Genomic DNA, 63340 nt, shown 5'->3' with positions numbered 1-63340 from the left:
TCGTTTGTTTGAGTTGTGTTGAGAGTGTGAGAAAAGCCCAATTTACTTCTCTTCTTAACTTTGTCCCCTTCATTAATAATCCTTGGCTTCTCTCTGGTGATTGGAATGCATATCTTTCTCCTGATGACATGTGTGGTGGTAGGTCATCAATCACTCCCAACTACTTTCTTTTAATGAGTTTATGAACTTGGCTGGTCTAGCCGAGGTAGCTCAAGTTGGATATCAGTTCACTTGGTCTAATCAACAATTCGGGGATAGACGTATTGAAGCCAAGCTTGATAGATTCTTATTTAATGCTGATTGGTTTACTCTTTACCCCTCAGCCTTTGTTTCTAATGAAGTTGTGGCGTTCTTGGACCACAGAGCTATTATTCTTCACCTGGAAAAGCCTATTTCTTCTAGGTCCAAAGACCTTTTTGGTTTGAAGCCATTTGGCTTCTTGAACCTGATTTTCTTAAAGTTGTCTCTCAAGCTTAGTCTTCTTATCAGTTTAGGGGTTCTTCTTCCTTTACTCTGATAAAAAAATTCCAGTGTCTCCAAAATTCTCTTAAACAGTTGAATAAATATCAAATTGGAAACATTTTTCAAAGGTTAGAAAAAGCCAAGGAATTCATTGCCTCCTTGTATCATATTCAGCCAACTCTCAGAGATGATCAATGGTTTCTTAGTGAAAAGCATCATTTAGCATAATTAAAGAAATTGGCTCACCAAGAGGAGATCTTGTGGCATCAAAAGGATAGGGCAAAATGAAGCCTTGAAGGAGACAGGAATACCAGATTTTTTCATCTCTCAACCTTAAGAAGAAGAGTAAGAAATAGGATCCGTTACCTTAATGATGGTGGTCTTACCTACACGGATGAGGAAGACATGGGAAGACTTCTTCTGGGTTACCATCAAGATCTTTACCAATCTAGAAACCCGGTTTTAGATGAGAGTTATTTTGATCCAGTTAGGGGAAGAATCACTGAGGAGGATAATAGTCTATTAATTGCCCCTGTTTTGGATGACGAAATCTTTCAGACAGTCAAATCAATGCCTATGCACAAAGCTCCGGGACCTGATGGATTTTCTGGTATGTTTTACATTGATTCTTGTCCAATTATTGGTGGTGAGGTTTCCAAGTGTATCAGGGATTTCTTCTCAACAAGTACCTTCTCTCTTCTCATGAATCATACCTTCATAGCTCTTATCCCCAAGGTTGATTACCCTTCAACAGTCTCCAAATTCAGGCCTATCTGCCTTTGTAATTTTATTTACAAAATTATATCTCATATCATTGTCAATCGACCCAAACCCATGCTCAATAGGATAACTTTCTTCAGTCAGAATGGCTTCGTAAAAGGAAGACAAATACAAGACAATGTCCTCATCTGTCATGAGCTCCTTCACAAAATTAAAAAGTCCAGACAGGGTAAGAAGGGATTTATGGCAATTAAAGTGGATATGAACAAAGCCTATGACAGACTTGAATGGAACTTTTTAAGAAGTACCCTTTCCAATTTAGGTTTTGCTCAAAACTGGATCCAGAAAGTTATGTTCTGTGTGGAAAATACCCAGCTTGGCATCCTGCTTAATGGAGCTCCTCTTCTTTTCTTCAAACCCGCTTGTGGCCTAAGACAGGGTGACCAATTATCCTCTTACTTATTTGTGATGTATGTTGAAGTTTTGGCTTCTAAATTATCCATTGCTTTAGATGAGGAGAAGATCAAAAGAATTAAATTAAATCAAGGAGGGGAGAGTCTTACTCATATGGCTTTTGCCGATGACTTGATCCTCTTTGGCGAAGCTTCTATGAGCGAAGCTAAAGCTTTTCAGGAAGTCATCAACAGTTACTATCAATTCTCTGGCCAGCTGATTAATCTTTCAAAGACTAGGGCCCAGTTTAGTCCAAATGTGGATTCGGCTTGCAAAAGACAACTACGGGGATTCTTTCAGATCATTCCTACTTCTTCTTTGGATCACTACCTGGGTATCTCGTACACTGGAGGAAAAATCACTAAAGCACAATGCAATGACCTTTTGACAAGAGTGAACTCTAAGTTGCAACATTGGAAATCCAAATTTCTTAGTCCTGCAGGTAAGTTGGTTCTAATTCAATCTACCTGATCTGCTATGCCTTTATACACAATGTCTTGCTTTAGTCTCCCGGCTTCAATTCATAAAGCTTTGGATTCATTGAGTAGGAAGTTCTTTTGGTCCAATAGTGAGAAATCTTTAATCCCTACTATTTCCAGGAATACCATTTGTCTCCCTAAGCGTTGGGAGGGCCAAATGTTAAATGCTCGTCTTTTATGAACCTGGCTCTTCTCACAAAAAAAGGATGGGAGCTGCTCTTCCAACCTTCTTCTCTTTGGGTCAGAGTCATAAAAAATAAATATTTCCCTTCTTCTTCCTTTCTTGATGCTCCTTGTTTGCCCTTTGCTTCTTGGGGTTGGAAGTCTATCTATTCTGCAAGAGATCTCCTGCATCAAGGTCTTTTTTATCAGGTTGGAAATGGTATTACCATCAATCCTTGGTCTGACTATTGGATTCCCAACCCCCCCCCCCTCAAAGCCCCTTATCCATTACATCCATTTGCTCCTACTTCAAATGCTCATCTCATTGATCAGTTGTCCTATTGTTGGAGGACGGATTTGATCTTCTTTTGGTGGCCTCCCGAAGTAGCATTTGCAATCATTTCTATCCCTCTACCTATATTTCCAACTGAAGATAAAATTGTTTGGACTGCTAATGCATCTAGAATTTTCACAGTGGCTTCAGCTTATAATATTGCAATTCGAGGGGACAAACAAAATGTTAATCCTGGTTCTTGGTTAAAAATTTGGCATCTTCCTACAACTCCTAAAGTCCAGATTTTCATTTGGAAGATTTTGCATCACAAACTCCCTTTACTGGACATTCTCATTTCGCGGGGTTGTAATCTTGATCCATTATGTCAGCTTTGTCACCAACAACTTCAATCTGCAAATCACTTATTCGTAGGCTGTGAGGTAGTTAAGGATTTGTGGGTTCAATCAGGCCTCATAGGTATTCTTAATAGTGGAGATATTGCACTCATTCTAGAGGACCTTCTGAAGATTAATGCTAATCGGAATCGAGAGGAGCAATTCAAAGTCTCGATTTTCTGTTTTATTTTGTGGTTTGTCTGGAAGAGCTACTGGGATCATATTTACAATAACTCCAACTTCAACACTCGTGCGGTTTTTCTAAGAGCCATTTCGAGTGCCAGAGATCAAATCAAGAACATCGGGTCACCCATCGATCACACTTATAGGTTGGTGAAGTGGTCTCCCCCTTCACTTCCATTTGTGAAATTTAATGCAGATGGTTCCAGTCAAGGTAATCCTGGTAACGCGGGCATCGACAGAGTTTGTAGAATTGCAAGTTCTACTTTTCAGTGCTGTTTCTCGATGGGCATTGGGTGGAATTATGTTTTAGTTTCTGAAACTTTACCCGTTCGTCAAGCTCTGACAATGGCATATCTCCAAAGAATTCTAAATGTGATCATAGAGTGTGACAACTTGCTGGTGGTTGATATTCTCAATCTTAAGGTTGCCTCTATCCCTTGGAGGATCTCATCCCTCATCTCGGATTGCAAACATCTTACCTCCTTGCTCCATCAGATTATCTTCGTTCACAACCTGCGTGAAGCCAACAAAGTTGTGGATTCTCTTGCTTCTTTGGGTACCTCTTCTCAGTCTAATTGTATTTGGTTTTTCTCTCCCCCTTCTTGTATTTCTTTAGCTCTCTTTGATGATTGTTATGAAACTTTGTTTCAAAGATAATAAAATTTGTTACCAAAAAAAAAGTCATAGTTGGAAAACCAGGTTTTTTGTACTTGACTCATCTTTTAGAAAAACTGGGTGACTTGGCCTTGTCAAACCTGGTCAAGGCGAGTCACGTTTTTTTTTTAATGTAAATATGTATAAATTGGTAAAAAAATCAGAAAAATACAAAAAATAAATAAAAATAAAAGCAAGGAATCACATATCAATGCATTTTGAGTTTATACCATTGAACAAGAGAAGGGAGTCGAGGAGTTGAAGGTTTCTTATTGTTTTAGGTTATGGATTTACTATTTTGCTCAACTTAGTTTCAAATTGACCAGACCTTATTTTTAAGAAAATGCTAAACTCGCCAAGTTTGTCACGACTCAGGTAAAAATAGGAAAATTATCACCTCAATGTGTCTGCCCGTCAATTTCCCCAATTCCATCTAATAAAGGGAGGTGGACCTCACCTGGGCAGTGTGTTCGGGCAGGGGGTAGGATGGTCATTTTTGCCCCCTATTAGATGGAATTGAGGAAATTGACGGACAGGTAAATTGAGGGGATAAAGATCCGTAAAATACCGTGCCTTATTTGATTCGGACGATTTATGACCCAGTCTAGTCATTTTTTACCCTGCCCTAGTCTGCATAACTCTTGGCCAAATTTTCCAAAATTTTGACTCAACTAGGGCAACTCGCCCCAGTCAAAACCTGGTTTTCCAACTATGCATATGGCATTGTGGATAATGTATAAACTCTTTTTTTTTTTTGTATAAACTAATTTCTGATATCTCCAAAAACTACCATTGGAAGTTTAGCTGAGAAATATTTTTGAAGATTATATGGGTATTCCAATAAAATTCTTTTATAGGGTTTCACAAAAAATTTGTAGCGAGGGTTCTTTCTTTGTAATGCAATCTGAGAGAGGTGTGAGGATGAACGGTTGTAACCCTATTCTCCATTGATAGTGAAACATATCTTATCTGACCGTGGACGTAGGTACTCTTGCCGAACCACGTAAATCCTTGTGCACTTTATAATTGTTTGTTTGCGTTTTCCATTCTTTTCTGCATCGTTTTAGGTTATTGTTTTCTACTCGGTCAGTCATCCAGCTAATACACATGTAAATGGGTGTAACCACGCTTCTATAACTGGTTTTGTTGCAACTGAAGCTGTGGGATTCTCCTTAGCTTCTTATATGGCTGCTTCTAAAATGGCAGTTTATTTTGCAGATCTGAGTCAACTGCTAGGAAAAAGAACATATGCTAGTGGAAATATTTGGTTAAGAATGAATGAACACATGACAAAGAAAACACATCCATCGAAACAAGGTTAGGAATACAAAAAAGAACTTGAAGGGCTTGATAATCTGTGCTCTTCTAACACGATTGAAAATGGCAGTTTTCTTGTTTTTTTGTTTATTTTATTTTATTTTTAGGGGGGTGTCGGAGTGGTAATTATACTATTTTCAATGTGGGGGGACAAAGCTTCAAAGTTTGGAAGAAATTCAAATTTACTATTATAACGTTACAAATTTGGTTTTATCTTTACAAATATAGATTGTTAGAATATATTTGGACTCTCCACAAATCCCGCTCATATATCAAAATTTCATCCAAAATTTATGCGAATAATACATGTGAAAGGGGTATTATGATTAAATTTAAAATTGAAATTTTACATGTGACCAATTTATAATTTTCCTAGTATTCAAGAGTCAGAATTGTCACATCACCCTCACGCATATGACAACTAAATGACGTTGAAAGCTATGCTACATTATCCAATATTATATTAAAGGTAGATATCCCAATAGGATCCTAGTATCCTACCTCTTCCTTAGTTTAGCAATATTGAACATTTTTGTAGTGTTATCTTTTACTAGAATTATTGTTATAATATAATTTTATATAGAAATAATTAGAAAATAGAATATAATAAATTATACAGTTATAATATATAGGCAAAGGTTGACCTAGAAATTGACCCATAACTAATCAATATGAGGGTTTTTCATCCAATGATAAGTTTGACGAAAGGAACCATGTAAGTAAAAAACCATTGATTGTAAAAACATTTTAACTAACAAAAAAGAAAAAAAGGAAAAGAGTTTCACAACTATTTCTACCATATGGAGGGATGAATTAATCATGGGTAAAATACATGTACCATCCTAAATGCATCCAATATTTCTCATACCCCCCTAAGGTTCTGACAAGTCCACGTACACCCTTTGCAAATTCCATGTACCACCCCTACTTTACCCCTCTAAAGCCATTTAAGTCCACACCAGGCATTAAATGCTTAAAAATGACAAAACTACTTTTTCTTCTATCTTTTTTAAAATTTGAAAAGACTTAATTGTCCTAGCCTATTTGCTAAAATTTGAAAAGACCAAAATGCCCTCATCTTTCCCAAATCATCATCTTCTTTAACAATGTAAATACCCAATATTACCACCACCGCCGCCACCGCAACCGCCACCCACCATTAACACCATCACCACTGTGAAGCCCCACCTCCAGCACCACCTCTACCAATTCCACCACCGAGTCCCCCTCATCTATTCCTCCACCAACACTGCCGCCCTTGCCATTGAAATTCAGGCAGCCATGGCAGAGATTGTTTTCATTGGATGCACCTTGGCATCAATTAACAGAGTTGCCAAACAGGGGTTTTCTGGCAAGGCCATCGGGCCCAATTTCAAGAAGGAGAGAAGGATTCATGGCCTTTGAATGAGACAAGAAAGCAAATCAGACGTCTGATTTGGTCGATCTCTACCCCATTGCGTCAAATCGCCGACGACCATCGATTTTAGCCCCACAATATCCCCTGCCTCCCCCTATTTATAGTGGATGCCACGGGCTCATCTCTTCTGTCCGACTTTCCATGGTTTCGCTCATTCATCTTTCTCTCTCTCTCTCATATCAGTCATCAGAATCATTACTCAATTCACTGCTGAAACTAACCAAATCTCATCTTATGATCTTATCCCGTCGAGGATTTTGTGGGAAACCCCCCAAACAGGTAGACAGTAATAGAGAGAGAAGAGAGAGAGAGAGAGAGAGAGAAAGCCGTCTGGGGAGCTCGGGATCTGGAGAAATCAGGGAAGGAATGGCAGGAATCCATGACCTCCCCGATGTGATTCTGTCGAACGTGTTTGCTCTGGTTGAAGACATCAGAACCCGCAACTCCATGTCTTAAGTCTCCCACAGATGGATGATGCTGGAGCGTCAGACCCCCACCTCGCTCACCCTCCGAGGCAACATTTGCGACCCCTTCTTGATCCCAGACTACTTCAAGGTCGTCACCAACCTCGACCTTTCCCTGATCTCTCCCTGGGGCCATTCACCCTCCGATTTCTCCCCTAGTTTAGACCTTTTTGCCCAAAAGCTTTCACCGTCTACGCCCGCACCCATAATACACTTCTCCTCCTCGCCCCTTGTTGGCCTAATCTCCGCCATGTCAAGCTCGTGCAATGGCACCAACGCTGCCCCTCCCCTCCCGACACTGACTTTTTGCCTTTGTTCGATGTTTGCTCTTCTCTTTCCTCCCTTGATCTCTCCCACTTCTACTGCTGGGCCGAAGATATCCCTGCCGCCCTCCAAGCTTACCCATCTGTCGCCAGTTCCTTCACCAGCCTCAACCCTCTCAGCCTATCCTTGACTGAGGGATTCATGTCTCAGGAGCCCTGCCATGGCTGCCTGAATTTCAATGGTAAGGATGGCGGTGTTAGTGGAGGAATAGGCAAGGGAGGGCGACTCAGTGGTGGAATTGATAGGGGTGTAGGAGTTGGAGGTGGTGCTGGAGCTGGGGCTTCATGGTGGTGATGGTGTTAATGGTGGGTGGCAGCAGTGGTGGTGGTGGTGGGTATCTACATCGTAAAAGAAGATGATGATTTGGTGAAGATGAGGGCATTTTGATCTTCTCAAATTTAAGCAAATAGGTCAGGACAATTAGGTATTTTCAAATTTAAAAAAAAATAGAAGAAATGGTAGTTTGATCATTTTAAGCATTTAATGCCTGATGTGGATTTAAAATGGCTTTAGAGGGATAAAGTAGGGGTGGTACGTGGAATTTGTAAGGGATATACCGTGTACGTGGACTTGTCAGAACCTTAGGGGGATATGAGAAATATTGGGTGCATTTTAGGGGGTATGTGTATTTTACCCATTAATCATTCCAATCATAGAGCATATTCTATAGATAGGCTTTAATGTCATTATTTTTTTGGGTAGGCAGCTTCAATGTCAATTCAATAGTCTATGTCAACCATATGACCTCTTAAGAATAGAATCCTTGCAGCTATTTTTTGAACAATGCAAATTATTCTCAAAGCATCAATATTGACACATGACAAGATCAAGAACAAATTGTAAACAACCAATGACTAGATGATGCATGGGGAAATTGTCCAATCAATTTAGGTGTTGACTCCCGTTTGAGGAATCAGTATCGTATCATTCAAATCAGTCGATTCGTATCAATATCAATGGAGATTGATACCAATTTTTGATTGCTCCCTTATTAGTGGATTGGTACGGACAAGGGTAAAAATATATATTAAAAAAAATCAAATTTTTTAAAGAAAACATAACCAATCCGAATTGATATCAGATATCAATAGAGACCGATATCAATACCGATACCAATTACTAAAACCCTTGTGCAGACCAAATTGCCCCTTGATAGATAATATTCGACATGCTGTAATGGTTTATAACCTTGTTATTTTTTTTTTTTTAATGAAAATAAGAAGCTTGTTAATATCAGAATTCAGAATATATACATCTGTCTTTAACACACAAAAAAGAATCAAAATTCAGAAATATGGCCCCCACATAAAATAAAAAATAATAATCATGAAATAAATGGGGTTGGCCGATGCTAAATATAACAAGTCTGAATTTAAGTTTCATCTTTAACTCGTTTGTCCCATATACGTACGGTATACCCTCAAGAAGCTTCTTATATTGTGTGCAATTATTTTCTTGTCATATTTTTTCTTTAGCTTATGTATATCCCTTTAAATCTTAATTGTAAATTCTGTTTCATTTTGAGCCTTGCGGTAAGAATATCTGAAACATTTCTGTTTAGTTGTCAAAACAAATAGTTGTTTTCATTAAATTTTAATCATTTTTTATTTGTTCACTCGTTTTGGATTGATTCAATTGAAATGGATTCAACAACTGCTTGCTCAGTTCGTTAGTGGGTTACCTTTGGAAAATTATCCTCTCAGGTTCTCTGTCAGGTACAGTTTCCTAGTACCTCTAATAAGAGGGGGGTGGACCCCACCTGGGCAGTGTGTTCGGGTAGAGGGTAATGTGATCATTTCTGTCTCACTATGAGAGGAACCAGACGAACTGTACCAGGTAGAGAACCTGAGAGGATAAAGATTAGTACAGTGCATGCCCCAGATAGCCCAAGGGATCGATTCTCCTATTTCGCATTTGTGAAATAAGACATCTTCCCCCACCCCTTCCCTCCTCTCCCCTCCCTTAGTGATTAAAAAAAAATTTCTTATTGATGTAGTTAAAGTCTCATTGGGCACTTTGATAGGACACACCAAAGAAAGCAAAAAAAAAAAAAAAAAAAAACTGAAGTAGTTCAAAACCACGGATTTAGAATCTATTATTGCAATTTTTTTTATTTATAAATATTGGGAGCGCAAGAGATTGCCTGGTGGGGTGGCTATGCACAACCTTGGGGCCAATGAAAGTGCACTTAGAGGCATCTGGTAGAGGTATGATATCTTGTATTTTGTTACTTGCATAAGTAGGCTGACTCCGAAGGGCCACAAGGCCCAAAGGAATCAGCCCACCTTATGCGTTAATCTATGTTATTACCAGGCCCCATCCCCCTAACCCCACATGGACCCATTAGTTTGTCGAAGCCCTACCAGTGACATAGATTAATGCGCAAGGTGGCTGAGAAAATCTTTTTAGGGCTATATAATATTTTCATAAATTTCCTTTATAGGGTTTCATTATAAATTTGTAGCAATAGTTATTTCTCTGTATACAATTTGAGAGAGGTGTGAGGACAAACGCGTGTAACCCTATTCTCTATTGATGGGGAAACAGATCTCAAATCACCGTGGATGTAGTTAACTTGTCGAACCATGTAAATCTTTGTGTGACTTTGTGATTGTTGTTATAATTTTCATTCTTTTCTACATTGTTTTATATTCTCGTTTTGTCTATAACATCAACATAAATGAGATTTTTAATTTCAGGGGGGGGCTGAACGATAATTTTGCCCGCTCTTGTGGGGACAGGGCTGCACGACCAAACAGTATTCTTTTTCTCAAATTAGGAAAAGCAAGTTCTCTTAACCGGTTAGGAATTTAGGATACGTTGGCACCTTTGTGTGTGTGTCTCTTTCCTTTTAAGTAAAAGACTTTGTTGCCCTCTAATGAATAAAACCAGTTTATACTTTTTACCACTCTCGTGTGAACTTCAAAGCAGTCTTGGGGGAGTTCTAACTCGAGTGATTCTCGCCCGGTTTCTCTGGGTTTTAGCTAGATTTGTTGAGCTTCAGGTTCAGACATGAATGCATGATTGGTGCTTCTTTAGTCTTTAACTTTCTTCTTCGTCTTCACCGTCCAAGAGACACTTTCCATGTCCAACCACCAGAATAATTGAATCGCTTTGGATCTGATAATAACAAACCAGTGAAAAAAGCAGTTATGTTCTTCCTGTTAGTAGAATTTCCTTGTTATCGTTTGATCATGTAAAGATAACCCAGAGATTCTGAGAAAATGAGTGTTTCTCTCACTGTAACGACCTTCAATCTTCACGATGATCAACCAGAAGGTAGTCCAAATTCATGGGAAAAAAGGAGAGATCTGTGTATAAGCGTCATTACCAGCTATTCCCCCATGATTCTCTGCATTCAACAAGGTACGTATCTAATATTGATCTTCTTTATTGATATATTGATGTTTTAGGAGATGGGTATTTCTATTTTGCACTTTGCTTGGCAAATATTGATCTGAGTTTTGCTAGAGTTGGTTTTTGAGTGATGGTCTTTTTTCGTTTTGCTTGCAATGGTTGATCAGGGCTTCGTGTAGCATGTGACCAAGATTGGTTTCTTTCTCTTTTAGGTGTGAAGTCTCAGTTGGAGTTTCTTCAGCAGGGTTTACCCGGTAAGTGCTTTGTTGATCTGGTGCTAGGTTATAAGAATTTTATTGAAATGTAGTGTTCTGAGTATACACATTCTGTAGAAGTGCGATATAGTTTGCTTTGCTGAGTTTTGTGTCGATTCGTCTCTGATTGAATCTAAACAAGATTTTTATCACAATAAGGAGAAACTAGAAAGTTGAACTTGTGGATAATCTTGCGATTCAATACGGGACAACTGTGTGTTAAATCTCAAATGACCTGTCTATTGAGTATCCGATTTTGTTGTGTATATGTGTGTGTGGTTGATCTTGCATGCTTTAAGTTTGAGTTACTAAATAATTGAACAGAATGAAACATTTCTTTCTCGTTGGCGTAAGTTTTGGACTTTCTGGAAGAATGTCTGGGTAACCTTACTTCCATTAAAACTTGAACTCTCTAGGGTGAAGTGAAGACCATTACCCAATGCTGTCCCAAGGGGTGAGTCTGGAGTTGGTCCTAACCCTTGGCATTTTTGTCCAAAGTGGTTTAACCTATCCAAAAAAAGGAAAAAAAAAAGAAGGTACTGACTGATCCTGTAGTTGAGGTTTTTTGGATACATAACCTCATCTCTAATGAGATGATACTTCTATCAGCTAACATATGACATCTATTTGAGATAACATGATGTACTGTAGGTTAGAATTTTTCTATTAGTCACTAGGTAGTAGATTATATGAAGCTTTTTGCCGTGGTTTCCTAACATTCACATTATGTGTAATTTATGGATCAAACAATATTGATTAGGTATCTGCCTGGGAGCATCTGTAATCATTTTCCTTACAATATTTGAGCTTTATTGGTGTAAGTGATCTTTATGCCGTTACTTATAATCTTAAGGCTGTATTTGTTATGCATTCTAGGTTGATTTCACATTCTTGGATGATAAAAATAGTTGTTTTTATCATCCAAGAATGTAACTATTTTTATCATCCAAGAGTGTGAAATCGACCTAGAATGCATACCAAACACAGCCTTAATGTTGCATTTCCAGATCATGGTTACTAAGAAGTTGATACGAAACATAACATATTTTTTTAATTTCTTTTTCTTTAGAAAATTTATCTATTTCCTGTAGTGGTTTTTATATTTGGCAATAAGTTATATTAGTAAATTCACTTCGTGTGAATAGTTACATAACTGAAATGAATGCTATTGAAGCAAGTGGCTTGTGTAGAAATGAAATTAGTTTGTTCTGCCACAAGTCAATGTCATCTATGGTAGGTTTACATGTTATGAGAAAACCAATATTTTTTTAAATAAAGGTTTAGGTTTAGCCCATTGGTTAATTGTGAGATGTATGTTTCTTGTCACTTTTTTGCATTACATCTCTTTGTATGACAGGAGTTATTGATAGTCTTGTTAAGAAATAATGAAAGACTTGCCAAGCCATTAGATGGAATTGTCTTTCCTCATAGGTTGTCTGATGTAGAACATTGGGCTCTTTACACAAGTAGTGTAGCAGAAACAATGGGTTACTAAATTTCAGAGGCCACTAACTGATCATGCCATCACTAACAATGGAAGATGAGCAAACCTACTTTATGGACCTATTTCATTAACTTGAAGAAACCTGTAGGTCACTAGTATTCAACAATTGAGTGATTTAATCCGCTTTAACATGAATTCTGAGAGAATCATATAACTGAAAACACTGAAATCAACCAATGGAATAATCTAATTGATGACAATATTAGTAAGGATGTGTGAGCCAAAGAAAGAAACCAGGACCACTAAAATCATTTAGCATGGAAGCATCCTACAGTAACCATATGGATAAGTTAGAATGTGGAAGTCTGTATTGAAGTTTTCTGCTCTTCCCCCAAATTTGAGGTGATTTTTTATGGATTGTTGGATCATATAGCAGATCCCATAGATTCAACTGTTATTCATTCCTAATTAGGCTTACCAAATCCCCATAGTTTCACATAGTTATTTATGGAAGCCTTTGGGGTAGCAGGAGTTGTTTGAGAGAGTTTCCTCTGAACTTTCCTTTTAGTAAGTCATAGTGTAGGGTGTTGGGGGGCTGGTGACCATGCTAATCTCATTTTGATTCCCTTCACTGTAAAAGCCACTTTGTGATATTTAAATAAAGTTTGCGGAAGCTGCAGTATCTTTTGAACTTGAATGCTTTTTGGCAGCTTGACAACTGCCCAAATTCCGTATCTGGAGCAAATTAGACTCAAACATCTGAGTCTAAAAGCTTCTCCTAAGCTCCTCTCTAATGTTGATTAATTAAGCAATTTCATCCCCCTTTTTTTAATCCTATGTTCAAATAAATACTATAACAATACCAAAAACTAAGGAAACAGCACCTGCACAAGGTGGAGAAGAAGAGTAGAGAACAAAGGAGGGTCTCGGTGTAGTAATCGTATCACTAACCAAGAATCCGAGACCAATATTTTTGTTCATAAAGTAACTAAGGAATATTACAGAAAAGGACAGGTCTGTGTATAATTACACATAAATCCAGTAATAGGAACCAAGAACATAACATATAACTTAACCTGCTGTACCCTTAACCTATGATACAATTTATTTACACTCCCCCTTAATGTAGTCCTAGATAGGATGGGATCCTACTAGGAACCAGGTAAATCAGAGTTTTTAACTATGCTGGCCGATTGGGACAGAATAGGTAAACAAAGGCAGAATTAGGGGTTAGGGTTAGGGTTTTATTTGGTAATGATGTGCAGGTTTTTAGGAGTCTATAATGTAAGTTTGGTTTGATTTGGATGAAGTTGGAAATCTAGGGTTTCGGGTTAGAGGCCTTGTAAAAATTGGGTGTTTTTAGAATCTAGGGTTAGAGATGGAATCTGGGGAAAGTGAGCTGGTCGAGTGTTAATGGCAGTGTGGGGAGTGAGATGAAAATAAAAAGATCAGATTTTGATGGATGGTTAGGTCTAGGTTGAAGTTAGGGGTGTAGAGCTTAATTAGGGTTTAAGGGATTATAAGGCTGCAATGGAGAATTGAAATTAGGGTTATTGTCGAGTAAAGTATGAAGGCTGTGGATGAAGTTTAATGATGATTGATGGAGGGAATATGCTAAACAGTGTTTAAGTGAAGTTGGGGTTAGGGGGAACCGATGGGATGGGTTAGGGATAGGTTGGAGGATTAGAGGAAGAAGGGAATTGTAGGAATTTAAATAAACTTACTGGACTTGAAGATCTGCAGTAGCAGCAACTTGAAGTAGCTTGAAGTAGAACCTCCCAATCATGAACAGATACAAGGAGCCACTGGAGTCCACCAGCCCTTCAACCTTGATATGACTCACTAGGGGGGTCTTGATATGACTCACAAGACATTCTCAGAAGAGAGAAACAGCAGCAGCAATAGCCAGCAGCAAGAGACAATTTTTTTAAACTTTTAATTGGTGGGGGAGTCTCTCCCAGTCTCCCATGATTTATTAATATAAAGACGTCTAGGGCCTAAGCCTAGGGCCTAAATCCTAATACAATTCTAATTCTCTCTCCTTCAGAATTCGTGGAGAGGTTTATAAGAAGTTAAACAACTTAAAAGAGAAAGACCTAATTGACCCTAACACTTAAAGACACTTTAAAACACTTAAACTAAGAAGATTCCTCATCAACCAATAGGATATAAGATCCTACTAGCCAATAGGAGCTCTTCACTTAAACTGAACCAACTTAAATTGAACCAATTGGATGCAACCAATTTGAACCGGTTCAATTAAAGACAAAAATAAAACTAATTATAGAACTGAAATAAACTAAGTATAAACTAGTCTAAGGCTCCTACTGAAACCCTATGATCAGGGGGGCTTCTTCAGCTCATGGAGGCTTGGATCTACATCAACTCTCCCTGACTTAGAAACATTCATCTCCGATGAATGGGTGAAATCCATGCAACACTCCTACAGCTTGGGGCTAAGCTTCTTGACATCATGAGTAGGAGTCCAAGTGCCATGCTGTTTGGAGGAGATCCGTCCACGAATTTTGTGATGATGAGGGGGAAACAACATGTGGGCAGCAGCTCTAACACTTTCCGGACAGAATTCTAGGGAACCAGGAGTATTAGGAACAAAGTCTTCAAGTTGTGGAGCCTTTTCTTCAAAGAACCAAGGGGGCATCACAAAGTCTATGTGTTCAACCTCCCTAGGGTCTTCAATGTTGATAACCTTCTCATCGAGCTCCACCTCTTCAAGTACAGCAACTTGAATGCCTTCCTATGAATTGTTCACAACCACTTCTCCATCTTCTACCACCTTATCCATGAAGACTTGAGTAATAAGATGAACACCTTGAGCATCACCACCCAACTCTTCAAAATAATCAGCTAAGTAATCATCAGGGGCTTCATCTTCCTTCTTAGCCACATGGACAGATTTGTGCTTTTGTTGCACTCCCTGGCATAGTGTCCAATCTCATTGCAATGGAAACACTTGTGAGGATCACTATTGTCCATGGGGGCTGTAAGAACCATGGATTCCGAAAAATCTGAATTTCCCCGATAGGGGGTTGGTTCTCGATGCGAAACGGATCTCGCCGGTGCACTAAAGCCAGGACCCTAATCCCTCCTAAGAGGGTAAATGGGTCAATAGGAAGCCGCCACCTAGAAAGGGTCTAGGACCCACAAATTTCTCCCACGAATAGGGAGAAACTATGACTCATTGGATAAGGCTGTGGTCTACCCAGATCATTGGGCAAGTGTCAGGTTACGGACTGGGAAGGTGTTAGGCACCCAGTCTGCCCGGCCCAGAGCCGGTCATCCTTCTTTGGACCATTGCTTGCATAAGCTGGCTTGCAAACCCTAAAGCTAGGCATTCTAAATCTAGGTCATCCTAAGCTAGGCACTTGAAGCTAGGTAGCTATGTACAAGGGTTCAAAACCTAAGCCAGATTTCTAAATTGTTCTAAACTACATGTAAACAAACAAATAGGCGAACTAATTAAACATTACACTAACATACAAAGACATACTAAGCACAAAACATGGAGTATAATACAATGAGCATGGAGCATGAAAGACAGAAAACATACATCAAGATGATTAAGCAAAGGAACATGATCACTCATGGGCTAGATGAAGGGCTAGCCCAACCCTGTCCTCAAGAGCGTACACCTACGTCCCACGGGATCCCATCGTGTAACGTTTTCAACTCGGGCCACTAGATGGGCATTCTCACTCCTTCGCACACGTTCTAATTCTACCCAAAATAGGTTTTAGAAATTCATTTGGAATCCCATAACCCCGATTCGAAATGAAATGAATTAGGAGGAGAATAATTATTACTTAATCCTAAGTCAATACTAAAGTGCACTCATGGGCCCAAAGGAATGGGCCCAAACTCCCCACTCAAGCAAAATTAGGTTAATGGGCCAATACCCAAACCAAAGCCAAGGTTAAATGGCTCCAAATCCAGATGGGCCTAGAATGGGAACACCGCCCATACCCAAAATCCTAATTAAACCAAATCCAAAACCTCATAATTCAAGCCCAAACCCAATTCCCAATTAAATGCCAATTACCATTGGAGGGCCACGGTCATATCAACCTAGAAATGGGCCCAACCTTCCAAAAGCCCAACCATTTAATCATGTTTATAAATTCAATTGAGCCCATTTCTAATTTGTCAATTTATTAAATGGGAAACCCGAACTAAAACCAAGCCCAATTGGTTACACGGCCAACCACATCCCTTCCCTTTTGGTCGATGTCCCGCCTATACTGGGCCAGAAATTAAGGGCTAAACCCCTCTTGGGCCCAAGATTGCCATTTAAACTCTTTTCGGTTAATGGGTTATCTTCAAACCAAGGGCAAGATTGACCGGCTCTCTCACACAATGGGACAAAAATATTAGAGATTTAGTCTGCTCAGACCAGAACCAAAAGCCAAATGGGTCCAAATTATTGGGCCCAACTCAAATTCACAATTTTGGAGGTCTGAGAGATCAGCACCAAAACCACATGGGGATGAAATCCGATCAAAATCCTCTCAGCAAAATAAAAACTAATTGTTCATTAACCCACTCTAATATCAACAACGATCTAACTCAGCCCACAAAACTAACCTGATTCGAGAATTAAATCACAAAATTCACAATCACAGACTAGTAAATAACTTGGATAATTAGCATAAACCCAAACCAAATCTCAAAATGATACACAGAAACAGTAAGCAAGAAAAGAAATATAGTAGAATTTCACCCTTTCAAACCAAGATATAATATACCACACAACAAACGATCAATGTAAGAAAACTTGGGATCATGGGGATAGGGCCATATGAGCAAAACATGAACCATCTACAGAATTGAAACCTGATCCGAAAGTATTCAGAAGAGAAAGGAGACAGAGAGCATCAAAATCATAGAAACCAGAGCACAATAGCACATAACACCACAGGCATCTAAAATATTCACAAATGGACGAAATACATGAGTTGAAGCATGGAATAACATATTTCAAAGACTTAAATCAAATGAAATGCAGGTCTGAAATGTAAAAGATAAGAACAGATTGGAAATGAGAGGGAGAGAAATATACCTGGGATCTTGTTTGGAGCTCCCTATGCAATCAGCAGTTCGCAACGGTCACGAACCAGAGGGGTGGGGATTATTACAGACCGGGAAAATAGATGGGAAGGGGGTATTACTGACTACTCAAAGAAGACAAAGAGGAAAAATACAGCAAAAACTAAATGAGGTGAAGAAACAACAAAATGAAATAAGAAGAAAAGAAGATGAGGAGTTCACGATCAACTGCAACGGTTCCTTCTTCCTGGCTCAGAGAAGCCTCCGGCTCTCCTTGTCTCAAATTCTTTTTCACTCCTTCTCTAACACTATCTGTCTCTCTCGATCTTTTCTTCACTTTCTTTCTTCCGTTTTGCACTCTCCCTCTGCTGCTCTATCTCTCTCATTCTTCTCTTTTTGCTCTCTGTGCCTCTGCTACGCTCTTTTTTTTCACTCTCTGCTACTCCATTTTCTCTCCGCTGTCACTCTCTTTCTTTCTTCTTTTCTCCCTCGTTTTCTCTCGATTTTTCCTTTCTTTCTTTTCTCCCCTTTTCTTTTCAGTCCGAAAATCACTCTCCTTTTCTCACTGTTCCTTCTCTCTTTTTCCATTCTTTTCTTTTTGGCAATCCTCTCTCTGTTTTTCTCTCTCCCCCTTTTGAGAAATGACGGCTCCCCTCCCCTTTCAAACATTCCCTTCTTTTCTTTTTAAAGCCCCTATCTAGGGTTTAGGCTTTTACTGTTTTACCCCTTTCCCAACCTAGGTCTAGATTTTCTTTCTTCTTTTACTTTCCCATTCTACCCCTCTCTTTTAGGTTTTAGATATCTTCTTTTAAAAGCTTTCCCCATTTTACCCACCCCTTTCTTCTTAATTCCCTTTAGATGCCATGTGGCATCTCTCTATGGACTTGGCACCAATGGGCTTTTCCATGGGCCAAGTCCACACATTCTCTCTCCTTTTTTGTTTTCTATTTTTACCTTTTTACCCTCCCCCTCTTAAAGTTTATTTCTTCTTCTTCTCTCCTTTTTTGTGATTTCCTATTTTGCCCCTGTCAGGCCACAACCTCAATGGACAGGGGTTTAGGCAGTCTATTTTTTATTTTATTATTTCTTGGTATCTGAGACAGAGGTCGTCGGTACAGCGGTACTCCGTGTGTCATCATCGCCAGGGAGGGGTGACAAAAATCAGGTGTCTACAGGGGCTTTACTTTTATGATCAGCACGTGGAGGAGCTGTAGGGCGGACTACCAATAGAGTAGCCTGATCGAGTAGGGCCAGCAGCAGAATTTCCAGCTCAAGTGTGGCCATTGGTAGTAGACTTGAATGCTGGAAAAGTTTTGTTGGTGCCTTTAGCAGAGGAATCAAATCTTCTATTTCCAGCCAATAATTCTTCAGCCTTCAGGACTTTCTCAAAACAGTCCTTGATGACTCTAACATCAGCCACTCCAATAGCCCTAACAATATCTGCTCTCAATCCAAGTCGAAACCGAGATAACATCTGAGTAGCTCCTTCTCTAGTGCTAGTACAAGAAGCAAGAGCATCAAATTGCTGCATGTACTTAGCTACAGTCATAGTTCCTTGACGTAGTGAGTTGAATTGATCCTGGAGCTGAGCTCTGAAGTGACTGGGTAGATATTTTTCCTATCTCGGTGATCCCTATGATTTCTAGAATGATCTGTGTAGTCCCTGCAATTCCTGGAATGATCTCTGTGATGTCTATTTCTTCCTAAGGTTCCATGTACTTCAGAATTAACTTGGAATCTATCCTCTTCTAAGGGAATGTTGCTGTCCCTAAGAGGTGTAATCCTTTGCTCTTCTAATCGTGTTACCATTTCATTCAACTTCTGCAGCATCTCCATTATAGCAGCCATAGGGTCAGTTGGGCATGGCAGATTTGTATTCAACACTAGATTGCCATGTTCATGCATGGCTCTGATACCACTTAATGTTGTCCTAGATAGGATAGGATCCTACTAGGAACCAGGTAAATCAGAGTTTTTAACTATGCTGGCCGATTGGGATAGAATAGGTAAACTAAGGCAGAATTAGGGTTAGGGTTAGGGTTTTGAGCTCGGGTTTTATTTGGTAATGATGTGCAGGTTTTTAGGAGTCTATTAATATAAGTTTGGTTTGATTTGGATGAAGTTGGAAATCTAGGTTTCAGGTTAGAGGCCTTGTAAAAATTGGGTGTTTTTAGAATCTAGGGTTAGAGATGGAATTTGGGGAAAGTGAGCTAGTGAGTGTTAATGGCAATGTGGGGAGTGAGATGAAAATAAAAAGATCAGATTTTGATGGATGGTTAGGTCTAGGTTGAAGTTAGGGCTGTAGAGCTTAATTAGGGTTTAAGGGATTATAAGGCTGCAATGGAGAATTGAAATTAGGGTTGTTGTCGAATAAAGTATGAAGGCTGTGGATGAAGTTTAATGATGATTGATGGAGGGAATAGGCTAAACAGTGGTTAAGTGAAGTTAGGGTTAGGGGGAACCGATGGGATGGGTTAGGGTTAGGTTGGAGGATTAGTGGAAGAAGGGAATTGCAGGAATTTAAATAAACTTACTGGACTTGAAGATCTGCAGTAGCAGCAACTTGAAGAAGCTTGAAGTAGAACCTCCCGATCATGAACAGATGCAAGGAGTTACTGGAATCTACCAGCCCTTCAACCTTGATGTGACTCACAAGGGGGGTCTTGATATGACTCACAAGACATTCTCAGAAGAGAGAAACAACAGCAGCAATAGCCAGCAGCGAGACGTTTTTTTTAAACTTTTAATTGGTGGGGGAGCCTCTCCCACGATTTATTAATATAAAGAGGCCTTAGGCCTAAATCCTAATACAATTCTAATTCTCTCTCCTTCAGAATTCATGGAGAGGTTTATAAGAAGTTAAACAACTTAAAAGAGAAAGACCTAATTGACCCTAACACTTAAAGACACTTTAAAAACTTAAACTAAGAAGATTCCTCATCAACCAATAGGATATAAGATCCTACTAGCCAATAGGAGCTCTTCACTTAAACTGAATCAACTTAATTGAACCATTTGGATGCAACCAATTTGAACCGGTTCAATTAAAGACATAAAAATAAAACTAAGCGTAGAACTGAAATAAACTAAGTATATACTAGTCTAAGGCTCCTACTAAAACCCTATGATCAGGGGGGCTTCTTCAGCTCATGGAGACTTGGATCTACATCACCCCTCAAGCTGGAGCATAGACATCACCCATGTCTAGCTTGGAACACCCTTCAAGAAAGACATTTTGAAATAGGGCTTTAGTAAACATATTACAAAACTGATCCGTAGATCTAACAAAGGGAGTGGAAATCAACTTCTACATTACAACATCTTTCGCGAAATGACTCTCGACTTCAATATGTTTGGTTCTCTCACGAAAGATTGGATTACCTACAATGTAGATAGCGGCTTGATTATCAGAATACATATCCACAGGCTTGTTGACTGGAAACCAAGTTCTTGGACAAGAGATTTCAACGACATCAACTTAGCTGCAATGTGTGCCATGGCCCTATACTCAACCCCAACACTAGAACGGACCATTGTAGGTTGTTTCTTACTCCTCCACATAACAAGATTACCTCCTACAAATGTATAATATCTTGTAGTTGATCTCAGATCACCATTAACACATGCCCAATCAACATCAGAATAACCAACAATATCATTATGACCATGACATTTATATATCAGTTCTTTCCCTGGAGCACCCTTAAAATACAATAAAATATATAAGTTAACCAACCAATCGTCGGTAATGATGTTTGTCCATAAATTTTGTGTCATCAGAAGTCCCAAGTTTTTTATGGGGATCCATAGGTGTGTTAATAGGATTGCAACCCAACATTCCAATCTCAGTCAAATGATCATTGGCATATTTCCTCTGATAAACTAGTATCTTTTTTGCTATGAACAACCTCAATTCCTAGAAAATACTTGAGAACCCCAAGTCTTTCATCTGAAAGTGTTGTTGTAAATAGGTTTTGACACCTTTTATACTAGAAGAGCCATTTCCAGAAATAATGATAGCATCAACGTAGATGACCAATATAATCATCTTGGAACCTTGACAATGAACAAATATAGAGTGATCAGAGTAGCATTGTGAGAATCCATAACCATATACAACTTCAGTAAACTTATCAAAGTAGGCTTGTGGTGACTACTTTATACCATAGATGCCTTACAAAGCCTACAAAATTTTTATACATTCTCCCCTTGAGCAACATATCCTGGAGGTTTTCCATATACACTTCCTCTGATAAGTGGATCATATAGAATATCATCTTTTATATCAAGTTGAAAAGAGAGACCAATCATGATTAACATCTAAAGAGATAAGTACACAAATAGAGTTAAGTCATGCAACTGGAGAGAAAGTATCAAAGTGATCTACACACATAAGTCTGGCTCTAACCTTTAGCAACCAAGCAATCTTTCAGACATTCAACAGAGCCATTAGGGTTATAATTAATGGTATACACCTAACGACACTTCACAAGGTCCTTACTTGGATGTAAAAAATCAATCAGAAGTCCTCGTCTAATGACTAAGCAATGCATCTATTTCCTCATACATAGTCGATTTTCATCCAAGATGAGATAGCGCTTCTTGATAAGTTTTAGGACAGTATGATAGACAAAGACAAAGCAAAATTACAAAGAACAGGAGGAAAATGTGAAACAGAAACAAACTGGGCTATAGAATAAGAAATACAAGACTTTTTAGTCCATAATCGAGTACCTTTCCGAAGGGCAGCAGATCATCAAAGGATGGTAGATCATCAGTTGGAGGAGGAAAATGTGAAACAGAAACAAACTGAGCTATAGGATAAGAAATACAAGATTTTTGAGTATAAGATCGAGTACCTTTACGAAGGGCAATAGGCAGATCATCAGTTGGAGGACCTCCAAACAAAGAATCTGACTGTGCAAAGGATAGTAGCATAATTATAAAGAACAGGAGGAAATACAAGACTTTTGAGTCCACGATCGAGTACCTTTCCGAAGGGCAACAGGCAGATCATCAAAGGGTGGTAGATCATCAGTTGGAGGAGGAAAATGTGAAATAAAAACAAACTGAGCTATAGGATAAGAAATACTAGACTTTTGAGTACACAATCAAGTACCTTTACGAAGGGCAACAGGTAGATCATCAGTTGTAGGAGGACCTCCAGACAAAGAATCTGACTGTGCAAAGGGTGGTAGCATAATTATAAAGGGTTCGCTAGGTGTCTAGGCACCTTCTTGTCTTGTTGGTATCGCCTTGCATCCAGGCCCCCTCCAACGTCTTGGAGACGCCTTGACAATATGAGCGGTAGAGGAGTAGTTGTAACTTGTAACTATCAAAGACTGGTATGGGTGGAGGATTAGTGAACTCAATGTCCAATTCACACCCCTCAATAGAAAAATACAGAGTATTTCCAAAAAAAGTTATAAATCTACACTATTAAAATGTTGATGAGTAACATGATCATAACACTTGTAACCTTTTTGGGTATTAGAGTATCCAAGAAAAGCACATTTAACAACGCGAGGAGATAGTTTATCAAGATCAGGATGAGGATTATGAACAAAACAGGTACATCCAAACACCCGAGGTGGTAATCCAAAAGGGGCCATAAAGGGCCATTACCCAGTTCTGGTCCTGCCTATGCAAGATCTGGGAGGGTTGAGTTTGGAGTCGATCCTATTCTTCGGCATTTTTGAGCAAAGTGGCTTCCCTCAAGACTCGAACCCGGGCACTTGCCTTGGCAGCCCAAACCTTTTACTATTGTTCTGAGAACTGAGGAAGGCATGCGATTGATAGGATAGCAAGCTGTCAACACCACATCTCCCTAATAATTCTTTGGGACACTCATATGAAACATTAAGGACCGAGCAATATCCAACAAAAGTCGAATTTTCCTCTCAGCAACGCCATTTTGTTGTGGAGTATATGTGCAAGTAGTCTGGCACTCTGGCGTATTATACCACGCTTAGAACAAAATGAAGAAATTTCGCATTAAATGTACTCCAGAGCATTGTCAAAATGAAAAGCTTTTAAACAAACACCAAACAAAGTTTTTATTTTATTACAAAATTGTTTTAAATGTAGACAAAAAATTCAGAACGATCCCTTAACAAAAATACCCATGTCATATGGAGAATAATCGTTCACAAAAGTAATAAAGTAAATGAAACCAGACAAACTTTTGACATGACAAGGACCCAAACATCAGAATGGGCTTAAAGAAAATATAGGCTGACTTATAGATATATCACGAGGACGAGAAGGAAAGGAAGTATGATGATGCTTTCCAAATTCACACGATTTACACTCATAGTTGTCACGTCGTCACGGCGATCCAAGTCGGTGGAGGGGTGTCATGTCGATATATCGACATGTCGCCCGCCATGGCGATCATATCGACCATGTTTTATTTTTTATTTTCTCTATTTTTAATGTCATTTAGTATGCTATAATATATACCCTATAACATCAAAAATTAACATGAAAGTGTACTACTAATCTACTATGGTTTAATTCATGAAAGTGTAATATCCATTAGTGTATATGAAATCATGGATTATCAAATAATTGATAGCAATAGTCTTGCTGATAATAAAGTTGAAAAGTCATGAGAGTTGAGATATGATTCATATGAAAGTGACTACAAAAGTAACAAAATAAAAACAACAATTACAAGAACGTAATTTATATTGAGTGAATAAAGCTAATAAACAACCCATTTAAATAAAAAAAAATTTTTGTTGATGTGAATATGTGATTGTGTATTAGTCAATAGTGTATTAGTGTTTTCTGTTTGAAGTTTTTTTAATTTTTTTTATGTTAAGGAAAAAACATTAAAATAAAAAATGGTTAAAAAAAATTATTGTTAAAAAATTAAGTTTTATGATTTGAAACAACCATGTAGCCCGATATGGCCATATGTCGTGGTATGGTGTCCATGGCGGCGCCATGGCGACGACATGGAGGCCATATCAATCGATATTCTTACATCATCCATATCGGTGGTCTATATACCCACTTCTCCAACGATATGACGCCATGGCGTCGATATGGCGACACCATGACAACTATATTTACACTCAATATGAAAAATAGACTTTCAACTGGGAACCATGTGCTGAAGCTTGGGAAGCGACAAATATCCCAACCAATGATGCCATTGAAGAGGAGAAAAGCACCAATAAAGGTGGCAGGAGCAACTGTAGAGGAAGGATCATCAAGATAGTGTAATCCATCATTCTCACGCCTCCATCAATCATCTTCCTGATCTTGAAAGGCACAATGAGATGGATAAAAGGTAACAAAACAGTTTAATGGTCTAGTAAGTTGACTAACTGAAAGAAAACTTAAAGGTAATTGTGGGATGTGAAGTACAAATGCTAAGGATAAAGAAGTGAAATGACACCATGATCGGAAACTTTAGTAGAAGAACCGTCAACGAGAATGACTCGAGATGGATGGCAAGTTTTGTGGAAAAAAATACATTTTTACTTACCGGTCAGATGGGATGAAGCACTAGAATCAATAACCCAAGTGTTAGGAGAGGAGGAAGCAAGTAGTGCAACAGTACTTAAATGGCTAAGGTAGCAGCGGATGACTCAAGTTGCTGGACACGTTTCAGTAATTGATTAACCAGATCATTGCGAGAGAAAAAAACTGCATAAATTTCTTCCAGATAAAGAAGCTAGATTAGTTTCATTAGATGACACAACACAAATTCCCCTCAGTCACTGAAGTATTAGCAAATTGCTGAGCCCACTGAGGTTTACCTTACTTAATCTAAACTTTATCAATAATATGATTGACCTTGCCACAATGCGATCACTGACGTAAGGCTTGGTCAGTGTGCTGTCCACGACCTCCATAATTACCACATACCCCTCATCCTCCCCCTAAGCCACAACCTCTTCTAGTAAATACAGTGCCATGACTACGATCACGGCCACCACTGCTAGCAACAAGGGCAAAACTTTCCTTATAGGGGAGCGATAAATCAGTTTAGCAAGAGAGGATGACACAATACGCTGGATGTGACAAAAAGCTTCATTCAGGGAAGGAACTCTATTACTAGCAAGCAGTTGGCTTTTAATGGGCTGCAGATCTGAATTCAAACCAGATATAATTTTGCCACTTGAAATTCTGCATGTTAAGAATACCGATTAGAATTAGTAGTCTGGGGGTATTTTGGTCTGTTTTATGTCTGAGTTTTATTTCTGTTTCTGTTTTATTTTCTTATTTTCTGTACTTGGGGTAGTTTGGGTATTTCCATTGTAATTGGGTTAAGTGATATAAATATTATACTCTCCCCTCACGATTCAATTAATTAGAATCGTGAGGGAAGTTCCTTGCTTCCCATTCGATCTCTCTTCTTCTTCTCTTCTCTTCTTCTCTGCTGATTACAGTTGCAGGTCAGAATTGTTACTTGGTATCAGAGCATTAATCCTGATCCACATCCTTCCTCTCTTCTGCGGTTTTGAAGCTTTTTTTATTGTCCTCTCTTATTGTGGTCCACAGCAACCAGATGCTGTCTCATATGGCCTGAATCCTAATCGTATTATGATGAAGGACTAGGGTTTCCTTCTATGCTGAAGATTGGCTGTCTACACAGTCTGATTGTTGGAGTGCTGTCTTCCCCCATCTGAGATTGATTTTCCAAAACCCTGTGGAAATCGATTTTTTGTTTCCCCTGGAGTTTCCCTTCTCTTCATTGGCTGCTGGTCTAAGGTATTTTTCCCTGCTGTTTGGTGGTTTGTTTGGCCATAAATTGGCTCCTCCTTGACTGCTGTCTCAGGGTTATCGGATCCCTGTTTTTTGCCCTACGTTGGGTTTTGCTGTGGCTGAAATCGATTTGGCTTTATCTGTTGGCTGCATCTGTCCAAGCTTCAAGGTGTTGTTTATTTGGTTATCATGGCTGATTCCAAGCCTTCCACAGATAACTTTAATGTCCAGATCACTACCATCAAGTTGAATGGTGCTTCGAACTATCTCCTTTGGTCTCAAGCCTTTGAAGTATATGTTACTGCTCGCCGGAAGATGACTTACCTTACTATAACTCCTCCAGCCTCTACTGATGATAAATATGAAGATTGGAAGGCTGAGAATGCAACTCTCCTCTGCTGGCTTTGGAATAGCATGGAGCCCTCCATAGCCTCAAACGTAATGTTTCATAAGACTGCCAAGGGTGTTTGGGAAGAACTCAAGGAGAGCTATTCTCAAGATAGTAATCTCTCTCGGATTTATGATTTATATGAAAAAATTTTCTCCTTCAAGCAAGAAGGAAAATCCCTTGGCGAATACTACAGTTCCTTGAAGGGCATGTGGGAGGAACTCAATGTGTACCAGCCTATATCTACTGATGCTGCTGTGATTAAGGCTCAACGTTCTGAATTTCTTGTTGCTAAGTTCCTCTGGGTTAGATTCTGATCTTCAATCAGTCAAAAGCCAATTATTGACTGGTGAGAAGATCCCCTCTATGAATGAAGCTTACTGTCGCATACAAAGGGTTGTTTCTCCCTCCACGGTTAAAACTGATGCTGCCCCTGCCTCTTAAGGATAATTCTGCTCTGTTTACTTCTACTGGAGGACGTAGTCGTGGTGGTGGTACCTCTTCTAGAGGTGGCCGTGGCCGTGGGGCTGGCTCTGGTGTTTGAGGGGCTGGTTCGGACACTGCTGGTCCATCTTCTAGTGATGGTGGTTCTCGATGGTGTACTCATTGCGATCGTCCTAACCACACTGTTGACAAATGCTGGCTGAAACATGGTAGACCACAATGGGCTTGAGAGCAGTTTGCCAATGCCGCAGTTTCTGATGGAGCGGCTGACTTTGTGCATCCTTCTAACACTAACCATGGGTCTCCTACTGATGGTGGTAGTACTTCTAGTGATTTGGTTTCTCAACTGCTCAAACGAGTTCAACAACTAGAAGCTTCATCTTCTACTCCTACAGCTACTCTTTCCCACTCAGGTACTATTGCGTGTTTAGCCTCTTCATCCTCTCCGTGGATCATTGACTCCGGTGCTTCTTCTCATATGACTGGTAAGCCTAATTTATTTTCCTCTTTTACTCAGTTTACTACTCCATTTCGGATTTCCATTGACGATGGATCCTTTATTCCTGTTACTGGTCATAGGGATATTCCCTTGTCCTCTAATCTTTCCTTGACTGATGTTCTTCATGTACCTAGGCTGCCTCTTAATCTTTTGTCTGTCAGTCAGTTAACTAAGTCTTTAAATTGTTCTATAACCTTTCATCCTTCTCATTGTGTTTTCCAGGATCTTGCGACAGGGATGACTATTGGTGGCGGGCATGAGAAGGGTGGTCTCTATTATTTTGATTTGGCGTCTTCACCAACAACGGCTATTGTTACTTCTTCTGATGTTTCTCCATTACTTTGGCACTATCGGCTAGGACATCCTTCTTTATCCAAGCTACAACATCTGTTCCTAGCTGCAAAGCTATCTCCCTTATTGAATGTGAAGCTTGTGAGACACTGTTTTTCCTTTGAGTCCAGAGTCTAGGAGTACTTCGTTATTTCAGTTAGTCCATTCTGATATTTGGGGTACATGTAGGGTCAAGAGTCGATTAGGTTTTCGTTATTTTGTAAGTGTTATTGATGATCATTCTCGGATGACATGGTTGTACCTCTTGAAGGATAGATCTGAGTTTGTATCTGTTTTCCAACAATTTTATAATGAAATTCGTATTCAATTTGGTGTTCATTTGAAAGTTTTGCGTACTGATAATGCTCTGGAAATAGTTCAACGTGAGGTTTTTTTCCTTTTGTTCTGACAATGGCATTCTTCGTCAAACTAGTTGCACTTACACACCACAACAAAATGGTGTGGCGGAGCGCAAAAACCGCCATTTGTTAGACATTACTAGGTCTTTAATGTTTCATATGAATGTCCCTCCTCTCTATTGGGCTGATGCAATGTTGACTGCCTGCTTCTTGATTGATCGTATGCCTTCTTCCGTTCTTAATAATCAAATTCCCTTTAATGTTGTTTTTCTGGAGCGGGCTGTTTTCTCTCTTCCTCGTGTTTTTGGTTGCCAATGTTTTGTTCATATTCTTCGTCTTGGTCTTGATAAATTATCACCTAGGGCTGTCAAGTGTCTGTTTCTTGGATATTCACGTACCCAGAAGGGGTATCGGTGTTTTAATCCTGTTTCTCGTCAGCAATTTGTTTCCGCTGATGTGACCTTCTTCGAAAATACTCCTTACTTTGCTGGTTCTCCCAGTAATGTTGATCTTCCTGTTGATACTGGTGTTTGGTCCGGTTGATCTTGCTGTCCCTCCACTTCCGTTAGTTGCTAATCCTGGTTCCGGGCCTCTGTAGGTCTATTACTGTCGAACACAACAGCAGCCGCTGCCTGTGCCACCTCAAAATGTTGCTGCTGCCCCTCTACCGCCACTAGCTGCGACCTTGCCTGCGGATCCCCCTTTGGATACTGATGATCGTCCTATTGCATTGCGCAAAGGTACTCGTACTTGCACTCAAAATAGTTCCCTTTACCCGTTGGCACATTATGTTTCTGTTGCTCATCTCCCACCTCCTTATCGTGCTTTTGCTACCACGTTACACTCTACCTTTGTTCCCACCTCTTATACACTTGCCTTATCTTACCAGGGGTGGAAACATGCTATGGATGTGGAGATGGATGCCTTGATATCTAGTAAGACTTGGTCACTTGTGGATCTACCACCTGGTAAAGATTTTGTTAAGTGTCGTTGGGTGTATATAGTTAAGTACAATCCTGATGGAATTGTGGAATGGCTCAAGGCCCGGTTGGTTGCGAAAGGGTTTACACAGACCTATGGGGTCAACTACTTTGAAACCTTCTCTCCTGTTGCCCGTTTGAATTCTGTTCGTATCATTCTTTCCTTGGTAGTCAACCTTGATTGGCCTCTTTTTCAGATGGATGTGAAGAACTCCTTCTTATATGGCGATCTCCAGGAGGAGGTATATATGGAGCAACCTCCTGGGTATGTTGCTCAGGGGGAGGATAGTCTCCGGGTTTGTCGCTTTCATAAGGCAATTTATGGACTGAAACAGTCTCCTCGTGCATGGTTTGACAAATTCAGCAGTATTGTGGCTGGTTATGGGTTATCTCAGTGCTACTCTGATCACTCTATCTTTGTTAGACGTCAGGGGTCTAACGTGATCGTCCTTGCAATCTATGTCGATGACATTATTATTACTGGTAATGATGCTTCTGGAATTGCACAGGTGAAGAATTATTTACATGATCATTTCCAGATCAAGGACTTGGGTAGCCTCAGGTACTTTCTTGGCATTAAGGTTGTTCGCTCCTCTCGAGGTCTTAGCCTGTCCCAGAGAAAGTAAGTTCTTGATTTACTTGATGAGACAGGAATGTTAGGTTGCAAACCTATTGATACTCCTATGGATCCCCACGTCAAATTTGGTGCTTCTGATGACAGAGTTTGGTGGACATACATTAGTATCGATGGCTGGTCGGTAAACTTATTTATCTTACAGTAACTTGTCCTGACATCTCCTTCGTTGTGGGGGTTGTTAGCCAGTTCATGCAGAATCCTAAACAAGTACATTGGGGTGCTGCTTGTCGCATTCTAAGATATCTCAGAAGTGCTCCTGGCAAGGGGTTAGTGTCTTGTCGCCATGGTCATACCAACGTGGTTGGATTCTCTGATGCTGACTGGGCTGGTTCTGATGGCGATAGAAGATCGACTACAGGTTATTGTACCTTCTTTGGAAGAAATTTGGTTACTTGGAAGAGCAAGAAACAGACGACTGTAGCTCGTTCTAGTGCTGAGGCTGAATACAGAGCCATGGCTCATACAGCTGCAGAGTTGATGTGGGTTCGTTCGTTCCTTATTGAGCTTGGTTATTCCAGTGATTAGCCCATGGAGATGTACTGTGATAACCAAGCTGCTATTTACATTGCCAACAACCCTGTCTTTCATGAACAAACCAAACACATTGAAGTTGATTGTCATTTTGTTCGAGATGCTGTTCAGAAGAAGCTCATTGTCACTCCTTTTGTTCGTTCACAGTTTCAGCTTGGAGATATGTTTATGAAGGCCTTGTTTCGACCTCAGTTCTTGGATGGTTGTTTCAAGCTGGCTCTTGGTGATGTCTACGCTCCAGCTTGAGGGGGAGTGTTAAGAATACCGATTAGAATTAGTAGTCTGGGGGTATTTTGGTCTGTTTTATGTCTGAGTTTTATTTCTGTTTCTATTTTATTTTCTTATTTTCTGTACTTGGGGTAGTTTGGGTATTTTCATTGTAATTGGGTTAAGTGATATAAATATTATACTCTCCACTCACGATTCAATTAATCAGAATCGTGAGGGAAGTTCCTTGCTTCCCAATCGATCTCTCTTCTTCTTCTCTTCTCTTCTTCTCTGCTGATTACAGTTGCAGGTCAGAATTGTTACACTGCACATCGAGTCTTTTAACAGCTCCAAGTCATTGGGGAGGGGCTGATATACATTAATTTCCTCCCACATGCCTTTGAGAACATTATAGTATTCACCAACGGATCTACCACCTTGCTTGAAGGAGAATTTTTCTCCTATGGATCATATACTCATGTTTTTTTATCTTGGAAAAACTTTCCTTCAGGTCATCCCAAACACTTCTAGCTATAAAATGATACATAACATTTGCAGCAATAGAGGGGTCCATACTATTCCACAGCCACACAAGCAAGGTGTCATTCTCTCACATCCATTCTTCATAGTCTTTAGAATCTGCAAAATGAGGTTCTGAAATCAGATACTTTAATTTCCCTTTTGCATTGATGTATACTTTTACAGCCTGGGCCAGTAGAAGGTAGTAGATGCTCCATTGAGCTTAATAGCAGTGATTTGGACATTGACTAAGTCCATAGTAGGCTTTAAATCACAAGGGATAATATTCCAGCAACAACCACAAATAACAAGCCCTAGCTTGTAGAGCAGAGGTCAGGGATAATTCTTCCAATCACAGACCACTGCAAATCAACACATAAAAGAAACAATAACAGATTCTGGCGTCCACCAGAATTAGACAGTTGTTGCAGCACTCATATATCCAGCAATTGCATTTCTGGTCAAAGACAAGGAGTCATTGCTATTATGGCCTCCAAATCCCATCCCAACTCTTGCCAAACAATATGGTGTGGCATGCTCAACAAAAGCATGAAAAAGCAATAGAATGACAGTCTAAAATCCGAAATCTCCAACGAAAAGGCACCATACTTTAGAAGGAGATTTCTCGGTCTAATCTTTTCGATCGGTATTGTGCTATTGGAAGTCTCGGTGGAGGTACAGACGCAAACTCTGCCCACAGTGGAAGTTGTAGTGAATCATTTTGGCTCAACAGCAATCCATCAACTTAATAACAAACAATTTGCAGAAGTGGGTCACTCAATTGACAATTAGGATTCATGGCACCCTTCACACGTCTTTATAGTTTATTGATTCGGGCTCTCCCTGGATCATGGGGTCAACATCTTTCCTCTACAAGGATTGACCCCGCACTCCAGCACTAAATCAGACATTTGATCGGATATCATAGTTTGTGTCCGACACCCACCCTCACCTTAACAATAGAGCACAGAGTACCAACACAAAAACAGAATCTCAGGACACAATAGATGACCAGAATAGGAGAAAATTGAGAAATAAAATCAAGAGAACAGATATACTTTAAATCCTGGCTGAATTTACCTTTCAAGTAGGTGAAGAAATGCCCAAAGTTTGATAGAAATCCAATGGTTAGATATGCAGTGAAGGGTGACTCTGTTGTGTGGAAAAACACCACAAAAGATAACAAGGATCTAAGGGCTGGAGTTCCAGCACTGTAGCTTTCTGTTAGCAGTAGATTACCCCAAAAGCAGGGGTACTGTGAGGATGAAAGCACAGCAGGGAAAGAGAAGATCAATAGTACCAATAAACCTCAATATTCAACAGTGATATCTCTTCAAACATATCTATGAATAACGATGAACCTGAAGAAGAAAAGAGGAAGAGCGGGAAGAAGACAATGTCAGACTGTATTCCTTTGGGGAGAACAATCGGTTGATTAGTTCTCCCCCTTTCTCCAATATATATATGTAAAGTAGGGTAAACACAATACTAGAATGAGAAAATCCCAAAACACCCTTACTAAACCATCCTAAACCAGTCTCGGTATTAACGCCTGATGCTAATACCGAGACCCTTATTCCATGTTTCTAACACTCCCCCTAAAGCTGGAGCATATATGTTAATCATGCCCAACTTGTTACAAATGTAATCTATTCTCACACTCCCCAAAGACTTAGTAAAAACATCAGCAAGTTGTTCTCCTGTACGAACATGTTGTGGAGCAATAAGACCTTCCTGTAGCTTCTCTCGAACAAATTGATAGTCAATCTCTATGTGTTTTGTCCTTTCATGGAACACAGGGTTGGAAGCAAAGTGGATAGCAACTTGATTGTCACACCATAGCTGTATAGGTGACTTGTCTACAAACTTCAACTCAGCCAGCAACTGCTTCATCCACATCAACTCACAAGTAACTTGGGCCATAGCCCGATATTCTGACTCTGCACTAGATCTAGCTACTACTGGTTGTTTCTTGCTCTTCTAAGATACCAAATTTCCTCCCACAAAGACACAATATCCAGTAGTAGATCTCCTATCCACTGGAGACCCGGCCCAATCAGCATCACAAAACCCCTCAACACGACCATGACCATGGTTAGTGTAGAGCAGACCACGGCCTGGAGCTTTCTTGAGATATCTCAAAATCCGAATCACAGCATCCCAATGCGACGTTCTTGGAGAGGACAGAAACTGGCTCACTACACTGACTGGAAATGCAATATCCGGTCTAGTCACAATGGGATAGTTCAACTTCCCAACAAGTCTTCGATATTTTTCCGGATCATCAAGAATATCACCACTTTCGCTTGTTAACTTCAAATTGGGGTCCATTGGAGTATCCAAAGGTTTTGACCCAAGCATACCTGTTTCTGTAAGTAGGTCAAGAACATATTTTCTCTGGGAAAGAGAAATACCTTTGCTAGACTGAGCAACCTCAACACCAAGGAAATACTTCAACGTGCCAAGATCCTTGGTTTGAAACTTATGCTGCAAATGTATTTTCAGCTGTTTAATGCCTTCCGTATCATCACCAGTGACGACTATATCATCAACATATACAACCAAAAATAGCCTGTCAGCCTTGCTATGTCGATAGAACACCGAGTGATCACTATCACATCGAGTTAACCCAAACTCCAAAACCACATCAGAAAACTTCCCAAACCACGCTCTAAGGGTTTGCTTCAGACCATACAACAATTTCTTGAGTTTGCAAACCAGACTAGACTCCCCCTAAGCAACAAACCCCAGAGGTTGCTCCATATAAACTTTCTCATGGAGATCACCATGAAGAAATGCGTTCTTCACATCCAACTGAAAAAGGGGCCAGTGATGAGAGGCCGCAAGGGAAATCAAGAGGCGAACAGATGCAAGCTTGGCCACTGGAGAAAAAGTATCAAGGTAATCAACCCCATAAACCTGTGTATAACCTTTGGCAACCAACCGTGCCTTCAAACGAGCCAAGGAGCCATCTGGATTCACCTTCACAATATACACCCATCGACAACCAACAACCTTTGCACCAGCTGGTAAAGGCACCAAATCCCAAGTGTGATTTTCAGCCAAAGCAGACAATTCATCGTCCATTTCTGTCCTCCAGCCAGAATGTGATAATGCCTCTGAAACAGACTTAGGTGTGGGATAGGACTCAATAGTAGATAGACAAGAAGAGAAGTTAGCAGACAAACCAGAAGACACAAAATAAGACAAAGGATGTTTAGTACAACTACGAACACCCTTACGATGAGCAATAGGAATATCCAGATCAAGAGGAGGAACACTTAACTGAGGAGCTGGATCTGTAGACAAAGTAGATGTCGAAGGAACAATAGAGGCCGGGGGTGCCGCATCATCACAAGGACGTCGAACAAAAGTGAACCGAACTAGAGTAGCTGTTGGCCGAATAGGTGGAGGTGGTGGTGGTGGTGGTGGTGGTGATGAAACTGCAGCCTTAGGAACCTGTGAGACAGACCGCTGAACCACATACAAAGGGATCTCATCGTCCAATTCAGAGAGAAAAAGAGACTCATCATTATAGGAGGTGGACTCAAAAAAGGAAACATCGGCAGTGACAAAATATTTTTGAAGTACAGGAGAATAACACCGATAACCTTTTTGAGTCCAGGAATATCCCAAGAACATACACTTAATGGCCTTGGGATCTAACTTGGACAGCCCTGGACGATGATCACGAATAAAGCAAACACAGTCGAAAATGCGAGGTGGTAAAACAAAAAGTGGTTCAACAGGAAATAAGAGAGAATGAGGAATCCCCTCGTGCAAAACAGAAGATGGCATACGATTTATAAGATAGCAAGCAGTCAAAACAGCATCAGCCCAAAATATTTTTGGGACTTTCATTTTAAAAAGAATGGAGCAGGTCACCTCCATGAGATGTCTATTCTTCCATTCAGTCACACCATTTTGTTGGGGTGTGGCTGAACAAGAAGACTGATGTAACATACCACAGTCAACCATAAAGGAGTTAAAAGGTGCTGAAAAATACTCTAGTGCATTATCACTACGCAAAACATGAATATTGGTATTGAATTGATTCTGAATTTCATTAACAAAGGTATGAAAAATTGCAAACAACTCAGAATGATGCTTCATTAAATAAACCCAAGTGACTCTTGAATAGTCATCAACAAAGGTAACAAAATATTTAAATTCCAACTTAGAAGTAACAGGACAAGGTCTCCATACATCAGAATGTACTAAAGAAAAAGGGTTCAACGACCGTTTATTGACTCTAGGGGAATAACTCACACGGTGGAGCTTTCCAAACTGACATGACTCACACTCTAGACTAGAAATAGAATGAAAACGAAAATCCAACTTTTGTAAACTCTGTAAAGACGGATGACCCAGCCGGCAATGAACTTGGTGTGGAGACAAAACACCGGAACAAGCAACTGAAGGAGAGTCATCAAGAAGATACAGCCCCCCTTTCTCACATCCTCTACCAAGCTTCTTCTTCGTCGTAAGATCCTGAAAAACACAAGAATCAGGAAAGAAAGTCACGGAACAATTATAGGCTTTAGTAATTTTACTAACAGAAAGCAAGTTATAAGGGAAATCAAGTAAATGAAGGACAGAAGACAAAGACAGAGAATTGGTGGGACTGACAGGGCCAGTGCCAGTGACTTTAGCAAAGGAACCATCAACCAATGTAACACTAGATTCAGTAGACTGAAAGGAAGAAAAATTACCTAACATTCTTGACATATGATCAGACGCATCCGAACCAATTATCCAGGGGCGAGAAGTGGAAAAACATTCAGTGGCATTACCTGTCTGGGCAAAAGTAGCTGTGGAGGAGGATGTAGAGGGTTGAGATATCTGAAACTGTGTGAATCGAGCATAATCCTCATTCGACAATCTCACCTTCTTACCTTCAGAAGATGGAACAGAAGACTCAGTATTAGTCACTAAGTTGGCATACTATTGTTGTGGTGGTTTACCATGAAACTTCCAACAAAAACGTTGGATATGTCCTGGTTGACCACAATGGTTGCAGGTCTTCACAGGACCAGAATTTTCACCACCATAACCAGTACCAGTACCACCACTACTGCCCCTTCCACCTCCACGGCCAGCACCGCGGCCTCCACTATGACCACCAGTGCCTCGCCCCTGACTAGAGGCAACAAGAGCTGAACTTTCACCACTAATAGGTGCTGGTTCATGAGAACTATCGCGGGAAACACGAAGAACGCGAGAAAAAGTTTCAGCAAGGGAAGCAACTCTATCACCTCCAAGAATAGTAGAGCGTACTGAGTCGTATTCCTAACCCAAACCTCCCAAAAAGCCCATAACTACAAGTTGTTCCCGTTGATCTTGCATTTGTTTCACATCAGAACTAATAGGCAGCAAAGCATTTAATTCCTCAAACATCCGCTTATAATCAGCAAAATATTGGGTCAATGGACGACCCTTCCTATCAGCCTGATAGAACTCCTAGGATAGCTCATAAATACGAGATAAGTTATTCTGTCCGGAATACAGAATATGCAAATAATCTCATAACTCCTTCACAGTATCTATATGGGTCACTAAGTCAACAACCTGGGAAACCATACTGTTCAGCATCTGTCCTAGAAGAAGTGCATCCACAATTTCCAATGCTTCATCATCCTCTGGTTTGGCCTTGGTGAGATGTTTATGTTGGCCACGACCAGTTAGAACCACCCAAATAATTTTCTTCCATTGCTAGAAATTACCAACACCTTCCAATTTCTTCTCTGTGATAGATTTGGAAGAGCCCGAAACAACCTCTGCCACAACCTCCTTGGAATCTCCACTCGTGTCAACCATCTTCAACAAACAAAATAAATCGCAGCTGCAAATAATGTCCCTCCAACAAGGGAAAAATAAATACTGATTCCGAAAAGAAATCAGAAATCACAAACCAGAAAAATCGAACTCCAAAAGCAATCGATCCAGGGAAAAATAAAAAAATTTGAACAAGGCTGCCAGAAATCAAAACCTGAAACTGAACTTCTCTTCAATCAAACTTCAACTATTACCCTTGAATTGATATAAACCACAAAAAATTGAGACCTAGTTCTTCTTATATTTTCATGAACTAGTCTCAAACATCCTAATAAAATCGCAGCATAGGGTGCTGCAGCCCCTTCAAACCAAATCCACAAAAAGCCTCAAACCTAGAAAAACTTCAGATCGCAACTCCAATGAGAACTGAGAGAAACAAAGTAGGTCCTAGGAAATTAAATTGATTCCTAAGAGCCAAGCTCTGATACCATGTGAACAACGATGAACCTGAAGAAGAAAAGGGGAAGAGAGGGAAGAAGACAATGTCAGACTGTAATCCTTTGGGGAGAACAATCGGTTGATTAGTTCTCCCCCTTTATCCAATATATATATATGTAAAATAGGGTAAACACAATACAAGAATGAAAAAACCCCAAAACACCCTTCCTAAACCAGGTTCGGTATTAGCGCCTAGCGCTAATACCTAGACCCTTATTCCATGTTTCTAACACTATCATAGAGCAGGATTGAATCAGAAGCCACATTAAACACAGCATCTGCACGAAGAAAAAACCATACACAGGGTAGGCATATCAGCAGTACTCCACAATAGTAACAAGCAGCATAAGGAACCCTAGTTTTAATGTTGTATCAACTAGGGTTTCACAAGGCAGCATAGGTTGCTGGAAACCACAGAGAGAAATCCATTCAGAAACTCTCAAAACAGGAAGGTAGATTGCTGTTACTGTTTACCTAGGCTCTGATACCATGGAACAATACTAAAAACAAAGGAAACAGCACCTGCGCGAGGTAGAGAAGAACAAGAGAAGAGAAGAGTAGAGAACAATGGAGGGTCTCAGTTGTAGTAATCATATCACTAACCGAGACCAATATTTTTATTAACCATAGATGTCATGGCGTCTAGGTGACCCAAGGCATTGGGGTGAGAGTGGGGGGACTGGGTGCAAGGCAACGCCAACAAGGCGACCAAGGCATCCATGGCAACCAAAGTGCTTGGATGCCTAGGCAATGCCTTGACAATTATGTCATTTATAAAGTAACTAAAGCAATTACAGAAAAGGACAGGTCTATGCATAATTATACATAAAGTCATAAACCCCCTAGTAGGAACCAATAACATAAAATATAACTTATCCTGCTGTACTTTTTAACCCGTGGTACAACTAATTAACAAATACCATCATTAACAGTTCAGGTTTAGATAATGTTATGTGCAAGATAATCTAAAAAAAGAGAGAAATAATAGGGAGAGAAAGAGATGAGAGAGATGTAATAGGGGATAGGGGTTTTATGGATAAAGCCGCGGGACATCTTGGCACAATTGGGAGGCCGCTCACTAGACATCAATTATAGTAATGCATGTATGATTTCATTTATGCACCTTGCAATGATTCACTCAATCAAAAGCCTTGATCAACTTTGGAAGATGCTCTTGCATCATGATTTCTTCTCACAATATTTCCTGGCATGTTTTGATTGTTGATGAGGTCAAGCACTGTTGCTATTGTCTTTATCATGGTGGTTTCTAACCTTTCCTTCATAGTGATGAAATGAATCTTTTAGGTATTTGTCAGGAAGTATGTATTTTATTTGATTATGGTGGTGTGGGATAATTCTTAATCTGAGCCTCCCGAGTTTGGTGATGAAGATTGTGTTGGTTCTAACATTATTTTTGCACAAGTGGATCTGCACCTATGATTTCTTAGGAATCTTATATGAATGGGTTGAATGTTCTTCTTCTTCATCTTGCAACTTAATGCTACTCTAAGTTGCTTTAGACCCCTACATTTTCACTCCAGCACATTATTCATTTTTTCTCCTTTGGTTTTGGTGATCAACGTAGTGGTATATGTTGTCACATTTGTAATTAGTAATGATAGAATGAGGAAGTATTTGTGTCATCATCATCAATGCAAATTGGTGTAACATTTTAATGACTAAAAGAGAAGATTTGCACATGTTGGTTGAAGAAGATTCTGATCTCTTAATCAATTTTTCCGGACTCATAAGAATCTATATCTATAATATAATTATGCTTTTTATGTGTTTTTGTTATCTCACATTTTTTATCTGCTGATTTGGCAAATTTTGAAGTTTATTTTGGATCATTATTCCATGTGCAATAAAATTTTCAAGGTTATGACCAATTTGGGATTTCAAGAAAAGGATCCGAGGACACTACGGATGAGCATTGCACCATTTTCTATGACAAGGAGAAGGTATGAGGTCCCTTCCTCTTTCAAAATTTATCGCTAGATGATTGTGGACTTGTTTTAAAGAAATTCAATGCATGATTTCCACTGTAAAATATTCTTCTTTTTTTTTCATTGAAGGTAGAGTTCCTAGAAGGTGGAACCTTTTGGTTGTCAGAGTCTCCCTCTGTTCCTGGAAGCACGTCATGGGGATCAGTTGTTCCATGTGTTGCAACTTGGGCGATATCCTTTTTGTTGTATTGTACCTATATAAGTTATACTTACACTTATACAATCCAGCTTTCTTCTGTGGGAAGATATTATATAATTTGTTTCATTGACATTATTTCCACACGTTTCAACTCAAAGGAATTGAGCCACCAGGTTTTTCTTTCCAAATAGTAAACACAAACATGGATGAGTTTAGTCCTCGTGCCCGTAGACGAAGTGCTTTGCTCACATGGCAACACATAGCGTCCTTACCTCCTGGCTTGCCAGTTGTATACTGTGGAGGATTTAACTCACAGAAGGAATCAACCACAGGACGCTTTCTGCTTGGGAGATCTAGGTAAGAAATATTTGACTAATTTTATATCTCAAGGCTTCTTTCATATTTTGTACTTTACCCATGTCAAAATATCCTTTTTCTACGTCCATTATATGTATTTCATTAATGGAAAATGGGCATGGTAAGATTATAAATCTATGTACATGATGGTTGATACCTCCCTTGTTCAAATCTGTCTCCACTCATTCTCCTGCTTGCATGCTAGGAACAAAAGTAATGGATATTGGGAATTAGAATCATGTTGCCTTTTACTTTCTTTGTCACATTTTCATCTTTCGTTCATTATCCCAACTCCCAAGTCTCTATATTATGTGTAATTCATTGGAAGAGCTGCCATGGACTCATTTGTAAATATTTAGCTCAACTCTCAACACGTTCTTCCTAGCTATTCTTTCTTAGGGTGATCAGTATCTGTTGATTTGGGCTTGATTCAAGATGAAAGCTAGTGTGTAAGCCTGCTCTGGAGGATTGAGGATTCATCTTCCATTCTTTTATTTATTTAATAGTAATGATGATGTAGATAGGTTCTATGGCAAAAAATACACCAGCCGCAAGAACCTCAGGTCTGTTCCATTACACCAATCAATGGACCAGCCCACAGGGCCATAGGGCCAACCAGCTTTAAGCTGGGCCAGGCCACATGGGCTGGGAATTCTTTTGGTCTCTCAAACCCAAAATCGTGGGGGCAGTTTTGGCTTTTTCTTCTAGTCACAGCAGCTGGCCGATTGGAATCTTTGAGCATGAGCCAACAAACAATTAAGGAAGTCAGCTGGGGAGTTTCTAGAAGACTTGTTTCTATTTTTAGAAATATTCTCTTAGATATTTTATGGTTGTCTATCAAGCAACCTTAGCTCAGTTTAGTTTCAATTTTCAGTTTGTTTCCTTTCTCTTGTAAGTTTCTAATCTTGTCTTACTTGCAAGGCAAGCATAGCTGGATGAGCGGCTGAGAGAGCCACTAATCCTCCTTCCCTTCTTCTCCCATCGATCTTCCTTCTTTCTTTTACTTTCTGATTTCATTCTCTGGTCTGCAACACATTAATCGTGTCCTGTTGTGGAGTTCAAAGTTCTGTTTTAAGCTCTTCAATAAGTCTAACAACTGCTGGGAGGTCATCTACTGGTTGAGAAGGTCCAGCATACCTTCGGGCACAACAGTTACTAATTCTGTGCTGCTGCTACAACTTTGGAGGCTCAGATCTCTGCAACCTTTCACCAGATTTGATAGATATTTGAAGCACAATCCACCCTTGCATAGGCCTACACTTGATCCTGCTGCTGGCTGGTTTGACCTGCAACTAAGTTTCTATTTTGAAGGTTACTTTCTATTTTCGAGACCTACTCAGATCTCAACATCTGGCCATCAGTTTTGGCCAAAATTTGGAGCGTACAATCAGTCCAATAAAGGTACATTTCGACCAGAATTTGAGGCCATTTCTAAATTGGTGACTTATAGAAGTTCTCTACTTTGGTTCAATTTCCTAGATCGCAATATTGGGGATTGTCACAGGTCCTAATTGGGGTTAGTTTATTTGTAAATTAACCTTTCTTAAATGATTATAATAAATAATTTTATATCATCAGCAGCATCATGTTTCTAGAATTCAGTTAGAACTACTTAAAAAGGCATTTGGAGTCACCACTATTTCTTCTTTGCTCTTTTTTTTTTGGTGATACCCCGAATATTATCTGGGATCCGGGGAAGCCCCTAAACTTTATTAAAATGCAATAAAATAAATGAAAGACAAAAGGGGGGGACATAACCCGTCTTACTCCTACCCAGAGGAAACAGATCACTCACTCAGAGTTAAAATTAAGCCACCCTGCTAAAGCATAAAATATTTCTTCTTTGCTCTTAATTGGGAAGCTTAGCAGGACATTTCAACTTAGATTGAGGATGTCTGAAGATGCAATATTTTAGGGAATGGGGGTTTTCAACTACAATTTTTTTATCACTAAACTATTGTGTATACTTGATCGAAGAATGCAAGGTGTAAAAGATCTAATTGTTGACATTCACCCCAAAAGGAAAGATGTAATCCTTCCCAGCGAAGGTTGTCATTGTTGATTATCACTTTTTAGTTACTATTACCTTTAAAAGAAGCAAGTGAAGCAACTATTGAGCCGTCATTGCATAGGCCAACATGTTGGCATTTTTCCTCACTAATGCTTTCTTATCTATGGTAAATTTTGTATTACTACTACTAGCTATATGTTTTGTTTGTAGGTTATAAAATTTGTTTGAGATCCCTTATTTGCTTGGCCCTGGGATAAATATAAAAATGTTTTTCTTAAATTTCCTGTGATAGAATGCTTTTTCATCACAGGTGCATAGTTGCTATGGCAACTAAGTGACCCTTGGTGTTGGAGAGGTGCCTAGCCAACAAGGTGACACCTAGGTACCCTAGGCATGCAAAAATCGAATAGATTGTCAATTCTAGCGCTTTTCCAACCCATAATAAAATGCTGTGAGCTCTATATGTAGGAGGACAGCTGTTAGCGCAGCTAGCTTGAGGCTGGTATAATAGAGCCTAGCACCCAAGAGGTTTTGAGTTTGAGACCTCCTGTTCCTCGTCTAGTCTAGGATCCCCCCCCCCCCACCACCACCACCAAAAAAATAAATATATATATAATAGAAAATCTTATTGTATCCAAAGTGGTGAACTAAGAAATTATAACCTTGCTTTTTTGCCCTTGTAAGATAACACATTTTTTTTTAATACGGTTAAATCCTGTCATTTCACATAAATACTGCATGAAATAACTTTTAACTTTTTGAAAACCCTTTTTTACCCTTGCACAAAATACTGCATTAAAATAACTTTTGGGAGTAAGACATGGGGCAATTAAAAGAAGGTTACAATTTCTCAATTCACCACTGTGGTGACAACAAGTTGCACCCTTTATATAATTATATGCTTATATACAATATTGAAGCCATATCAATGCTATATGGTATTGTTTGTAATATGGGTAAAAGGGTAGAACTGTTATAACGGTATTTTGGTCTTGTACTCTATTCTAGAATTTTCCCCTATTCTATTATAAATAAAGCTGGCCTGTGTGACAGTGACACAAGTCATTGTCCCTAATTTTCCAGATTTCAACATGGTATCAGAGCAGGCAGGGGTCACGGTATCGAGTTACCCTAGGAGCAGGCATGTGTTGAATTATTTATCCACCCATGTTCCCCTTTGGATAGTCTGCCGTGTTAGAACTCTTGTATGATATACATATTGTTTCCTCCCTTTCCTACAAGGTCGGCCTTTTAGAGGAAGCGGTTCCAACAGGTATAATTGTGCTAGTAATGACCTAATATGAGAAAACCAATATATAATAAACAAAGCATAGGATATAATATAAACATATTCATTAAAAAATAAGCAATAAACATAAATCAACATAAAATCATGAAGTGTCAACAGGGTGTGTTGTCGCATTGGGTCCAAGAAATAGCCCAGACGCCTAGGTGGTGCTTGCTTGGTACTCAAGCTTCCTGGACATGTTATTCACATCATCTTTGGCTCATGTATTAAGTCTAACACAATCAGATCGACCATGCATTAAAACAAGTTGACATGTGGCATATATAGTACCAGTGACAATGTTGTTTCCATACTGTTAGTGGAGGAAATCAATCATTTATCTTGAATAACATCAAGCTTTGAAACCTTGTGGTTACCCAGGCATTCCCAAAGAAGTTACATCATGAATTTTAAATGGAAGGGTAATATACACATGTAAGTGAAGACTGATTACTCCTAATTCTTTCATCACTTGAACCACAGAGAGCATGGTGTCGTCGGTGATATGAGGGATGCATGGCCCAATGCTCGGGTGAGGAAAAATGTCTCCTTGATACGCACATACCATGGATTCAAAGGTATTCCAATTCGCTTAAGAATCTCATAATGCACTCAATGAAACTGCAGTGCTCAGTTTTTATTTGTTGCTGCAGGTGATAAACAGGGAGCTATCGAATTCTTCAAGTTAATGTTCAGAGCACTTTGCCTCTGCTGGGATCGGCAAACTCAGGATCTGCACATAGATTGGGTCCTTTACAGAGGTCGATCATTGATTCCAGTATCCTGTGAGGTGGTAAATGATAACATTGATGGCTTCTACCCGTCCTCTCACTATCCAATACATGCCGAGTTTATGCTTCCCCGTAATTTGAGGTTACTTGATGCACCTGCTCAGGATGGAAACTAAGTGCTGATGTCTTTTTGATTATTGCTATGATATGGATTGGTATTTCATGTACACTAGTCTTGTTTATTGCATTCACATGGTAAAGTTGATATATGAAGATTTTCATGAGGTTTTTATTGGAGGAGATGAAGGAAGGTTTAAGTACTATAAATTAGGAGAAATAATTATTTTTATCCTTTGAGCCCTGCTTGTAACAAATGGGTTGGTTGTAGATTGTTCTGAGGCTACAAGGTAAAAATATAAGTAAAAGAAAACTCCAACTGAATCAAGAACAGGAAGGTTACATAAACTACAATTGTCAGATGGAATGAATGTTGTTCTTGAACTATATTTTCAGCTTTTTTATTTTTTCATTCATATCTTTTTTATTTTTTTGAACTGAATGTCCTAATTGATGTTCTTTTCTAGGGAATTTAAATGCATTTATCGTTATAGTAGTTCAGGTATGCATACCAATAACACACAAACTTAATCCCTAAAGATTTGGTGTTTATTATTATTGAACCTGTTAAACCTTAGCTTGCTAATATTTGGGATTTGTTGAGTTCTTTTATGTGTTGTTTAGGAATTTTTATTCTATTAAGAATAAATAAATTATCTATCCACCGACTTACTTTAATGTATGAAGGAAAAACATGTTTTTAATGTCAAATTAAACCTGTCCCATTAAGCATGAATGTGTATTTAAAGATAAACAATTCCACCAGCTTTTGCTGCTGTCCCAAGCTCGGATAATGGAAGAGGATTGGTGCGTCAGATTGATAACCGGCACGAAAAAAACAAAAAAAAACTAGCTAAACCCTTTTTAATGGAATATGGGCGTGGTAAGATTGTAAATCTATGTACATGATGGTTGATACCTCCCTTGTTCAAATCTGTCTTCACTCATTCTCCTGCTTGCATACTAGGAACAAAAGTAATGGATATTGGTAAATAGAAGCATGTTGCCTTTTACTTTGTTTGTCACATTTTCATCTTTCGTTCATTATCCCTACTCCCAAGTCTCTATATTATGTGTAATTCATTGGAAGAGCTGCCATGGACTCATTTGTAAAAATTTAGCTCAACTCTCAACACGTTCTTCGTAGCTATTCTTTCTTCATAGGGTGATCAGTATTTGTTGATTTGGGCCTGATTCAAGATGAAAGCTAGTGTGTAAGCCTGCTCTGGAGGATTGAGGATTCATCTTCCATTCTTTTATTTATTTAATAGTAATGATGATGTAGACAGGTTCTATGGCAAGCAATACACCAGCCGCAAGAACCTCAGGTCTGTTCCATTACCCCAATCAATGGACCAGCCCACAGGGCCATAGGGCCAACCAGCTTTAAGCTGGGCCAGGCCACATGGGCTGGGAATTCTTTTGGTCTCTCAAACCCAAAATCGTGGAGGCAGTTTTGGCTTTTTCTTCTAGTCACAGCAGCTGGCCGATTGGAATCTTTGAGCATGAGCCAACAAACAATTAAGGAAGTCAGCTGGGGAATTTGTAGAAGACTTGTTTCTATTTTTAGAAATATTCTCTTAGATATTTTATGGTTGTCTATTAAGCAGCCTTAACTCAGTTTAGTTTCTATTTTCAGTTTGTTTCCTTTCTCTCGTAAGTTTCTAATCTTGTCTTACTTACAAGGCAAGCATAGCTGGATGAGCGGCTGACAGAGCCACTAATCCCTCTTCCCTTCTTCTCCCATCGATCTTCCTTCTTTCTTTTACTTTCTGATTTCATTCGCTGGTCTGCAACACATTAATCGTGTCCTGTTGTGGAGTTCAAAGTTCTGTTTTAAGCTCTTCAATAAGTCTAACAACTGCTGGGAGGCCATCTACTGGTTGAGAAGGTCCAGTATACCTTCGGGCACAGCAGTTACTAATTCTGTGCTGCTGCTACAACTTTGGAGGCTCAGGTCTCTGCAACCTTTCACCAGATTTGATAGATATTTGGAGCACAATCCACCTTAGCATAGGCCTACACTGATCCTGCTGCTGGCTGGTTTGACCTGCAACTAAGTTTCTATTTTGAAGGTTACTTTCTATTTTCGAGACCTACTCAGATCTCAACATCTGGCCATCAGTTTTGGCCAAAATTTGGAGCATACAATCAGTCCAATAAAGGTACATTTCGACCAGAATTTGAGGCCATTTCTAAATTGGTGACTTATAGAAGTTCTCTACTTTGGTTCAATTTCCTAGATCGCAATATTGGGGATTGTCACAGGTCCTAATTGGGGTTAGTTTACTTGTAAATTAACCTTTCTTAAATGATTATAATAAATAATTTTATATCATCAGCAGCATCATGTTTCTAGATTTCAGTTAGAACTACTTAAAAAGGCATTTGGAGTCACCACTATTTCTCCTTTGCTTTTTTTTTTTTTTGGTGATACCCCGAATATTATCTGGGACTTGGGGAAGCCCCTAAACTTTATTAAAATGCAATAAAATAAATGAAAGACAAAAGGGGGGAACATAACCCGTCTTACCCTTACCCAGAGGAAACAGATCACTCACTCACTCACTCAAAGTTAAAATTAAGCCACCCTGCTAAAACATAAAATATTTCTTCTTTGCTCTTAATTGGGAAGCTTAGCAGGACATTTCAACTTAGACTGAGGATGTCTAATGATGCAATATTTTAGGGAATGGGGGTTTTCAACTACAATTTTGTGATCACTAAACTATTGTGTATACTTGATCGAAGAATGCAAGATGTAAAAGATCTAATTGTTGACATTCACCCCAAAAGGAAAGTTGTAATCCTTCCCAGCGAAGGTTGTCATTGTTGATTATTACTTTTTAGTTACTATTACCTTTGAAAGAAGCAAGTGAAGCAACTACTGAGCCGTCATTGCATAGGCCAACATGTTGGCATTTTTCCTCACTAATGCTTTCTTATCTATGGTAAATTTTGTATTACTACTACTAGCTATATGTTTTGTTTGTAGGTTAAATTTTTTAAACAAAAAATTTGTTTGAAATCCCTTATTTGCTTGACCCTCGGATAAATATAAAAATGTTTTTCTTAAATTTCCTGTGATAGAATGCTTTTTTATCACAGGTGCATAGTTGCTATGGCAACTAAGCGACCCTTGGCGTTGGAGAGGTGCCTAGCCAACAAGGTGACACCTAGGCACCCTGAGCATGCAAAAATCGAATAGACTGTCAATTCTAGCACCTTTCCAACACATAATAAAATGATGTGAGCTCTATATGTAGGAGGACAGCTGTTAGCGCAGCTTGCTTGAGCTGGTACAGTAGAGCCTAGCACCCAAGAGGTTTTGAGTTTGAGACCTCCTGTTCCTCGTCTAGTCTAGGATCCTCCCACCCCCCACCAAAAAAATAAATATATATATAATGGAAAATATTATTGTATCCAAAGTAGTGAACTAAGAAATTATAACTTTACTTTTTTGCCTTTGTAAGATAACACATTTTTTTTAATAAGGTTAAATCCTGTCATTTAACATAAATACTGCATGAAATAACTTTCAACTTTTTGAAAACCCTTTTTTACCCTTGCACTAAATACTGCATTAAAATAACTTTTGGGAGTAAGACAGGGGGCAATTAAAAAAAGGTTACAATTTCTTAGTTCACCACTGTGTTGACAACAATTTGCACCCTTTATATAATTATATGTTTATATACAATATTGAAGCCATATCAATGCTATATGGTATTGTTTGTAATATGGGTACAATGGTAGAACTGTCATAAGGGTATTATGGTCTTGTACTCTATTCTAGAATTTTCCCCTATTCTATTATAAATAAAGTTGGCCTGTGTCACAGTGACACAAGTCATTCTCCCTAATTTTTCAGATTTCAACATGGTATCAGAGCAGGCAGGGGTCACGGTATCGAGTCCCCCTAGGAGCGGGCATGTGTTGAATTATTTATCCACCCATGTCCCCGTTTGGATAGTCTGTCGTGTTAGAGCTCTTGTATGATATACATATTGTTTCATCCCTTTCCTACAAGGTCGACCTTTTAGAGGAAGCAGTTCCAACAGGTATAATTGTGCTAGTAATGACCTAATATGAGAAAACCAATATATAATAAATAAAGCATAGGATATAATATAAACATATTCATTAAAAAATAAATATCAAACATAAATCAACATAAAATCATGAAGTGTCAACAGGGTGTGTTGTCGCATTGGGTCCAAGAAATAGCCCGGACGCCTAGGTGGTGCTTGCTTGGTACTCATGCTTCCTGAACATGTTATTCACCTCATCTCTAGCTCATGTATCAAGTCTAACACAATCAAATTCGACTATGCATCAAAACAAGCTGACATGTGGCATATATAGTACTAGTGACAATGTTGTTTCCATACTGTTAGTGGAAGAAATCAATCATTTATCTTGAATAACATCAAGCTTTGAAACCTTGTGGTTACCCAGGCATTCCCAAAGAAGTTACATCATGAATTTTAAATGGAAGGGTAATATACACAGGTAAGTGAAGACTGATTACTCCTAACTCTTTCATCACTTGAACCACAGAGAGCATGGTGTCGTCGGTGATATGAGGGATGCATGGCCCAATGCTCGGGTGAGGAAAAATGTCTCCTTGATACGCACATACCATGGATTCAAAGGTATTCCAATTCGCTTAAGAATCTCTTAAGGCACTCGTTGAAACTGCAGTGCTCAGTTTTCATTTGTTGCTGCAGGTGATAAACAAGGAGCTATCGAATTCTTCAAGTTAATGTTCAGAGCACTTTGCCCTTGCTGGGATCGGCAAACTCAGGATCTGCACATAGATTGGGTCCTTTACAGAGGTCGATCATTGATTCCAGTATCCTGTGAGGTGGTAAATGATAACATTGATGGCTTCTACCCTTCCTCTCACTATCCAATACACGCCGAGTTTATGCTTCCCTGTAATTTGAGGTTACTTGATGCACTTGCTCAGGATGGAAACTAAGTGCTGATGTCTTTTTGATTATTGCTATGATATGGATTGGTATTTCATGTACACTAGTCTTGTTTATTGCATTCACATGGTAAAGTTGATATATGAAGATTTTCATGAGGTTTTTATTGGAGAAGATGAAGGAAGGTTTAAGTACTATAAATTAGGAGAAATAATTACTTTTATCCTTTGAGCCCTGCTTGTAACAAATGGGCTGGTTGTAGATTGTTCTGGGGCTACAAGGCAAAGATATAAGTAAAAGAAAACTCCAACTAAATCAAGAATAGGAAGGTTACATAAACTACAGTTGTCAGATGGAATGAATGTTGTCTTGAACTATATTTTCAGTTTTTTTTTTTTTTTCATTCTTTTTTCTTTTCTTTTTTTTGTACTGAATGTCCTAATTGATGTTCTTTTCTAGGGAATTTAAATGCATTTATCATTATAGTAGTTCAAGTATGCATACCAATAACACATAAACTTAATCCCTAAAGATTTGGTGTTTATTATTATTGAACCTGTTAAACCTTAGCTTGCTAATATTTGGGATTTGTTGAGTTCTTTTATGTGTTGTTTAGGCATTTTTATTCTATTAAGAATAAATAAATCATCCATCCACCAACTTACTTTAATGTATGAAGGAAAAACATGCTTTTAATGTCAAATTAAACCTGCCCCATTCAGCATGAATGTGTATTTAAAAATAAACAATTCCACCAATGTTTGCTGCTGTCCCAGGCTTGGATAAAGGAAGAGGATTGGTGCGTCAGATTGACAACCGGCACAAAGAAAACAAAAAAAAAAACTAGTTAAACCCTTTTTACATGGATTCTAGAACTTTATATTATCAACGCTATGCTAGGGCGTTCCATGCCAGAATAAACAAAGCATTACACTATTGACATGTGTGTAGTGAAAAGTATGGATTAGCTAAGACATCTCTTGGAGGAGACACATCCTGTTGGTGTTGGATATGGTGACAAGTATGTAAGGGTTCTCACATTGTAGACCAACGGATAAAGAAGCTAGGATTAAATTAGTATCTTGGAACATTAGATATTTAACAAGTAAGAGTCTAGAATTTAGAGATGTTTTGTGGAGAAGAAGATTAACATAACTTGTATTCAAGAGATTAGATGGAAAGGTAAAAACAAAAAAATAACTGAGTTGTGAAGGTTTAAATTTTGGTATACGAGAGATAAAATTAATAGAAGTAGAGTGGGCATGATAGTGGATAAAGATTTAAAAAATAATATAAAGGATGTTAAAAGATTTGGAGATGGGATTCTATCCATCAAGCTTGTATTGGAGAAAGAGGTTGTCAATATAATTAGCATTTACTCATCCTAAGGTTGAATAAAAGTAGTAAATTATAATTTTGGAAATAAATGGATGTATTAGTTTAAGGTTTTAGTCAATGAGAACAGATTATTATATGAGTGGTCTGAATGGACATGTTGGGAGAGATCGTAGAGGCGATGAATCAATTACGATAAATTTCGATACAAATCGACCTGATCTGATTCCGATTTTTGAAATCAGGGATTATAGGTTTCAATCGGTCGGACCGAGCTGACTTCGATCAAGCCTAACGGTCTCCCTACTTTAGGATCCCACACCATGACCGGCCTGTTTAAGTTATCGATCCGCATAAGTTTGGCATGGTCCTATCTATAAACGGTCAATCGGGTACTTGTCTATAGTTGGGCTCATACTAAAAAGGCTAAACACGCCTAAATGCGTTCATACTAAATGGGCTACAATCGGGCTATGCAAGTTTGGTCCATATAGCTCATAACGAGATTCATTCTTTGGGTTGAAACAAGAACTTACTTGAGAAAATGTTCCTTAGTGGGCTAATGACTAAATAAGTAAATCTCAATGCATTTAGAGTACTATGAGCCTCAATCTCAGTAGACATACATAAGATGACATTTCAAAGAATATAAATAGTCTTGATTATGTGCTTCATTGTGAGTGTTTTCTCTCCTCGTGAGTGAATCACCATGACCATTGAAAGTTGTTTAGGCGAAGGTGAAAGCAAAGGTGAAGATGAAGGCGAAGGCGACTTCATGGTAGGAGACAAATTTGAGGATAGTGCTGCAGTAGCTTGGAATAATTCAACATGGAATGTTCAAGAAGAGGTGGAGGTTTCTAAGATGGAGGCAGACGTATACGCAAACGAAGATAACGAAAATTAATTTTTAGTAGGGGATGAATTTGAGGATATTACTGCAATAGCATGGAATAATTCTTTAGTGGGATATATCTTTCTGGGTAAGCCTCATCACAAGTAAGTTGTGACTGAAGTATTGGTCTTTGCATGGAATGCTCAAAGTAAGGTGGTGTTCCACCCCCATCTTTGAACCACGGGGAAATGCAACCGGAGTGTACAAATACACTCCCCAACCACCAGATCACTGATGCAGTATCAAAAATTAACTTATTCACAACGACAAGTAATAGATCAATAAAGAAAGTATTAACATAATTACCATCAGAGTCGACGGAAACTACATTATAACATATAGTAATATATAAATAACAGTGTTTTGGTATCATCAATACGACCTTTCCCATTAGGATCTATGTATTATACCTATGATTTATACAATACATCTCTCATGATAGGAAAGCAAAATACTACACTAAGAACCAAAAAGTAAATGTGCCCAAGTGCATCAAAAGACGACTACACAGCCATAATCATTGTTCCCTTGGGGAACACACCTCATAGTACCACTTCGGTCCATGCTCCACAATCTTCAGAGTCCACAAATCTTCATATCCAACAGAGGGAGTTTCGTACTCTACGCCAACTTGCTCGAATGTACCAGCATCATCTAAAAATATGTTTCTTCGAGGAATGAGCTCCACTAAGCCCAATGAGTGGCTAAGCCACATAAGCCAACACAAATAGTAATGAATGAGGTTGACCGCAAATCGTACATAATGGACGGATACTAAAGTATCCTATACCACCAAGGTAGACCGTACATCGCATATAGTTTACAATCATGCTACATGAATGTATGATGATTTATAATTTCATTGTTATCCACCTAACAATATAACTAAGTCATGTATAGTACTATAGCAACACCTTAGGTAACATCCCCGACATCGATACCATAAACGGATGGTATACCGACGATGACAAACCTGAGTTGCACTAGAAGCCTGCCGTACTGGTCTCCACCAAGAGATATACGTAAACCCCCGAGTCAAACCCCGTCTTGGCATTCTGCCCGAATGACGGTCGATGCCTGAACTTCCCGATGAGTTGTACCTCGAATAAAGGTCGAGACTCAGGATTTGACCGACACCTAAACCCCTGTCTGTAAGGGTCATAGTATTGGGTATATATTTATCCTAACCAACATTCATCTATTGTATGAGTAAGGTACGCCCATGCATATGCCAGAGACTGAGTCTATAGATACCGAAATATGGTCGGCCGGCTATCCTCTTACCCCTCTAGCCTATACATACGCATACAAGTACGGGATGTGATTACCAAAGGTGGTCGACCGTTCACCACTCCGTTTTCACCTAATGCAGTAGACAACTCTAATGCAATTATAAGTACGGCAATCCCAGGTTTAGCACCAACCTAGATCTACATGCCATAAGTTTGACCCTCAATATGGAAATCCCAGGTCTAGCACCAATCGGCACCCAGGTTCCATATCCGAATCTGACTCCATTTGCACCACAGTGCCATAAGTAATAGTAATATTGCAAGACAAGAATGTAAAGTCCTATAACCTCTATATACGTATATCATCTTAACGACGATTATATAATATAGCAAACATGCATGAATGACATTCGCATGACATGACACAAACATTCCATAAATTAAGACAAATGCCTAACTCACTTACCTTGGTTTTCAAACTAGCTTTCAAATATAAGTTCCTCAAATTGGCGTTCAATACCAAGTTCACCGTCCCACGCGCTAGTACGCCCCCGAGCTAGGTGAGTCAACCTAAAGAGGGTGTACAATGTGTGGTGAGGTTAGTGTTTTAGGGTCATAAGAGGTGGGACCCCAAAAGAGGTCAAACAGGGCTGAAACAGGGTAACCGGCATGAACAACAAGACCTCCCACCGGCAAAATGCTTCTGCCTGTCCTTCATACCTATCCTTGGCAGCAGCTCACAGGCATGAAGCTTGGGTTTCCATAGACAGAAGCATTCTGCCTATCCCCTGTTCTTGTTCCTGCCTGTCTTGCTGTCATCACCAATCCGAGATTAGTTTTGGTTGTCCATGGGTTTGGGTCTAAAAGGAATATATCTAGGGTTCTTTAGGATCTCCTTGGCCAGTATCACCCCATTCAAGGTGCCAATGCACACTCACAACATGGGTTCATAAACCCAATGATCAAATGGGTTTCCTTCATTAAGATACATATAAGGAGGGAACTCATGGAGGATGGGCATTGGGGTTTGAAAGATCTAAAACCAACATTATTTGACAGTACCTAAGCCACCATTTACGGCTTGCCATAGGAGTTGGTGAAACCCATGAATGGAGGTGAAACCTCAACTTAAGGCTTATAAATGGAGAGGGGTGAATGAGGTTCAAAGTTGGGTTAGATACCTTCACAAGCAAAGTATTAAGGTCAACCATTAATGATCATTCTAGTAGGTAGGTGGAACATTCATGGCATGCTCACAATCCAAATCCTAGGTTTAAAAATAGATAAAATGGGAGAGAGAGAGAGAGATGGAGGATGGGAAAGGTACTTACCAAGGTAGGGTTGAGCTTGAGGCTTGGCCTTAACCTCACACTCCTTCCTCCTTCTTCCTTCCTCTTCATATCCTTCTCTTCCTTCTTCTCCTCCCTTGCTCCCACGATTTCTCTTTCTTTCTTTCTTCTTTGTGGTTGCAAATGAGAGAGAGAGACATAAGGCATTAGGTTAAGTTGCTTTAGTCCTTAGGGTTTGTTTGGATGGTGGTCTAGGTCTTTAGGTTCAATAAGGCTAAGGGCTGTTTGGCTAAGTGTTAACCTTGAGTCCTAGTTTGAGTTATTGGGCCCATCATCCTACTATGCGCATCACCCAAGTTCTAGTTATAAATAGAAAGGGGCTAAGGTCCTAAGCTAAGCCCATTTTAGTTCTTATACTTATTAATGGTCATGAATAGGCATGAATTATTTGGACGGTGAGTTACTCCCATTCGTCATGAAGTGAGCATGGGTAATAACTGCGCGGGCCTTGCGGATCCTCGGAATGATGAAATTCCAAGAATACACCATTATAGACGAATTTCCCCCTTTCTCTGTCGATGACCTATCCTCAACAACTTTTCTCGAGTCACGATTGACAATCTTATGAGATGGCTTGAGTATCATGGCCCATAACTCACGAGCATAATACGCTCCCCCTGCTACACACGAGGTTCAACCGGATCAAAAAGTTAGACCGAGTTATTGGGCACGGGTTTAACATTCCCCACACCTTATAAGATTTTTATCCTCGAAATTAAGACATACCTGTTATGTAGAAAAGATGGGGATGCGTTGCTTGAATTTCGCTCTCGCGCTCCCAAGATGCCTCTTCATCGAAGTGGTTTCTCCATCATACCTTTACATAAGAAACAACATGATTGCAGAGATTGTGTTCATTCTTCTCAAGGATCTTCACAGGTTCCTCAACATAAGTTATATCTTCCGCAAGCTCAGGTGGCTCCTGAGCCAAAATATGGCTAAGATCGGCAGTGTACTTTCTCAACATCAAGACGTGGAATACTTCATGGATACCGGCTAATGAGGGGGGTAATGCTAGTTTGTATGCTACCGGTCCAATCCTTACCAGGATTTCATATGACCCAATGTACCTAGGACTCAGCTTTCCTTTCTTATCAAACCGCAATACACCTTTCGTTGGCAACAATCAAAGAAACACTTTGTCACCCATGGTAAACTCAAGGTCCTTTCGTTTCAAATCAGCATAGCTTTTCTGCCTTGATTGGGCGGCCTTGATTCGGTCTCTAATCAAGTCTATCTTTTCACATATGGCATATATTAATTCGGGCCCTAATATTCTTCACTCACCAACCTCATCCCCGTATAATGGTGTCCTACTGCCATACTGTGCTTTGAACGGTGCCATACCAATAGTAGCATGATAACTGTTGTTGTAAGCAAATTCAATGAGTGGAATATGCTCGTCCTAGCTGCCTTTCAAATCGATGGTAAAGGTCCTGAGCATGTCTTCTAATGTCTGTACGGTCCTCTCTGACTGACCATCGGTCTATGGGTCGAAGGCCGTACTAAAGTTCAGTAGTGTACCCATAGCCTTCTGGAAACCACCCCAAAAACTGGGTGTGAACTTGGGGTCACGATCGAAAATAATGCTTACTGGAACCCCATGCAAGCTAACAACATTGTCCATGTACAGCTTTTCCAGCTTGTCCATTGGATAGGTTACCTTCATCGGAATGATGTGTGTGGTCTTGGTGAGCCGATCAACAATCACCCATATGGCATCAACACCCCTAGGTGTTTGGGGCAATCTGGTGACAAAGTGCATGGTGATTTGCTCCCACTTCCGTTCTGGAATAGGAAGTGACTGCAGCAAACCGTGAGGCCGGTGTCTCTCCGCTTTGACTTGTTGACAGGTAAAACACTTCGATACAAATATTGCCACATCAGCCTTCATCCCGATCCACCAATAATGCATCTTTAAGTCTTTGTACATCTTGGTGTTGTCGGGGTGTACTGAGTACCGTGAACAATAATCCTTTATCATTATATCTTTCCTCAATTGATCATCTTTGGGTACACACAGTCTATTTATGAATCGGAGGGTACCATCCTTAGTCAATGTGAAGTCTAGATCTTGCTACCTCTCTTTTCAAATATCATCTATCAATTTTTATAACTCTACATCAGTAGGTTGGCCTGCTTTGATCTTCTCTGCCAATGAGGGTTGTACTGTCAGGGCGGCAAGTAACATAGTAGCATCATCAATCAACACTTCCAACTCCATCCTTCTGGCTTCCTCTATAAACCGCTCGTTGATTGTTAATGATGCCAAAGAAAGGGTTTGTGGCTTTATACTAAGTGCATATGCCGCCACATTAGCTTTGCCTGGATGGTATTGAATGGTGCAATCAGTCTTTCATCAGCTCCAACCATCATCTCTGCCTCATATTCAACTCCTTCTGAGTGAAGTAGTACTTCAAGCTCTTGTGATCGCTGAAAATTTTGCTTTTTGTAATGATGCCAAATCTTGAGTGCAAAAACTACTGCCGCTAACTCAAGATCATGAGTGGGGTAGTTCTTCTCGTAATCTTTTAGCTACCTAGAAGCATACGCTACTACCTTGCCATTCTACATCAAAACACAACCAAGCTCTGATCTATAGGCATCACTATACACTGTCATACCTCCGGTACCCGATGGGAGTGTCAAAACTGGGGCAGTGACCAAGCTGTGTTGCAGCTCTTGAAAGCTCTTTTCACACTCCTCTGATCATTCAAACTTCACCCTTTTTCCGGTCAACTTAGTCATCGGTGTTTATATGAACCTTCGATAATACCCTAGCAGCCCTAGGGAGCTCCGAATTTTGCCAACATTCTTCGGTTAGGTACCTTCACAAGCAAGGTATTAAGGTCAAGCATTAATGATCTTTCTACTAAGTAGGTGGAGCATTCATGGCATGCTCACAATCAAAACCCTAGGTTTAGAAATAGGTAAAATGGGGGAGAGAGAGGAGGATGGGAAAGGTACTTACCAAGATAGGGCTGAGCTTGAGGCTTGGCCTTAACCTCACACTCCTTCCTCCTTCCTTCCTCTTCTTATCCTTCTCTTCCTTCTTCTCCTCCCTTGCTCCCACGATTTCTCTTTCCCTCTTTCTTCTTTGTGGTTGCAAATGAGAGAGAGAGAGATAGGGTATTAGGTTAAGCTGCTTTAGTCCTTAGGGTTTGTTTGGATGGTGGTCTAGGTTTTTGGGTTCAATAAGGTTGAGGGCTGTTTGGCCAAGTATTAACCTTAAATCCTAGTTTGAATTATTGGACCCATCATCCTGCTACGCCCATAACCTAAGTTCTAGTTATAAATAGAAAGGGGCTAAGGTCCTAAGCCCAAGCCCATTTTAGTTCTTATACTTATTAATGGTCATGCATAGGCATGAATTATTCGGATAGTGACTTACTCTCATTCGTCATGAAGGGGGCATGGGTAACAACGGCGCGGACCTTGCAGATCCTTGGAATGAGGGAATTCCAAGAATACACCATTATAGACAAATTTCCCCTTTCTCTGTCGATGAACCCATCCTCGATGACTTTTCTTAAGTCACGATCGACAATCTTGTGAGATGGCTTGAGTATTATGGTCCACAACTCACAAGTGTAATACGCTCCCCCTCCTACACGCGAGGTTCAACCAGATCGGAAGGTTAGACCGGGTTTCAAACCGGGTTATTGGGCACGGGTTTAACAGGTGGAGGTTTCGCTAATGGAGGCTGGTCAATATTTGTTTCGTTGCTCTCCAAGATTTATTTTCCAAGCTATTCTTCTCGTTCGTCATTGATCTGAGGTTCGTGTCGAGCTCCTTATCATGGAAGGTTGCATATGTTTTGCAATTTTAATGAAATTGATTGTTATAGGAACCATAAAGATCCTTTACCAACATCCACACGATGCTGAATTGTTCTTCGGTGGTAGCATTTGCCGGAGAAGACAATACCGTTGGAAAGCTTAATGTTCATCAATTGATTTCAATCTTTAAGGCACATCAAGTGGGTCTTGATTATCAAGCACATTAAGTTACAATTCATCAATTGAGTACAAACTTTAAAGTTCATCAGGTGAGTCTTTATTATCAAGCGGTTAGAACCCATCAATTGATTTCAATCCTTAAAGCACATCAAATGGGTCTTTTTTCCTTTTTTTTAATGAACGAAATTTTTCTTTTCCTCCAAGTGGAGCAAATGGTGTAGCTCTTTCCCTTGACAGCAAGACCCTGTCATTAATGTGTATGACGGTTTGGCCTAATTCCACTTCTTGGCTTCATTATTTGTGTGTAAATGACGCCTTGGCTACTACGTCCCTTTATCATCAATCAATTTATGATTTACCCAAAAGAAATTTCACAATGCATTAATATTCAATTATCAATTCTATGTTTCTACTCAGCTCAATGCGAGAAGATTAAGTAATCAAGGAGATTAAAAAAGGGTATGTTTGGGAAAAAAAATAGAGAATGGGTGATTTGGGTAAAAGAAAGGGTTCATAAACATGCTTAAATGTGTTGGTCCTTAAACGTGTCAGGCTCGGTTGGAGCCCATCAGTCCATCTTCTTGCACCGTGAATGACGCGTTTAACAAACGTGTTGAGCCTTAGTCCGACATGTTTAGCTAAGGCGCTAGCATGTCTGGTCAATTTTGGGTTTTTTCCAGTCGATCCTATTGGAGCGGGCTTAGAATTGACACCTCTATATACAATCATTTCTACAAAAAATGACAAAAAAATTACATGAGTTAACAAAAAAATCATCATATAACATTTAACATTAAACTAAACGTGAAAGAAATCTATCAATATCAATTTACAAGAATGAATGCAACATTTAATAGTAAATGGAAATAGGTTGCATTATTAAAAAGATAAAAAGAAATATTACCTTCTTGAAACTGAACCAAGTATTGTTGGGTTATTGGGCTTAATTAAGGGGTTTGCTTTATTGGGCCCATAAGGTGTTATTTCACTCCAGGTTAAGTGAGGGGTATAACTAACCTTACACATTGTGGCAGTGTGATTAGGGTCAAGGAGAATATAATATATATTCAACCCTAAGGTCCCCATTGCCGTCACTTGCTAATTTTCTTTTCCAACTCACGGGAGAGCATAAGAGAAAGGTTGTGGAAGGCCAAAGGGAAGGACAAGAAGCGAAAAACTTGGGATCGACTACAGCCACCATTAACAAAGGTATGTTATTGATGATTCTCTATTTATGGTATTCCAAATCTATGTGGGAATATACATGGTTGATTGGGGTTTTCAAATCCCTACAAGTGGCATCAGAGCCAACCCATATGGATTTGGAATCCATGGTTTTACTTGAAACGAATTTTTTAAGGTTTTTTAGGTTTTGGAACGACCTTGTACAATTGCTGCCGGTGGTATACGACCACCAATTTTTTAAAATTTTTATATGGAATGGAAGAGGAGGTCGAGGCGGTCACGGCCATGAAAGTCGTTTCGCCAAAAACGTCTCCACTCGCCATCGAAAAAAGTGGGTGAATCTCACACGCCGTTTTTCTCCCTTTAAAAAAAAAAACTTTTTTTTTTGTGTGTGTGTGAGACAGCGGCGGATGAGTCATCGCCGGGTCGACTCGGTAGGGTTTTCGAGTCAACCTGGGGAGTAAGCGGGTCACAACTCGGTCAGACCCAGTCCCAAGTGGGCCAGACCAGCCCAACCCAATCGGACCAGACCGAATCTAATCCAGATAGGTCAGGTCAGACCCGATCCAAGTGAAGACGACCCGGATCCAACCTGAATGGGGCAAGCCCGACCCAAGAAACACGGGTTGACCCGTACCCTGTTTGGCTGGGTCACCCGACCCGGATCTTAACCCGAATTTTTTACCAGGCTAATCGGCTTGAGTTGGTCGGACCGATTCAGTTCAAACCAGGTCAGACCAGTCCAGTTTAACCCATTCTAGACCAGTTCAGATCGATCAAGTTGGCTGGGTTTGACCGACCGCGTGTGATATCACCCGTCGGATTCAAACTGCGCGTGAGGGCGCGTGGGAGGGCTTTTGACGTCGAGGTTTTTCCCACTGCATCTGTTTTTTCGAGGGCTACGCATTGGTATGCCTCACTTACCTCAACTGTGACCTCTGGGACCCACAATGAGCCTTTTAATGTGTTATACAATTCTTGAAAGCATGTGTTCCTGCATTCCTGATTCCCTGTTGATCATAAACGAACATATGCAATATTATGTCATGATGCAATGCAAAACAACTATAATTTTTTACAGAATTGATGTGTGTCATAAGGTTTATATACATTGAATTGTTTTAATTTATAAATAAATATCCCATGGCTGCATCATGAGTTGTTGGGTGCTCTAATAAGGTCAGTCGGAACCCACCAAACTGGTAAAAACTGATTTTGTTATAATGCACAATAACTTAAGGTTTATTCTTAGAGCAGCAAAGGTGGTGATGCTCACCCAAAGGTAGCATCATCCAAGACCAAAGTAATAGACACACACATAGGGAGAGACTAGCCTAGGGATAATTTTTAACCTAAAGGTGACAGTTTTTCCATAGGTTGGTGCTGTCTCGCAGTAATTGTTAAGTATTGAGTGGTCCAGTACATTTCAAAACCCAAAGGTTAGGGATGTAGATTCGGTTGACACTCTCGGTTATGTGCTGGAACATTGTATTGTATAACCAGCAAAGTGTGAAGAGGACCAGTGCATTTCAAAACCCAAAGGTTAAAAATGTAGTTCCAATTGATACTCTTCTGGTTTTGTGAACTAGTTCATTAGGAACTAGGATGGACCATAAGTTATAGGTATTAACAATACCCAGTGCTTAAGTTAGCGAAAGGTCTTGATTGTGCATGGAAAACCTTACACATAAGAATTAGTTAAGGTGATAGAAAATATACTATATTGCACATGCTTATAAGAAAGTTCATTACTCTATAGGTGATTAGCTACAGTTTTTCAATTTGGGAACTATAGGGGAATGAGGTGTTAACCACCATAGTGGCACATCAATTTCCTCTGCAGTTCGGTCATGGTAGCAAAGCAGGTAGTACATGTTTAGTAGAGTTGCTACCCAAGTTTCAAGAGATTAGGTATGCACATGCAATATAGGAAGGATGGCACTCTGGGGCTCCTTATGCCAAAAAGTGATAGGACCACTAGAGTCACTTCTAGTTTTATGGAAAGAATGGCTTAATAAAAGCTCTTGCATATCTTATGCTCAGGGAGGGAAAGATATGTTCAGGATATGTTGCTCGTAAATTGTGTTATTTTTTGCACCAGCTTGTCTTTTATGGCGTGTTTGTAACACACCCTAGTTAGGCTCCCACGGTCAATAGTGTGTATTTATTTATTTGATAGTAACTAGAGTGTGTGTATGCTATCTAGACTAATTAAGGTATAGACAATGAATGTAGACCACTAATGTATAGGTTAGAAATGTACACCAGACTAAAACCCTTGAATGTTACACCAACTTGTTTTGTCATAACCGACACAGTCTTGACACCGGATAATTATTGAAGTTATGGGTGTGGCAAGTGCTAGTTATTGATTTGATATTCTGTTTGACAGGATGCCACCCACCAAGGATAAGTCAGTTGTAGACGATAACTTCAAGATGCAAAACTGTGATACCAGTGCCTTAGATTCTTCCCAGTGCACTGGAGACTGCACTTGAATAGGAAGTAAAAAGATGAGTTTGACTGCACGAACGTATAGGGCTGTCATGAGGGCACGTGCTGAGGTTTTCAAAGGATCCAAGATGTCGAGACCGTTGGTGGTGAGGGATTGGCCACGTGGGTGCGGACCAGTTGAGAAAATCCTCTCTATTGTAGTGGATAAGTCGGACTCACCTTACTATACTCCAAGGTCCCCACCAAGAGATGAGGCAGAATCTGAGGAAGTGGACAGACCGGAGTCACCATTCTACATTCCCAGGTCTCGTAACCAGTCACCACAGCACTCGGAAGATGAGATGTGGTTTCATGATCAAGGGGTGAATGAGAAGTAAAGGTCTTAGTAAGAGATGAGGATATAAAAATGTGGAAACCATATAGAAGTCATTGAGAACTTTTAAACCATTCTGTTCATGTTTATTTTATTGTTTTGTTTTGCTAAAACATATAATTTATTTGAATTTAGAAGAATCATGTTTTACTTGGATAAGCATTTACACTATTTTTAATAGAGTTGGTTCCTTTATTTTGTTTTGATTATGTGATTGATGGTTGCATAAGTCGTTGTTCTCTCCCATAAAACAATCACCGTGAATGGATGTTAGGATGGGCCTATAGAGGAATAGAGAAATGCATTATTGTTGCTTAGCTCTTGAAATGTTAGGAAAGTGTGTTGACTGCATCAAGGGGAAGATGATAACTTTCGAAGGAAATTAGTCCCACTGTGCTTAGAAATGTTACAAAAGTAGTGGTGATGCTAGTCAACACTTGAGAAGGAAGTAAATTAGAAAACTCTGAGCCTCTGTTTAGGTTGTTTGGGGTCTGATACTTGGAGCTTCCCTAGTGGTGTAACGTACAAGGTTGTTGCATCAAAGCTGGTTGTTTGGGGTCTGATACTTGGAGCTTCCCCAGTGGTGCAAGGTTGTTGCATCAAAGCTGGTTGTTATAAAACCGATATTGACCTTCAGGGGAAGGCTGAATACCGCGGAAAGCAGAACACCAAAATACCAGACAATACCAAAGATTTCTACTAAGAAGGAGAGGGTTTGATTACTTAGTAGTCGTTCATCTAGTGTCCTCGTAAGAATCTTTTAGAATCATTACTGTAGCACCCTTACCGTGGAGTCACAAATGAAGGAAGGCTTGAGAGTCGATATCGTGGATCTCCACGAGGATATGAACTTCAACAGGTAAGCCACCGCCAATCTAGTAAGTTGAACCATAAATAATCAGGCAGAGCGAGTCCACATGTGTGAGTATGAATGTTTTGAGAAGGAAAGGAAAGGACCATCGAGTTTTAAGATGTCGGTATCACTATAAGGTCTAAAACAGGCTGTAGGACAGTGTTTTGAGGTTCTGTTAAGCGTGAGCGATTGGCAATTGCATCCACCAGAAAACCACTAAGGGTAGGTTCATCTTCTGTGTGCCCTGTGTAGATGATATACTGCTGCGATTCTGATATGAAAGACATAGAAGAGAACAACTATGTATTTGGTTTTGTGGTAAGTCGTGGTGGAAAGGAAGACTGTCTTAGGTTGCCACAAAGAGCATTTATTAACAAGATCTTGTTGAGTTTTGACTTATCCAATGATGTGGGAGGATGCACTTATCCACAAAGGGGACAACTTGAACAAGGAATGGTATTCAAAGGAGATTCTTGAGAGTGATTCCATGAAGGACGAGCCTCATGTTTCAGCTGTGGTCAGGTTGATGTGTGCACAGGTGTGCACTCATCCCGATATTGCATTTGTAGTTAGCATTTTTGGGAGCTTTTCAGTCTGATATAAGATTGGGTCTTTGGACCGCAGTTGAGAAGGTGGTGCGGTACTTACTGAGTGCCAGAGAGTTCAGGCTAGTCCACGGGAAGGATGACTTACTTAGTATAGCCGGATAATCAGATTCAGGCTCCAGTGGTTGAACTGATGACATGGAATTGATCTCTGGTGGTGTAGCCTTGATGGTTGGAGGAGTTCTATAGAGAAATGGAAAGGTGTCAAGCAA

At 39.6% G+C, this 63340-nt stretch overlaps 2 protein-coding genes across 2 annotated transcripts; both read left to right on the top strand.

The window, feature by feature from the left end:
• Nucleotides 1-10269: 10269 nt before the first annotated feature.
• On the top strand, nucleotides 10270-44118 carry LOC122662252. Its single transcript, XM_043857835.1, has 7 exons — nucleotides 10270-10670; nucleotides 10874-10915; nucleotides 39187-39269; nucleotides 39384-39485; nucleotides 39596-39810; nucleotides 43593-43687; nucleotides 43763-44118. The coding sequence occupies exons 1-7, from the start codon at nucleotides 10529-10531 to the stop codon at nucleotides 44014-44016; spliced, it is 933 nt and encodes a 310-aa protein (XP_043713770.1). The 5' UTR covers nucleotides 10270-10528; the 3' UTR covers nucleotides 44017-44118.
• A 4228-nt stretch (nucleotides 44119-48346) lies between these two features.
• On the top strand, nucleotides 48347-49043 carry LOC122662104. The gene is made up of 2 exons (XM_043857662.1): nucleotides 48347-48612; nucleotides 48688-49043. Exons 1-2 carry the CDS (start codon nucleotides 48540-48542, stop codon nucleotides 48939-48941), a joined length of 327 nt encoding a protein of 108 aa, XP_043713597.1. The 5' UTR covers nucleotides 48347-48539; the 3' UTR covers nucleotides 48942-49043.
• Nucleotides 49044-63340: the final 14297 nt, after the last annotated feature.

Source organism: Telopea speciosissima, chromosome 5, assembly GCF_018873765.1.
Source record: "Telopea speciosissima isolate NSW1024214 ecotype Mountain lineage chromosome 5, Tspe_v1, whole genome shotgun sequence".
In the NCBI taxonomy this organism is placed as follows: Eukaryota; Viridiplantae; Streptophyta; class Magnoliopsida; order Proteales; family Proteaceae; genus Telopea; species Telopea speciosissima.
The sequence above is the reverse complement of the archived record's forward strand: the minus strand, read 5'-3'. Positions and strand labels throughout refer to the sequence as shown.

What these genes read in the sequence shown, in the direction of transcription:
- LOC122662252 (XM_043857835.1), top strand. Translation starts at nt 10,529, where the DNA reads ATGAGTGTTTCTCTCACTGTAACGACCTTCAATCTTCACGATGATCAA. An exon ending in TTTTCTATGACAAGGAGAAG is followed by an intron (nt 39,270 to 39,383) that starts GTATGAGGTCCC and finishes TTTTCATTGAAG; the next exon opens with GTAGAGTTCCTAGAAGGTGG. An exon ending in CACATACCATGGATTCAAAG is followed by an intron (nt 43,688 to 43,762) that starts GTATTCCAATTC and finishes TTGTTGCTGCAG; the next exon opens with GTGATAAACAGGGAGCTATC.
- LOC122662104 (XM_043857662.1), top strand. Translation starts at nt 48,540, where the DNA reads ATGAGGGATGCATGGCCCAATGCTCGGGTGAGGAAAAATGTCTCCTTG. An exon ending in CACATACCATGGATTCAAAG is followed by an intron (nt 48,613 to 48,687) that starts GTATTCCAATTC and finishes TTGTTGCTGCAG; the next exon opens with GTGATAAACAAGGAGCTATC.